This window comes from Schistocerca gregaria, chromosome X (assembly GCF_023897955.1).
Source record: "Schistocerca gregaria isolate iqSchGreg1 chromosome X, iqSchGreg1.2, whole genome shotgun sequence".
Classification (NCBI taxonomy): Eukaryota; Metazoa; Arthropoda; class Insecta; order Orthoptera; family Acrididae; genus Schistocerca; species Schistocerca gregaria.
In genome coordinates, this window is record NC_064931.1 from 68,350,706 (window position 1) to 68,422,794 (window position 72,089).

A 72,089-nucleotide genomic window follows, 5' to 3' on the forward strand; every position below is an offset into this window, starting at 1 on the left:
AAGGAACAACAACTGGTGAATGTGAACTGGGGAAAAGAATGAAAGAGGAAGCTGCCTGCACAATTTTGCACAGAGCGTAATCCAGTCATCGCCAACACTTGATTTAAGAATAGTGAAAGAAGGTTGTACACGTTGAAGAGCCGTGAAGATACTGGAAGATTTCAGATTGATTATATAATGGTAAGACAGAGATTTCGAAACCAAATTTTAAATCTTTAGCTATTTCCAGGAGCAGATGTGGACTCTGAACTCAATTTATTGGTTATGAACTGTAGATGAAAATTTGAAGGAACTTCAAAAAGCTACAGAATTAAGGAGATGAGACCTGAATAAGTAAAAAGAACCAGAGGTTGTTTACTGTTTCAGAGAGAACATTAGGCAACGATTCACAAGAAAAGAGAAAGAAATACAGTAGAAGATAAATGGGTATCTTTGAGAGATGAAATAGTGAAGAAAGCAGAGGATCAAATAGGTAAGAAGACAAGCCCTAGTAGAAATCCTTTAATAACGCAGGAAATACTGAATTTAACTGATGAAAGGAGAAAATATAAAAATGAGATGGACAGGAAGTGCAAAATGGCAAAGCAGGAATAGCAAGAGAGCAAATTTGAGGATTTCAAAGCACATACTAATCAGCCAGAAAATTATGACCACCGATCTACTTTCGACATCGACCCATCCAGGCGATAGCAGCAACACCAGAAGAAGAATGACTGCTAGTCAGACACACGAATGTTGCATGCTGTATGTGTCTAGAAGTAGTAGTATAGTCAGCACACTTTTGATATCAAATTGGTATGCAAATTAATTAAATTGATCAATTAATCACCCCCCCCCCGAAAATTGAGGCCCTCTACCCTCATTCCCTCCATCCACCTACAGCGTAGATGGACGGAGGGAGAGATCTACTCCGCCAGCAGCCTCACGGCACGTGCTGGCCGCTGTCCACCTTGAGTCGATGGCCCTTCACTGACACAAAAGCAGGTATATTTAGCTTAACAGTAGGAGATAGAAGAACGGCTGTCCCAAATGCATCTTGTTCGTCTAAAATATAGTGAAACAGCCACCCCCAATGGTTAGGTGGCGCACCTGCAGCGATGACCTGACACAGACTAGGCAGGTCCCCAAACATCCAATAGGCCTCTCGTTCTGCGATTGAAAACAGTTTTGTTTAACATCAACAACTCGTTCTTGCAATCTGTTAAAAGTATTTCTCGGAATGACCGGAACCCTTGGGACCAACAACGAAATTCCGGAGAGCGGTCCAGCTGGGACCGAGGGAGAGCAGCGGTCTCGTAGGGAAGTCACCCACCGTTCTGCGCTGGACTATTTAACATCAACTAGACTAATGTAATAAAGAAAAAACATTTGTGACGATAATAAATGTCCTCTTTCCATGAAAACAGACAAAGTTTTATGAGCAAAATCGGTAGAGTTTTTACACATTCGACCGTACTCGCATATGATTATTTTGTGACGTCCATCGAAATGTACCGCCACCGATCACAATGATCAACAGAGACATACCCACCCTGCGTAAAATCAGGAAAAAAAATTTCGACTATTTTGATGCCAAATCTACCGATCACCGCAGAATGTCCTCGGTATTTCGAAATTAAATTGATCATGAGAGTCACTTTGCATGGCGAGTCATTTTTCTTTTTTTTCTGTAGTCGGATTAGTCACCAGGTAGGTCAAATTGGAATCCGTGCAGGGAACACAATGTTCTTTTCGATGATGATGATGATTAGTGTTGTAGGGCGCACAACAACGAGGTTATCAGCGCCCTTTCTTTTCGAGGAACACTACTGAGAAATGACATCTGAATTTGACCACAGAAGAACTCTACAGCCCACAACAAACATTTGGTGTAAGGACCGTGCTATTGAAAACACGATCGTCGCGACTCGTCACCGTCACCTTGCGTAAAAGGGGGTCTTGAGTCTACAGGTATACACACAAGCAGCTGACAGTGTAACGCTTTCTGGTAGAACTGCTGTCCGCGATTTGGAAACAACTCTATCCATTCAACCACTTACTTGCGTTGGGTCCTATAAAGACATCTTTTAATAATTACAGCCACTGGTGAATCATATTCGTGGCACTCTCATATATCGAAATGAGTCACCATTTTCGAACCTATCTGCTAAAGATCCCATATGACAGAAAATCCAGCGCTGCTTTTTTAGACAGTTCCTCTGCATCTTCTAACTGTACCTAAGTCTATGCCTCCGATATCCACGGAGCTTAGTCTATGTGATCGTCCCAATTTAAGTCAGACCTGTGCGGAAGTCGGAGAGCGCTATATCTAAGACCTTCTGCATCCTGTAGGGAAACGGGACGAGCAGAGCTAATGCGACAGTAGCGCGTGTTGACCACTCAGTAGAAATGGGACCATGATGTCATACCTCTGCCAACCGTGTACAGTATGTAGGAGCAGTGCCAAACGAAGCTTTCCCCTGCAACACTAAGTAGCAGGAGAGATAGTATGAGCAGTTATGGTGATGTTTCCTGTTGGGAAAATTAGGAAGCTTACACATCATACATGGCAGGGAGGAAGGACGAAGATTTTGTGACACATCTCCAAACTACATACAGGGAGTCCGAAGGAGATCTGTGTCTCTCAGGGTGCATTCATTTCTATCACCCAAACATATGTGGCGCTCCTATTAAATATACAGGTATTGGCTCATTGCAGCAGTTGGTTCATAATCGAAGTCGCTTACACATACCGGTGTGTAGTTTCATCACCTGTACAGTAGGATGACCATATCCGACAGACTATCAATCACACAAGAGGGTTCCTGTATTGCTCCTTCATAAGCAGTTTAATTCATTGTTTTTCTTTCGGTTGTAACACATCCAATCAGTGTACACCGCCGTACCCTTTGTTTTTTCTACCATGACTTAGAGACCCGTGTCAGATGCAGCTAAACCGACATTAACACGCTTCGATGCTCTGGCTCTCACAGAAAACTGAACATTGCATAGCGTAAACTGTACAGCTACCACACCACAGCCTAGTGGAAATAAAACACAGACGCGATGTTTCTCATTGACAAAAATGTGGAAGACATCGCAACATACGAAACTGGAAGAGTCTGCGGTTTTGTAGATCGCTTCCAACAACTATTCGAAGGTGATTACCTGTACAGTAAATCTCATCTTCCCAACGAAAGGCTAGCAGATGTCTTTGCGCTCCGTTTCAAAAAGCATTGTTCCTTCATTTTGCAGTCATGTACATGATAATTGCTCCAGTGTTGACCATCGCCAGAAGGTGCTATTCACAACACGCGCGACAGCACAAATAAAAAGACGTACTGTTATCTTACTGGTGAAAAAAAAATCATGTGCAGGGTATCGCAGCATATGTAAATAGGACGAGTCTGTAGCAATGAGGAACACTTCCAAACAACTGTATGAACTGCATTTAACTATATTAACTACATTTAATCCCATGTTCCACAGCTACAAGTAGTAGATATCCAGTGTTCCGTCAAGGTTCCATCCTCTCAATGGAGCGATGTCAGTCAATCATTATGCGGTAATCAACAGCATTCCCAGTGGACGGTCGGGATTGGAAAGATACCATTGATATGGAGTGATGTACTGCAATACACATCACAGTTGATAGCTAGATCAATTTTAGCAAATTTACGCAGAAGTCGGAGAGAGCACTATCCACCACATTCTGCAACCTGTTTAGAAACAGAGTGATCTGAGTTAATGCTACAGGAGCATGTTTTGACCACTCGGTGGAATTGGGAACATGTTGTCGTTGCTCCACCACCCGTGTACAGTGTGTTAGGTCAGCATCAAATGAAGCCTGCACCTGTAACACGACGACAGTACAAACAGTTACGGTGGTGTTTCTTTCTCGTAAAATTAGGAAGGCTCAACATCGATGCACATAGGCCTCCCTCAGGGTCCACTCACGTCTATCATCCAAACATTCTATCATCGTTATTCTGTACCATCCAGCAGAGAAAAATTACGAACTATCTGCATACAAGCATCGAGCACATGTAACGATCCTATAAAATATACGGGTACTGATCCATTGCACAGACCAGTGTAAAATTGCATATCTCACAAACTATACAATAAGTCGCAAGAGACGCTCCCTGTGACCCTGTGTCGTTGTTTGAATCATTGCTTTTTCTGCTGTAACACACTTTGTACTCATGCATTTCTACCAGAAATCATTACACTATCAGCGGCTTGTGTGTGTACCTGTAGGCTCAACACTGCTTTTTATGCTGGGTGACAGTAATGTAGTCACGATGATCATGTTTTTTAATAGCACGGTCCTTGTGCGTAATGTACACTCCTGGAAATGGAAAAAAGAACACATTGACACCGGTGTGTCAGACCCACCATACTGAATAGTGCTCGGTACATCCAAACCGTCATCGAACCCATCGTTCTACCATTCCTAGACCGGCAAGGGAACTTGCTGTTCCAACAGGACAATGCACGTCCGCATGTATTCCGTGCCACCTAACGTGCTCTAGAAGGTGTAAGTCAACTACCTTGGCCAGCAAGATCTCCGGATCTGTCCCCCATTGAGCATGTTTGGGACTGGATGAAGCGTCGTCTCACGCGGTCTGCACGTCGAGCACGAATGCTGGTCCAACTGAGGCGCCAGGTGGAAATGGCATGGCAAGCCATTCCACAGTACTACATCCAGCATCTCTACGATCGTCTCCATGGGAGAATAGCAGCCTGCATTGCTGCGAAAGGTGGATATACACTGTACTAGTGCCGACATTGTGCATGCTCTGTTGCCTGTGTATATGTGCCTGTGGTTCTGTCAGTTTGATCATGTGATGTAGCTGACCCCAGGAATGTGTCAATAAAGTTTCCCCTTCCTGGGACAATGAAATCACGGTGTTCTTATTTCAATTTCCAGGAGTGTATTTTGTGGGCTGTAGAATCCCTCTGTGGTCAACTTCAGATGTCATTTCTCAGTAGTGGTCCTCGTAAAGAGCATCGTGTTCCCTCCAAGGATTCCCATTTGCTTACCTGGTGAGTGTAATCCGACTACAGCAAAAAAATTTAGTCACCATGCAATGTGACTCTCATGATCAATTTTATTTCGAAATACCGAGGAAATTCTGTTGTGATCAGTAGTTTTGGCATCAAAATAGTCGAAATTTTTTTTCCTGATTTTACGCAGGGTGGGTATGTCTCTGTTGATCATTGTGATCGGTGGCGGTACATTTCGATGGACGTCACAAAATAATCATATGCGAGTGCGGTCGAATGTATAAAAACTCTACCGATTTTGCTCATAAAACTTTGTCTGTTTTCATGGAAAGAGGACATTTATTATCGTCACAAATGTTTTTTCTTATGTTAATAGTTGCTTTATTACATTAGTCTAGTTGATGTTAAATAGTCCAGCGCAGAACGGTGGGTGACTTCCCTACGAGACCGCTGCTCTCCCTCGGTCCCAGCTGGACCGCTCTCCGGAATTTCGTTGTTGGTCCCAAGGGTTCCGGTCATTCCGAGAAATACTATTAACAGATTGCAAGAACGAGTTGTTGACGTTAAACAAAACTGTTTTCCATCGCAGAACGAGACGCCTATTGGATGTTTGGGGACCTGCCTAGTCTGTGTCAGGTCATCGCTGTAGGTGCACCCCATAACCATTATGAGCAGCTGTGGTCCTATACTTTAGACAAACAAGATGTGTTTGGGACAGCCGTTCTTCTTCATGTAGTGAAACCATGTCCAGACGTCATGGGGTTATGCAGCCATCCCTCATTACAGACGTCGAACATTGTAGGCTGGGCGGACTGCTGAAACAGGACAGGCGTTCAACTGTGGTGTAACTAACATCAGACTTTAATGCTGGGCTCAGCACTAGTGTGTCAGAACACACAGAACACCAGACACTCCTAACGAAGTGCCTCCGCAACTGATGATCCACGTAAGTGTCAATGTTAACGCCACAATGTCGGCAGCTACGACTGAAATGGGCTACGTGACCATCGGCACAGGACGTTGGCGCAGTGGCAGAGCATTGCATGGTATGATGAATCCCGATACCTTCTCCATCATACCAATGGAAGGGCGCGAATACGTCATCTCCTAGGGGAACAGTTCCTTGATACTTGTACTGCAGCTCGATTATGCTCTGGGGAACATTAATGTGGGCGTATATGGGTCCAGTGGAACTCGTGCAAGGCACCATGACGGCCAGGGAGTGTGGTACACTGGTTGCAGATCACATACGCTCCTTCATGACGACCATGTTTCCCAATGAAAGTGGCGTTTTTCAACAAGATAATGCGCCATGTCACAAGGCCAGAAGTGTGATGCAGTGACAAGTTCATATTGATTTGCTGCCCCATACCTCCATTTCACCAGATCTGAAGCCGGCCGCGGTGGTCTAGTGGTTCTAGGCGCGCAGTCCGGAACCGCGGGACTGCTACGGTCGCAGGTTCGAATCCTGCCTCGGGCATGGCTGTGTGTGATGTCCTTAGGTTAGTTAGGTTTAAGTAGTTCTAAGTTCTAGGGGACTGATGACCACAGCAGTTGAGTCCCATAGTGCTCAGAGCCATTTGAACCATTTGAACCAGATCTGAACGCGATTAAACACATCTGAGATGTGATTGAACCCTGTTGACTGGAATACTATCTATGAAATTCTGATGGTATCATGGGTAAAATATAGGTAACGAAAGGCTATTGACAACTTGTACAGAAACCGTACAGCAGCTATAAGAATCGAGGGGCAGGCAAGGGAAGCAGTGGTTGAGAAGGTCTGTGACCTATCCCTTATGTTATTCAATCTGTACATTGAGCAAGCAGTAAAAGAAACCAAAGAAAGATCAGCAGTAGGAATTAAAGGTTAGGTAGAAGTAATAAAAACTTTGAGCAAAGGACTTGGAAGAGCAGTTGAATGGAATGGACAGTGTCCTGAAAGGAGGATATAAGAAGAAACATCAGCAAAAGCAAAACAAGGATAATGGAATGTAGCAGAATTAAATCAGTTGATGCTGAGGGAATCAGATTAGGAAAAGAGATGCTAAAAGTAGTATATGACATTTGTTACTTGGGCAGCAAAATAAGTGATGATGGCCAAAGTAGAGAGGATATAAAATGTAAACAGGTAATGTCAAGAAAACTGTTTCCGAAAACAGAAATTTGTTTACATCGAATATAGATTTAAGTGTCAAAATGGTTCAAATGGCTCTGAGCACTATGGGACTTGTCTTCTGTGGTCATCAGTCCCCTAGAACTTAGACCTACTTAAACCTAACTAACCTAAGGACATCACACACATCCATGCTCGAGGCAGGATTCGAACCTGCGACCGTAGCAGTCACACGGTTCCTGACTGAGCGCCTAGAACCGCTAGACCACCGCGGCCGTCATTTAAGTGTCAGGAAGTCTTTTCTGGACGTTTTTGTACGGAGTGCAGACACATATGGGAGTGAAAAACAGGCGATAAACAGCTTAGAAAAGAAGAGAACGGTGGCTTTTGAAATGTGGTGCTACAGAAGAATGCTGAAGATTAAATCGGTAGATCCCATAACTAATGAGGAGGTACTGATCAGAACTGGGGAGAAAATAAATTTGTACCACATCCTGACAAGAAGAAGGGTGGAGTCCCTACACCACACTTCACACATAGAATGTGGCTAGCGCTATCTGCGTATAATTTGCTGGACTGACAGAGATTGTGAACGGCAACACTAATACGCCATGCATATGCTGAGCCGAGATTTCTGCTGTTTGAAGAGGCGAATGTCATACGCGATAAGAAATTCATCTCCAGTCTTCCTATGAAGCTGGAGAAGCGCAATGCTTACCACGCACCATCGGGAGTCTTCATTGCGGTGAACTCAGTGCCACTACAGTGACTCACCTTGAAGTACCACAGCCTCTGCTGCTCTATAGGGGATCGTCGACTGTGTCTCCAAACCAGCCAAGAAATTGCGATGTCACGTGAACCAACGCTCTCATTCAGAGAATTTGCCCAGATTTGGCTCGCAGCAAGAAACCGAAAATCGACCTGAGTAACCTCAAACTAAGTGTATGATGGGCCTTGCGACTACCACCTCCATCTGATAACATCTCTCACTCCGGCATTCTGATCACGACTACCCTCTATGTCAGTCCTCCCTTGATTAATTGCCCATTCTCCTTATTACTACTTTCAGAGCACAAGCACTCCATGTGAAATTCCGTCAAAATGTGCTATCCGCCAATGGCAGAGCGTGAGCGGTGCTTCTCGCCAATTAGGTATTTTTTAATGCTCGGTACTGCTCCCTCCAGCAGATGGGCAAATCCATTTCCACCTGTCCTCTATCTATTGCGGCACTGAACAAGCGCTCTCTGGTACGCACCTCGAAATCCCAGTAAACTTCCAGGATGAGATTTTCACTCTGCAGCGGAGTGTGCGCTGATATGAAACTTCCTGGCAGATTAAAACTGTGTGCCCGACCGAGACTCGAACTCGGGACCTTTGCCTTTCGCGGGCAAGTGCTCTACCAACTGAGCTACCGAAGCACGACTCACGTCCGGTACTCACAGCTTTACTTCTGCCAGTATCCGTCTCCTACCTTCCAAACTTTACAGAAGCTCTTCTGCGAACCTTGCAGAACTAGCACTCCTGAAAGAAAGGATATTGCGGAGACATGGCTTAGCCACAGCCTGGGGGATGTTTCCAGAATGAGATTTTCACTCTGCAGCGGAGTGTGCGCTGATATGAAACTTCCTGGCAGATTAAAACTGTGTGCCCGACCGAGACTCGAACTAACGGACCTTTGCCTTTCGCGGGCAGGTGCTCTACCAACTGAGCTACGGAAGCACGACTCACGTCCGGTACTCACAGTTTTACTTCTGCCAGTATCCGTCTCCTACCTTCCAAACTTTACAGAAGCTCTTCTGCGAACTTTGCAGAACTAGCACTCCTGAAAGAAAGGATATTGCGGAGACATGGCTTAGCCACAGCCTGGGGGATGTTTCCAGAATGAGATTTTCACTCTGCAGCGGAGTGTGCGCTGATATGAAACTTCCTGGCAGATTAAAACTGTGTGTCCGACCGAGACTCGAACTCAGGACCTTTGCCTTTCGCAGGCAGGTGCTCTACCAACTGAGCTACCGAAGCACGACTCACGTCCGGTACTCACAGTTTTACTTCTGCCAGTATCCGTCTCCTACCTTCCAAACTTTACAGAAGCTCTTCTGCGAACCTTGCAGAACTAGCATTCCTGAAAGAAAGGATATTGCGGAGACATGGCTTAGCCACAGCCTGGGGGATGTTTCCAGAATGAGATTTTCACTCTGCAGCGGAGTGTGCGCTGATATGAAACTTCCTGGCAGATTAAAACTGTGTGCCCGACCGAGACTCGAACTCGGGACCTTTGCCTTTCGCGTGAGTCGTGCTTCGCTAGCTCAGTTGGTAGAGCACTTGCCCGCGAAAGGCAAAGGTCCCGAGTTCGAGTCTCGGTCGGGCACACAGTTTTAATCTGCCAGGAAGTTTCACAGTAAACTTGCCAATCGAGACATAGATTGGCCATTCGCACAGGAACACTGGCGCAAGGGCCAATGTGACCCTCGAAGAGTGCCGTGGCTCTCATGATGCCTATGCGGTGGACATAAAGCCGCGCTGACCCGCTACAGCGACCTAAGCGAAATATTTTTTTCATAGGCCGATGGGACGTTCTTAGGAAGGCACAGGGAGAATTAATGTCAGGGCTACCAATGAAAGCCTAAACATGCTCTTTCCTCAGTAGGGATCAAATTACTCGTGCTCCGTTCCGTCGCGACACGGCAAAGAAGTAATAAAAGCTCAGCTGCCGGCCTCAGCATGGCGATGCCCCGTATCTCGCTAAACGTGCGCCCCCGTCTGCCACCATTTCTCGCCCTCTGAGGAAGCAGTGACCGAGACTCATAAGGTCAGTCCTTCGCAGTCTCTGAATTGGCGACAATATCGTGCCCGTTCTGCTACCTACGCCAGCTACCAATAGCTCACCCAACTGCAGCCTTAGCTGTCCACGAGGAAAGCATGCTTCCATCATGAACACAATTCCTTCACCTCAATGTACTGCATGCAGAGTTACATTACAATCAACAATACGCCTAATCACTGTCAACCCTGTATGCTATTCCTGGAATTGGTCACTGTGCCTCCTTAATGCAACACAAGAATACTAGTCTGTATACGGCCCATAATTGTGATCAGTCAGGTCAACGAAGGGCCAGCCCAAAGGACTTGCCACCTTTAAATCTCTTAACCCAAACTTTGAAAAAAAAAAAAAAAAAAATCCCAATGGGAAGCTGTGATAATTCCCTTAATCACCACTTTTGCTTTAAACTTGAAAGCAGATATTTCGTTTTACTATCTCCGCTATATCAATATCCCTGCTATATTTGCCACCAAAATCAGCTGCACACTTTCCAGAATAAGATACAGACCTCTCATATATGGCATTTCCTGACAAGAAACTAAAGTCAGACGAAATGGTGTAATATGTGTAATCTGTTTTCCATATCTCTTATTATTCTATCAAATACTTTGTAGTGCTCTAGTTCAAAGAGTTTCTCAGCACAGATCAGGGGTACCTCTCATTCGGCCATCCCTCCATTCATCCTCTTCATCTTTCCCAAATTTTGAACAGCAAAACAGCTTTGCGTGCACATAGAATTACAAACAACTTTGCTTTGGTTGTGTATTTTTGCTCATACATGTTCTTTCAGTAGGTGATTTAATATGCTACATCAATGGTAGCACTCTTTCCATGCAGCGATTTGTTAGGAGAGTCCAGTTTTATTAATACATCAGACCACACCTCTAAAACGCACACAAATTCATAATAAATTTCTCTAAGAAGAATCACAGCTCTTGCTGCTGTTTCAGTGGTCCATTTGTCTTTGTTGATCATATCCTGTGACATCTTGTGTACAGATGTGAAGTACTTCTGAAGAGGAAAAGGAAGAATGAAAGATCAGTGTTCAACGTCCCATCAACATCGAGGTTATTAGAGACGGAGCACCAGTTGGGATTAGAGAAGGACAGGGAACGTAATCGCCCATGCTCTTTCAAAGAAACCATCCTATCACTTGTCTTGAGCGATTTAGGGAAATCACTGAGACCCTAAATCTAAATGGTAGGACGGGCATTTGAACTGCCTCCCTCCCAAATGCAAGTACATTGTGCTAACCATTACACTGCTCGGTTTCTGAAGAGCTGTCATAGTTTGACGCCGAGAAAACCATCTTGAATCCCAGTATATCTTAAAATTATTTTAAAACAAGTAAGTGAGGTCTCCCACGTTAAAGTAGAGCTGCTGAAACAGTTGAAAAACTGCAACTCTTTTCCCAAAACAGTGATGATTAAAACTGACACTTCCACGACAAGCACGCCAGCAAAACGTAGCCTGTGTGCTGCACAAGGTGCAAATTTAACGAATTAGGTTTTCTTGGCATATACGAGTATGTGCTTGAACGCCTTCATGTTTTCCTGTCATGTTAGAACCATTGTCGAAACCTTTGTCTTTACAGTTTTCAACGCCCGAGCAATCACTGCTCAGCGTGTGTAATATTTCTTCCGATAACCCCTCTCCAATTTTCTGATGGCTTATGACTGATCATGAAAAATTATTCGAGAGAGGAAACAAAGTTAAGCTGTTTCAAGTGTTAGTGGAAAAGGGCCTCCTACAACATCCAGTAAGAATAACAGAAAGTCTATACGAGGAAACCAATATCAAAATTTTAGATGATACCACACAAGCTGAGATAACTCACAGCCTTAGAAAAGGTTATCCACTGTCATCCATACGATTTCATTTTTATATTGATGTCATTAGTGAATTCCAGAAGAAAATGACAAAGCATTTATAATGAACATCACTCTTAACACAATGTTCTTTGCGGTTACGCGAGTGATTTTAGCAGACTCAGAAGATCGATTCCAGCGAACTCTGCACATGCTTACGAGAGTAGCACAGGTATATAATTTGAACATACCTACAACAAAGACCAGAGTAGTGGTATTCAGAATAAGTGAGCCAATCTGTAACAACATAGTTATTAAAAAAAAAAGAGAGAGAAGGCCAACAAGTTCTTATATCTGAGTTGCGATATTACCTATACATCACATGGCATTACTTCAAAACTACAAAAGTTTCAAAGTTTGTATGGAGCAATAAAGTGGAACTTTCGGTAAAGTAGACAGGAGATATTTCTAAAATTTCACAAAGTGATGGCACTGTCTGTTTTGGAAATGCACACTAACGCCACAAGAGACCAGAATAATAGAAAGTGCAGAGATGAGAGACCTTAGTGTGGTGGGCTGCAACTTACTGGAAAGGAAGAAAAGTGAAGACATTTAAACTCCACGAAGATACAATAAAATACAGAAGGAAATGCAACATATGTCAAGAATGGATGGGGCATATTACCAAAGATGTTTCTCAACTACAATACATTTTCATTTCATTTTATTATCTTCCTGTAAATCGTTTAAATGATGTAGGAATTGTCACAATTGTAATTAATATGCAAAGTACATGTAATACGAACATAATAACAAAATATCACTTATATAGCTATTTTCAATGCATTTTTGAGAGTACAGCATTTGTCATGAACATGTACATAAATGTTAAGACAATAATTTTACATACATTCAAAGTACTTATCTATGTCAGAAACTTTTGCTTAAAAGGTAATTTCTAAGCTCACTCTTAAATTTTGAACACAATACAGAACACATACGAAGCAATGCTGAACAAATGAAGAGGAGATGGCTAGGCTAAGACTTTCGAAGGCAGAACAAATAACGAATGGTTTAGTTCTTGAACATGATTACGCTCTGTGGCTGTTCTGTTGCGTGCACAGATTTAGTTTGTTACATGTTCCATCGATCATTGGAATACAGGATATATACAGGGTGTTACAAAAAGGTAGGGCCATACTTTCAGGAAACATTCCTCACACACAAATAAAGAAAAGATGTTATGTGGACATGTGTCCGGAAACGCTTAATTTCCATGTTAGAGCTCATTTTAGTTTCCTCCACCTACGCTCAATGGAGCACGTTATCATGATATCATACAGGATACTCTACCTGTGATGCTAGAACATGTGCCTTTACAAGTACGACACAACATGTGGTTCATGCGCGATGGAGCTCCTGCACATTTCAGTCGAAGTGTTCGTACGCTTCTCAACAACAGATTCGGTGACCGATGGATTGGTAGAGGCGGATCAATTCCATGGCCTCCACGCTCTCCTGACCTCAACCCTCTTGACTTTCATCTATGGGCGCATTTGAAAGCTCTTGTCTACGCAACCCCGGTACCAAATGTAGAGACTCTTCGTGCTCGTATTGTGGACGACTGTGATACAATACGCCATTCTCCAGGGGTGCATCAACGCATCAGGGATTCCATGCGATGGAGGGTGGATGCATGTATCCTCGCTAACGTAGGACATTTTGAACATTTGCTGTAACAAAGAGTTTGAAGTCACGCTGGTACGTTCTGTTGCTGTGTGTTTCCATTCCATGATTAATGTGATTTGAAGAGAAGTAATAAAATGAGCTCTAACATGGAAAGTAAGCGTTTCTGGACACAGGTCCACGTAAGATATTTTCTTTCTTTGTGTGTAAGGAATGTTGCCTGAAAGTTTGGCCGTACCTTTTTGTAACACCCTGTATACACGATTGGTTTTAACATTACTGAACATAGTGCTTTTATTTTAAATAAAAATTCACCTATGAAATAGAAGGAGTTTTCCAAGCTAAATGATTTTAGGTTAGCTTTAAACATGCTTCGCTACCTGTCAGGCATTTTATGTTATTGGGCAAAAGATCAGAACTCGTTTCGTAACCACTGACAGCTTCAATAACGGGTAATAAAGATAATTTTTCCCCCTGTGTTATGGGTATCGACATAACTATTTAGCTCAAGTTGTGGTGAATTGTTTATGACGAATTTCATTAGTGAATATATGTATTGTGACGATGTAATTAAAATACAAACTCCCTGGAGATGAAGCTACAATAGGACTGTGGGTAAGCACCTCATATTTCTTACTGCTCGCTTTTGTGCAATCAATACTCTCTTTCTATGTGGTGAGTTACTTCATTAAATTATTCCATAAGACATCAGTAATGTTTTTCCAGTTCAAGTTTTCATCAAGATATGTAGGCCCTACTCAATAATTTGGAGCATTCTATCATGTTAACTGACTACTTTTCATGTACTATATCAGTTGTTGGTATGATTCAGTTCATTGTACAGAACTGCAAACAATGTGTTTCTCAAAATTTGGTGAGAGACCATTCACAGAGAAGCGCACAAAAATTCTTTGACTAACATTAACAATTTCTTGTGTTGTTTTCTCTCTGACGGGATTTATTATAACTCTAGTCTCCAAAAAGTGTCAGAATGTCAAGAATTCGTAACTGTCAAGCACGACACATTCCTACTGGCCGTGCCGTTCACGCTCCAGACACATCCTTCGCTTCGTCGAACTATACGTCATTTAAATCTTTTGCAAAATGTACCAATCATTAATTTGCTTTTTACAAAACGTGGTTTCATGTGCTATAGTTCAGAGATAGTGATGATAGCACTGCGTCAGTTATGTTTTGACTACAATACCTGAAAACGGAGGCGATTACTCCATTATTTGTAATTGGAAATATCTGTGTTGAATTAAAAATAAAAGCAGCGATAACTTGATGACTTCCGTTCATTTCAGAATTAAAAATTTTATCAAAACTATAAACAATTGAAAGACGATATCTCATCAGAAGAGAGAGGGTGAAACTTCCGTACCAGCTATTATCTGACTTCTGACAAACAAAACGGACGAATGACGTTAATGGAGGAAAGGGAATCGAGTGGAGGCGACAGCGTCACGTGCGACGACAACAAAGCCTCAGCACCCGATTCTGTCAGCGCCTATTGGCTTCTGTCGAGAATACATGCGCGCTTCATGCTTCTTGTTACAGCAAAACGAAAGAAACCTGGCACTGCTCCGGTAGTATTGGTAGGGAACGATATTTGCCAAACTATGGCTACTGAAATGAAAACATTTTAGTCACATGACGTAATTGAGAGAAATGAATAGTGAGAAGTTTCGCAGTTATCTGATACTGGACTACAACAGTTTCATTACAGTGAAAGGGACTGTGCAGTTCTTAAATACAGTACTGCAGTCTCTCAACAGTTACGTTCAGAAATAATCCCTGAAACTCACTTATCATTATGCAAAGTTCTAAGAAACCAATACATGCAACAACAACAAAAACCACTAATCAGCCGTGCATTTAATCTACAAAAAATGTTCCACCTCGCTGCGGTTTCGTCAGATACGCGCATTCGAATGACACATTCGTATGGGCACTACTGCAAGCTCAGCGAAGCCGACTGTCCAGTACCTCTCCATCTTTCTTTCACGTTTTTTTCGATCAGTTTTTGCGCCCTCTCTGTGCCAGTGCCCGTGGTGGGGATCTATCTCGTCATGCCCTCGGTACGGCCTTGCGGTTGTCCAGAAGTGGGGACGATGCGAACTTCCCTTGATGGTTCGCAAAATAAAAGACCGACAGTCAGCGGAACACAAGTGAACACCAGCGCATGCAGAGCGAAAACCTGAGAATGTCGTTCGCTCACGTTCACGAACCGTTTACACCAGGGAGAATTCTCTTTCGCTGATGTTCGTTCGCTTGTGTTCACTGTCTTGTAAACCAGGATTAATAACAGCTGATCACATACCCCAATTATTTTCACAGTGTAGCAAAAAAAATTATGCACAAATGGTGACATATTTAACCAGCCGACCTCATTAGCATACCATTCAATATTTTGTGCGTTATATTCCAGGAAACACAATGTAGGTCCACATGTTTATATTAGGTAACACATTCTCGTAAATACTGCAGCTTAACTTTTGATAAATACATGAAATAAAAAACGCTGACCGTAATCAACGTCGATCAATATTTGAAATTATTCGCCAAAGGTGCTGTTGTGCTGCCCCCTGCAGTAGTAGGAACTAGAAACTGCGATCGTAGCTTCGACAAGCGGTTCGGTCAATTTTGTGTGGTGTTAATTGAGCACATCCCTTAAGTATTTCTTTCTGCGTGAAAAATATTTTGTGTGTGCACTGGTAAATATATAATGTTATAATGAACATGTTTTAATTTTGAAATTCAACTGTTTTGAGCTAAAATGCAGACGCAACCGAACGTTTGACAGTTTACTGAGAGTTTGTTAGTGGGAAAAAAGCAGGCCGTTACCAAGAATGAGATGTAAATAGAAGCAGTACAAAAAAATTAATCGTGAAATGACGCTGGAAGATAATATTTTGCAATATTAGAATCCGGATTTCTTAACTAGAATGTTTTTTTTATTATCATGATTTCTGTGTTTGTGCGCGAATCCGTGCAGATAATGAAATATTCATATGGAATAAACAGTGTTAATAGATTGCAAGCGATAAGTCGGTGGGGTTGTCTTGTTTTCGGGCAGTAATTTTCGGACACAAACAGTGAATAACGCATTCACTGTTTGTAAACATTGTGAACAACTGTGAATTTTTGGATGAATGCCAAGCTGCTATTTATATAATTTTCTCAAAAAATTCATGACCGACAAATTCCTTGACGTTTCTATTATCAGAAGAAGCAACCAATTCATTGGAAGTTTTGGAATCTCTGTCAGTGTCTAGCAGCAGCAGCATTGTAAGACCATTGCACGAGATTTCATGGTTCTTGTGATAAACGTAATACGAGGATGGTAATTATTCCTCATTATACCTGTGCACAAGCAATATTGTGCAAGGGGGGGAGGGGAGACATTTTTATCATGTCAGACAAATTTTATGTACAAAATTGGTCACATGTTGAATATGATTTGTAGACAGTTTGTGCGTTCGGTATTTAATTCTGTTTACACTGAAGTCACCTCAGTACTTCTTTTATTGTCAAGGTTGATATAACAAGCTAACTGGCAAGTTGCACTTCTGCACTATCAAGTGTGGATAGTGTGCTGCCGGTTATTGGCACTGGAAGTGACTGTTCTTGAGCAGCCTCCACCAGTAATACAACCAGGACAACAGTGCCACCTTCACAGCATACTGTAATTATGCCTCAGTTGGGTACACAAACAAAGAATACGACGCCTGCACCAGAAGAATCGGGCCAGGTATTGAAGTGACATTGATTACACTCACTATGATAGTGCCTTTTAATATTCATTGAAAAAAATAAACAAACACTGTGGATGCCATGTTATTAGTTCAAATAACATTTAATCTAAGTTATTTGGGAATAACTGTTTTTGCTGGTGCCTGAAGCATCGTAATGCAATGCTTAAGGTGTGCAGTGACATGAGGATTGAAGTGAGATATTTTCACTTGACCTATAGACCATCTTGCTGTAAATCTACTGTTGCTTTACTTAGAAAATTCACTCAGTACAAAACAGGATTTAAATTGGCCAGTAACATGGAGTGCAAGGGAAAGACAATAAAGAAAACAAAAAGTGGGTACTTTTAATAAAGATATTTCAAACTACTTAAGTTCTTCATAGGCCTATAAGTTACCATTTTGGTGATGGAAATGTTAAAGTATGTTGCTGTTCCCCACCATTGCCATGTGGAATAAAATTGTGTGGCTATATTATGTGCATCTGCATAATCTCTGTAGATAACAATGAACAACTAAGGATACTGACTACAGTCCCACAGTACATTTACCTGCTAATGAAGTTGACCATTAATAGTGATTTCCAATTTTAAAACAGCATCACCATTTCACTATAAATAAGTCGTATAAATGAGAAACACGTAACAATATATGTACATTGAAGAAAAATGTGTTTTGTGAATATGTTTACAGATTGCTCTTAATTAAAAGATGATCCATGGAATATCTAAATAGGTAGTTTAAATGACCAGTAGTGTAAGAAATACATTTTCTCCAAATTGTAACTGATAACCAGTCACCAAGCCCCAGTCTTTGGTTAGGGTTTGGTTAGCTTCCTTATAAATATAGCCATCACAGCCAATGTTCATTATAGTGAAATTAGAGGACATATTCAAAGTCTTGAAAATAAAATAAAAAACAACTGAAACAACATGTGTGCTATGAACAGACTAGCAAAGTCACTGGCAGAGTAAACGCTGTTATTATTTGCTGAAGACTGGACAAGTGTGTGTTCATGCAAAACATGGATGTACATATGTATTTATGAGCAAGTATTATGTTAACTAAAAAAATACGTATTCACTGTCCAAAACGTATACAGGGATAGTGTAGTTAATTATGATCCTGGTATGTGTACGATGTTATACTTGACAGTAAATTAATGGACAAGATTGCACATTTTCAAAAACATGTTAAAGAGAACTTTAAGCAAGGCGTTTGCAATGAAACATTTTCTCCTTTAACTAGAAACACAAGTAGATGGTAAAGAGATTATTATAATCAAGTCTTTTTGCATTGGAAATATTATAAAAATGGATTGAAATTAACTTCAAATGTTTCTAGAATAGGCTGTATTTTTCCTTGTATTATCAGAAATGTAGGCATGTAAGTAATACAATTAGAGAACTATTAATGGAGGAAATTACATTGAGGCAGATTAGAGAACAATCAGCTTGAAACGTACAAGAGTCATAGCTGATATATTTTCTCAAACTTAGTAGTGGCTTCTAAATAATTGACATCATAATAGATTTCCATATTTAAAATATTAGTATTGTGTGTGAAAAGTGCTTTTACAAATATCAAAAGCTACTTCTGTACTGTGTCAAAAAAAGACTGAGAATGTTGCACTGCACATGGAAGATTACTTCTGTACTGGACCAGTTGCAGTCACATAATGAGTTTCAGAATGGTTTGAAATATTTTAGCTTACAAAGTAAAACAACATTTTAGGGCAATGTTTTCAGAAATTTTGATTCTGGCAGACCGCTTTTTGGTCATGTCATTTTAGTGTTGCCCTAAAACTGTACTGACATTTGACAAGCTTCTATGTAACTACACTTTGATTTGCGACGAGAGAAAGGATGTTGGATGTACATAATGGATAATAATAAAAAAAAATTATAGCATCCTTTGTATATCTTCCTGGTAACTTGTTTCTATCAAATAGTGCTTACAGTACAAAATTCACTTTCAGTTAGACGGAGTAGATAACCACCTGGTCTGTAACATTGTATGACCACCTACTCATGACAGTATGTTCATTGTGCTGGGAATTATTATTAAAATTAACAGAAATGTTGTGATATATTGTCCCAGCCTTTTTGTAACACTGTCAAGAACTAAGAGTTTGTTTAAACGGACTATTAAAAATAAATTTTTCTAGAATGCCAACTTGGTGCAGTTTCTCAGGATTGATTGTGTGATGTGCTAACTTTAAAAGCTACTGCTACGTCAGTAAAAAGTTAATAGTGTAAATTACATTTCAGTAGTGTTATGATATGGTATTTAATAACTTATTATCTCATTAGTGAATGTCACTTTGCAATTCTTTCATGTAGTTACAAGCAAGAAAAGTCAGTCATGGGTTATTCAAAATAACTTTGTTAAATGAAATAATTGGATAAAGTTGTAAAATTGGAAAGTTTACTGCATATAGTGATTTTTTTTCGTACAGAGGTGAGATGTGTCATCATCTCTACAGTCATTGTCACCTTGAAATTGTACACTTGCTGTTAAAGTATCACCTGTATTCTCACTTTCATTTCTGTGTTTTGGCCATTGGATCTGACAAAGGAAGCTCCTGAAGAACATATCTATTCAGTCTCATGAATACCTAAACTAGCCCGAGCTGGTGTTTTGGTCAACACATTATTGCTCCCTCCGTTACAATTTGCCTCAGTCATGAAAAACAGCAACATTACATTTTATATGAGAAGTATATCAGGTTGTTCTGACTACCTTAGGGAAACAATGCTGTGTAGCCTAATGGGGCAGTAAACCAAAATAGTTTGTTTGGAAATTGCCATGGCTATTGAGAAATATTTTTTATGTCAGTTTGTAAACACAGATCGACATGAAGTTGATTGTAATCAATTGAAATGAATGATCCAATAAAACAAAAACAAATTATAGTGCCCAAAGGCCGATATATAAAGTCTACTATTTTTAAACACTGAATCACTGTACCCTTCATAGTGACAATGACACGCTTCATCGAAATAAAGATTTTCATTATAGAATAAGCAAAAAAAGTGACAGAAAAACACATAAAATAAAATAGTTACATGTTGATGTTTCACAGTTAATTAAATCTCTGTGTTGCTGGAGTTAGGTAAGGAGAGAAGTGTGCTAACTGCCCCTCAGAATGACTACATATGACAGAGGATGACTTGGTGACTGTCTAGCTTTGTGTGGTCCTCAGGGCATGATCACTGAGTTTAGTTTTAGTTGTTTAGAGTTTCAAATGTTGACTTCGCATTTGCTGAATTTGCCGTGATAAATTTATGGATTAGATGAAATGAAGGTTACTTCTAAGACAGACTACACTGGTCTCCAATCAGTAATATGTTTGTAGTATGCTAGAGTTATTGCTCTTTGCCAAAGGTGTGTGTGTGTGTGTGTGTGTGTGTGTGTGTGTGTGTGTGTGTGTGTGTGTGTGTGAGAGAGAGAGAGAGAGAGAGAGAGAGAGAGAGAGAGAGAGAGAGACTAAACATAGTTGCGTTTGTCATACTAAGTGTTATTTTCCACATTTTACATTGATATTTTGATGATTTGCTGAGGCATAAAATTACCTAACAAATTCTGTTCATAAAATTCTTTGTATAAATTGATATGTGATGCATGTTTCCTCTTGTTTCATAAAATAATCTTTTCTTTGATAATAGAGGACAATCAACATAAGTAATTGGAAAAAAATTATGAACAAGAGCCTTCTTATAAACTCCTTTAATTTAGTAACCACACGCTTTACAGATATAAAGGAAGCAATTTATTGATAACATGCTTCATGTATTTAGAATAAGGATTCATTTTGCTATCTGCGTTATAATTTTCTGTTGTGGCCTAGGGAATGAAAACTTGCCACCTTTCAAGAAACATATAATTCTAGTAATTATAGAACAGCAATCACTTTAAAAATGGTGTCATAGCCAATGAATAGGTAAATAGAGAAGTCCAAATAGCAAAACTCGTGTACTAATTTTACTGTCTCCTTTCCTTAGTTTCCTTTACTGTTGGCTCAATGTACTGATTAAATAGCTTAAGTTACACCCCTGCCTCTGTCCTATTCAACTATTGCTTCCCCTCCATGCCCTTAAACTCTTAAATATGTACTCTGGTTTCTCCACAAGTCGCAGATAAGCTTTCCCTCAGTTTATTTTCTCCCTGCTTCCTTTAGCATTCATGTCTCTCAGCACTTGCCTCCTTTCAAATTGAAATTATTTCTTTATTCAGTCTAAGGGTATTTTGTTTATCTCATATATCTTGCTCACTAGGTGGAATAGTTTTGTGATGGTGGGTTCCCCAAGATCTCAATAGCTGAGAGACATTGTAGTTTACTCCTAGGGCCTTGTTTTGCCTGTGTCAGATTCTTCCCACATTATCATATCTTCCATCTCATCTTCTTTCACTTCTTCAGCTCTCTTTGCTTAGAACTGACTCGCCATCTGAGCTCTTGATACACTGACAGAAAAAAATCACATCATCCAAAAATAATTAGAATAATGAAACTTTGGGAAAATATTTGTCAGGATAACATATTTAAATGACCAACATTGCAGGATCACAGGTTAAAGTAAGTCTGAGATAAGCCATTGGAAATGTTAAATGCTGTTACATTAGTAACCGGTGTAACTGCCAGAAAGTTGAATGCAACCATGCAAATGGACTAGCATTGGTTGTACAGGTGTTGAATGACAGTTTGTGGGATGGACTTCTGTGCCTGTTGGACTTGGTAGGTCAATACAGAGTTGGTTAATTCTGTTTGTAGATGACCCTGGAGTGGTTTAAAGATGAGATCATGTTGGATTACATCATCAGTATGTGGACAAACATTATCCTATTGAGAAACAACCCCAGTAATGCTCTTCTTGAATGGCAGCACTGCTGGTCAAATCACTAAGGTGATGTACAGTTTTCCAGTCAGAGTGCATGGGATATCTAAGAGAGTGCTTCTGCTGTTGTAGAAAATTGCACCTCAGACAAAAACTCCAGGTGTAGGTCCAGTGTGCCTAGCACACAGACAGATTGGCTGCAGGCCCTCAGCTGGTCTCCTCGGAACCAACACACAGCCATCACTGGCACCAAGGCAAAACCAACTTTCATCAGAAAACACAATATACCTCCACCTTGCCCTCCTATGAGCTCTTGCTTAACACCACTGACTTCGCGAATGTGGCGGTGGTTTGGGGTCAGTGGAACGCACACTACAGGGCATGTGGCTTGGAGCTATTCTTAAAGTAAGTGATTTTTAACAGTTTGTTTTGTCACTGTGGTATCAACTGCTGCTCAGATTGCTGGTGCAGATGCAGTATAACTCACTAGAGCCATTTGCTGAACATGACAGTCTTCCCTCTCGGTAGTGCTACAAGGCCATCCAGAGCCCAATCATCTTGCGAACATACGTAGTCATGACCATTGCGGCCAGTAATTGTGTACAGTGGCTACATTTCTGCCAAGTCTTTCTGCAGCATCGTAGAAGGAACATCCAGCTTCTTGTTGCCCTATTATTAGACATCATTCGAACTCGGTGAGGGATTGATAATGGTGTCTGTTGCCTTAAAGGAATTCTTTTATAGCATCAACTCACCATGTCCAATCTCAAAAGTAACTAACACTCACAATTGTTACAGCTTGTATTTAAAACAAGCCTGATTTTCATCCTCATAGTGGCGCTACTAGTGCCACTCTTATGCGACTGGTGTGAAATTTGAATAGACATCACAATTCAAGTGCAGAAACACACTATAAACTTTCATTTATGTCACACAACTCCTTCTTGGTGTTGTGATATTTTTCTGTCAGTGTATTTCTGTAGCTGCTTCTCTTTTCTCCAAAGGTATCTGTAATTTTGCTATAAATAGCATCTATCTTTGCCATAGTCACTCATGCTTGTACAGCCTTGTATTTCTTTTCTAGCCATTCCAACTTTGCCATTTTTCCTCTTCTGTCTATCTTATTTTTTAGATCTATCTAAAAACAAAGATGATGTGACTTTCCAAACGAAAGTGCTGGCAGGTCGATAGACACACAAACATCACACAAAATTCAAGCTTCCGCAACCAACGGTTGCTTCATCAGGAAAGAGGGAAGGAGGGGGAAAGACGAAAGGATGTGGGTTTTAAGGGAGAGGGTAAGGAGTCATTCCAATCCCGGGAGCGGAAAGACTTATCCCTTTTGCCAACATCATTTGCTGCATTTTTAAATTTTCCCCTTTCATAAGTTACTTCAGAATATCATGTATTATCCAAGGATTTGTTTCAGTCAATCATTGTGTAATGATCTCTTCGAAACTCTCGACCATCTCTAATTCTTTCAGTTTATCCACATCCCATCTACATATATTTCCTATCTGACTGCACTTTCTCCAGTTTCAATCAGCATTTCATAAACAATAAATTATGGCCAGACCCCACATCTGTCTCTGGGAATGTTAATTTAAAATGTAGTTTTCTCTGTCCTACCATAATATAAATCAGTCTAAAAACTTCTGGTGTTTCCAGGTCTCTTCCATGTGTACAACCTGCTTTCCAGATTCTTAAACTAAGTATTTGCAGTGATTAAGTTAAGCACAGTGCAAAATTCCACCATATGGCTTCCCCTTTTGTTCCTTTCTCCCAGTCCAATATATCTTGTGTGTTTTTTCCTTCCCTTCCTTTTCCTACTCCATCCAGTCCTTCTATTGCCCTATATCCAGATAATGATGGGTTAGGACTGGTGTGGGTTTTGCAGAGAACCATATCTGTTGATAGGGTATTATTACAATGGGGTTGCCACTCGCAAAGTTGTTTTAAAGCCATTGCTCTCCTCCCCCCTTTTGGGGAGGAATCACAGTCAAATGTGACATCTTTTTTAAGATGTTCTCCCATCACATAACTGAGGTGGAACTAGCATGGTATTTACATAAATGGACATGAAACACTGCCCAAAATAACATCTTGACTGGCAGGTACATCAGCCCCCATCATTAATTCATGAGGTGGATTCAGTTTGGGGCCAGTGTGTCCCCATCCCCCCTCCCCCTGTCCTGGAAGTGGGCACTACAATGCTCTCATCTATCTGGGTGGATTCCTATTCCTATGATAGATTTTAAGCCCACATCACAATTAAATTCTTGTCCCTCTTAACAATCTGAGATAATTTATTTTATCTCATTGTACATATTTTCAATATCTTCATCTGCAGAGCTGTAGTAGTTGGCATATAACTTACACCTCTGTGATGGATGTTGGCTTTGTATCTATCTTGGCTGTAATAATTTATTCGCTATGCTGTTCATGGTAGTTTATAAGCATTCCTATTTTCTTTTCTGTTATTAAACTTACTCCTGTATTTCTCCTCTTTGATTTTGTATTTATAACCATGTACTCCCCTGAGCAGAAATGCTGTTCTTCATGCCACCACATTTCACTAATTCCCACTGTATATAACTTCAACTTGTCCATTTCCTTTTCCTACCTTCTTGATTAAGGGATCTAACATTTCATGCTCAAATCCATAGAATATCAGTTTTGTTTTTAGTGCTGATATCATCCTCTTGATCAGTCCTCATCTGTAGATACAAATGGGTAAATATTTCACCTCTGAAATATTTTACACAAGAGGATGCTATCATTATTAAACCATACAGTAAAGCTGCAAGCCCTTGGGCAAAATAACTACCATAGTTTCCCTTCGCTTCCAGCCATTCACAATATCACCACAGCGAGGCTATATTGGATGGCATTGCAAGGCTGGATAAATTATTCATCCACACTGTTGCCCCTGCAACTACTGAAAAGATGGTTACCCCTCTTCATAAAACACAGTTAGTCTGACTTCTCCACAGATAGCCTTCCATTTTTGATGCGCCTATTGTTTGGCTATCAGTATCACTGAGGCATGCTAGCCCAACCCCCTCCCCCCCCCCCCCTTTTCCCCTTTTGCAGTGCCCATGGCTCTCAGTTTCATCAGATCTAAGAAACTTATTTGCTGTCTTGATTTTTTTCATGACGCATAATTGGGACATTAAATAGTATATAGCAGTTTGTAGAAGTTTTGCTGTGTATTGAGATTACATGGGCTACCAGGGAAGATATGTGACTGAAAAGAAACTAATTCTACAACAGCCCACCCTGCTTTCATGAGTAGGAAATAAATATTTTTTAAAAAAAGCAGTGGGCTTAATGCAGTAGCCGGAGAGTGAATTTATATTGTAAATATTCTCCACAGTCACTCTTAATTTTTATTTTTCATTTATGGAACTTATTAGGTACAGGGGTTGTGAAGAATGTTTTCAGTCAGGAGTAAGTTATAAAAGAAGTCTTTGATATCATCTAAGCTGCTGTAATTGTAACAGTAATTTTACAAGATTTCACAGTTCTGTTTGGTTAAGTGTACATGTATTCTGAAGATTGGTAACACATTAACTGTATCAGAGTTCATCAGTCACTACTAATTTATACCCTGGTAAACCATTATAACATCTCAGTTTATGTTTCTTTCTTCTGTAGGTGCTCACAAAGGCACGTTTGCAAGACCTTGTAAAAGAATTTGATCCCAATGAACAACTAGATGAAGAAGTGGAAGATGTCTTGCTTGAAATTGCAGATGATTTTGTGGAATCGGCTGTAACAGCTGCATGTCTGTTAGCTAAACATAGGAAAGCTAATACAATTGAAGTTAAGGATGTTCAACTCTATTTAGGTAATTTTTTTAGACTTTTTCACAGTTACTTTTTTAATACTTTTATATTCTTCTACCATACAGATATTGTTTCATTTTAGTCATTCTTATCTTTTTATTAAAAATCCTTTGACAATTGTAGTTCTATATCATTCCACAGATTCTTTATTTTGTGGGTGTGATTTAAGCTTACTGGACTTTGCTGCTTTGTCACTCTCACAAATTCTGTCACATATGAGTAATTAACTTCAAAAGATAACCTTGCATTCAGATAATTCGTATAGTACAGGCCTATTTGAATTATCATTCATCAAGAGGATCACTTTCATAAAATTTGTTTGATACATGGCATGGTCGTTAACTTTCACCCCAAGGAGACTACTGAGAAGCAATGGTGGCTGAAAGGTTATTGTGAAATTAAGACGACTTTCTTAGTTGACTTGTCCTAATTGAGAAAAGCTTTTTGTATTTTGATTGTAGGGGGGAAAAACTGAATTAAAGTAATAGACAAGGAAAACATACTGCCTCCTGTCTCATAAATGAAACGGTCATTGACAGTTGATGGGTGTAAGAGAGTTATGATAAACTTTTTACCATTGCTCAAAGACTAATCGGTTGCATGAGGAACTGAAAATGGAAATGTTTAAGAATCCTCACAAAAGAAGTTCTGTGGGTGGTGGACAATGGGCTACTCTATTTTGACAGTGTGTCCGTTTTGAAAGCTGTACAAAATTGACAATCATTTTCCATTTACCGTATTTTTTTCTCAGTAAGGAGTGCCTTTTCTACTACCACTACACAAAAACTTCACATGCACTCATTATGGTTACCTAAACACAACATGTACATCTATTCAACATGCATGAAGAACGAAAACATTGTCAGGCAGCTGAGCAAACCACCTTAGAAACCCCTAACCTACAATGCTATACTACTTTATTTTTATTTATGGTGGGAATTATTCATAATATGTTCTTCTGGGAGCCATGTAATATTTATTTGTAATGGAATACTGAACAAAAAGCAATGGGAACCTAATGTTTTCAGACATATGTAGTCTATTTATGCAATCTAAAACTTTTGCAACCATGTTACACAATGTGTTTCTTTTTCACATTTCTTTTTGTTATAAGGACACCTTTATTTGCAAATAACCATATTATCCCATGGCGGAATAAATTATTGTTTAGAAGTCACCAGATTGGAGAGGAAATTTGTTGGACTCATAACTATGTGTGATGACAGTCAAGGCTGTTTCACAAAATATACACTTAATGTTCATTACATTGAAATTTTCAGAATTTTATTGGTGCGTTTTTCATTATGTTTTCCAGAGAGAGACTGGAACATGTGGCAGCCAGGTTTCGGTATGGAAGAGCTTCGTCCGTACAAGCGGACGGCTGTGACAGAGGCACACAAACAGAGACTGGCACTAATACGTAAAGCTGTAAAAAAATATTAAATTTATGTGTAGTGCACTGCTAATTATTTTATTCATAAATGAATGTCATTAATGCTGAAACTTGTATCCTTTAAATTTCCTCTTGTGCTGCCTGTAACTTCATTTATTTTTATCATAGACGTAGCAGAATATTGAAATGGTAATGTTCTCCTTGCAGTATTTTTCATCTTATTCTAAGCATCCTAGCTTCTAAATTACAGGTACAAATGATGTACCCACTACGTTTTCTTATGTTCATTCTCAGTTAGATCATAGGTATGAAGATTTCGTACTGATATACTGTTTTCATATGTGCCATTCTGTTTCTACCAGTGGTTGTTAGTGATTTCAGTATTTACTTGTTTACTGTCACTTACAGCAGATCGTAAGTTTTTCAATGTGTTGCACATACTTTTCACACTCCAACCAAATAATGTCATGAGAAAAGAACTGGATTATTCTTCTGCATGGTGTTCATTTATCAGTTTGGAAATGCCATTGCCCTGACTTTGGATTTCCTCTGGTAACACCTGCTGTCTATGTTTCAGCTTTCATTTGTTTCAGGTCTGTTCCCATGTGTTGCCCTTCTATAAAAAGAAATAGTTTCAGTTAGTTAAATTGAAGCCCTGCTGCGCAGAGTTTCCGCAGTTACTTTCACTTCCATTTAATAAGTACCTCCATGCTAGAACACCGCATCCACATGTCAAAGTGAAGTGAGTGGCAGTCATTACCCATTTCTCACTAACAAAGCTGCATGGTCTCCTTTACCCTCACTTGGGCGAACACTTGTCAACTGTGACTTGGCTGGTATGTGGCCCCTTCCATGTGGCTAAGAAAATATGACAGTTAACTTTCTCAACACAGTGTGGGGCATAGAGGAAGAGAATTTCCTGTTGTTCATAATGTTTGGTTTTTGTAGCATATTCAAATGTAATCGTCAATACTGTTTTGAAGACGGCATTTTCCCACGTGCTTGTATTTTGTCTTTAATTTCTTACTGGTCATCGTAATATCACTATCCCCTCCCTCCCCCCAAACCCACGCAGGCACATAACGCGCACGCTTATTTACACACACACACACACACACACACACACACACACACACAGAGAGAGAGAGAGAGAGAGAGAGAGAGAGAGAGAGAGAGAGCTACTGTGGTGATTAAAAGAAGAAGATAAAGAAAAGAAGTTGGGGGGAGCAGGCAAGCAGAACAAGGAATCTGCTTTCTCTTTAGCTGTTTTGATCGGTTTCAGTGCATCAATTCCTCTTTGTTTTCCTGATTTTCTGTACTCCAGGCAGATTTCAGCTTATTTCCTGTTGCTCCTACACCCACTTGTTTGCCCAGCATCGAGCTTGATATCTGTTATCCCATTTTATAATCCCTTCAGTGTGTACAAAACTTCATTCTTCAGTGAATTCTTGTATTGAGAGACTTTTTATCCATGGTTAGAGTATCACTCTTAGATTTGATACTGCTGAATATAGTTGCTACATATATGCATCTTACTGTTCCCTTTGCATAAGTCATGTGCCAGTTTAGTGATATCTGCGTGTAAATTTATATACTGGAAAAAGTGAATGTGAAATGTCTCCTAGTTATGTAATATAATGATACACCCACATATTGTAATATAATGTAAGTTGATGAGCTTAATGTTGATAAAAATTAAATATATATGAAATAGCATGAAACGTGAACTCATTCCTTTTGTTACTACTTGTTATGTTTTTAATAATGCAGCTCCTATTACCTTTTAAGTTACTGAGAGTCTACGCAGAAAATATCTGGTGCTATCAGGATACACAATTACGTGAAAAGTAAATACTTACACAGCTGTAGCAACGCTTATCAAAAATTATTTCTTGTACTGCCTTTTGTGTGGTGAGTATCTTTTTATGATTAAATCCCTTTGTTCATTAAAGTGAAATCCATTCTGTATTTTTTAGCACAAAATAATATTAATTAATTGTAAGAGAAGAGTTATGAAACATAAGTGCTTAATTTGTTATCAATAAATGTGAAATTAGTTCAAGTTACAGAAAATGGAATTACAGTAAACATGGACTTGCTTTGGTGATGCAATGCATTTATTTTTACAAAAAAGCTCAAACCCCAGTTGTGAGCCTGAATACTTCTAAAAACATATCTTCTTTCCTGAAACTGTGCACAGAATTGCATGTCTGCAACTTTGTTGTGTTGTATGGTAATTTCATCACAGCAGTATTGGTAACACAGCTTATTAATCTTGTATAGGACTCGTATCCTCCTCATTTGGTGAAGCACAGAAATTCTATTTAACACAGATAAAGTACTTGAGAGAAATACTAAGTTGTACTATTTCTAATGGTTAACTTGTGCAATTCATTTGTAGGTAGTCTGGATTCCAAAAAAATCTCTCCACAGCATTTGAAAATTGCTCACACATTTTGATTCATATAAGTTGAATGTGGTGGAAAGACCAGCATTTGGAATTTGAACTCTTTAAGTGTTTGTATTTACTTTACATGGCATTGTGGTTACATGAATAGCACAAAGTGACACAAATGATTTTCAAACAGCCCTTAGTTGTAGCAACAGTGGACTGACCTGAGTAGGACTTCAGAAAACTTAATTAAAAGTTGGAAGGCATGTTGTATGTGTGGTGCTATTCTGACCATCAGTTCAAAATTACTGGTGCTGCAACTTATCTGATGAAAACCAGATGTTCAATACAGTCATCCGTGGTTCAAATGTGACATTCAGGGCCTGATGAGGTTACTCAGTTCATGTTTTTGTTGAACCAGAGGTATTCTCATGGGTCTTCTGTTCCAGTACTCCTTGGAACCTAATGACTAACGAGCTGTGTGAATGTATGGTCATGAAAAATATGACTTTCTAGGACTTTGATGTGATAAGTTTTTAAGATTCACATTTCACTCACTCTCACGTATGAATGTAGCTGTAGCACTTCACTGTTACCCTTATGAGTTAGAGCAGTGATTGCATTTCCTTTAAATGGTGTGGAAATACTAGCATGTTAATTAGATGTTGTAATTTTTGAGATTCTAATTCATATTTTGAAATCAGTTTTGTTCATTGTAGTTGCTTTAGGAAATGGGTAACTTTGTCTCGATATGAAAAAGAAATTTTCATTCATCATTGGAACACCAAGAGAATATTGCATCTAGAGGGAATACATTTTCTTCTTTGATTATGGATGCAGTCTGTGCATAAATTGTTTGAAGATCTAGGTATCTTGTATCATTTGTTTGTTCTTAGTGAAATATTCACCCCTCAATTTATAGCTGAAAGCTATAATTATTGCTGTATAAAGTGTTTAGTGAATCATAAATCATTGTAAGAGGTATGCTAGGTGTGAAAATCTGATAACTGTTTTGTGTACATTACACCTGGCATAATGTCCATTGGGAAAAAAGTTATATAACTGTCATGCTTTCATCAGTGCACATCCACACCACAAAGTTGTATTGTCATGGTAATCTGGGACTACCAAAATGTATTTCTGAATATGACCAAGGACTATCCAGGGCTACCCATTATTCAAAGGAACCACATGACTTTCCTGACTTGTGACTGTTGTTCCAATCTTTGGAACATAGGACTTCTACAAAGCATCAGCTGTGGACTCGGTTGTGAGCCACTGTCTTTGTGTCTCCCTGCATTCTCCGTACTTTTGTTGCTTCTCTCTCCACTAACTTCCCCCATGTTTCCTTCAGTCTCCCCCTTTTCCTATGACTGTGAGGATTTCAATTTAGAGCTTCTCTGTCTATTGCCAGCTGAGTTTTGGCAAGCATTTATCTGTATATCCACAGACTTCATGCTCATACAGTTCCACAGCTCTTTGTTGGCTATTATATTTGGCCAAAATACTGTGAAGATTTTTCGTAAGTACTAGTTTTTAAAAGTCTATATTTTTGTAGTGACTGATTTTGTCACCTTCCAGGTTTCACACCTAACAGCACCATTGATTTAATGTTGCTGTTGACTATTCAAAATTTTGTTTGTAGAGAAATCTAATTTGCTTTCCTGATGGGATGCAGTTCGATAGAGGCTGCATTTGCTTTCTTGATCCTGTTACGGACATCCTCCTGAGTTCCAACATTTTTAGTCTTAATGCTTTCAAGATATGTGAAGTCTTCAACATCCTCTGTATTCCTTCCATTTATTTGGAACTTTCTATTGATAGTTGCATTTAGCCATAGAGGTCTGGTCTTTCATAAATTTACAATTAGCCCAACCCTCCCCACCTTTTCCTGTAGATCTCTGTTTGTCATTCATATGCCTGAAGTTTTGAGAGAGTAAACATACATAACTGTCAGACTCAATGATCTTTATTTGGTGTGTGATGCTTCAGCTTATTTCCCTTTTTCTTCATTTGTCTTTCTCATCTCTTCGTCCATCACAATTGAGAAGACAGATGGAGAGAGAATACATCCCTGTTTTATCCATCATCAAGCTAATAGGTGATGTCAGTTTAAATGAGCCAAATGCCAATTGCATTTTACAGCAGTTTTAGGTTGCACTGGTGCTACACAAAAGGAATTGTGGTCTTGGCTGTGTTATTAGAAAAAATGTACTAAGTAATACTTACTGGCATCTGGTATTATCACGTATATAAGTGGAAAACATATTGCCTTCTGAATTTATTAATACTTTATACAGTAAATCAATTTCTCTATCAGTTAATCTCATGCATGATGCAAATGACAAAATATAATAAACAAACAATGCAGTGTGTATTAATTCTCATGGGAACACCGTGCAAAATGTGGCATGTTGCCAGTACACTGTGTACAATATGTATTTGCAGTTTACAAATGAGTTCAGGTGTAATCTACATCTACATCCATACTCCGCAAGCCACCTGATGGTGTGTGATGGAGGATACCCTGAGTACCTCTATCAGTTCTCCCTTCTATTCCTGTCTCGTACTGTTCGTGGAAAGGAGGATTGTCGGTATGCTTCTGTGTGGGCTCTAATCTCTCTGATTTTATCCTCATGGTCACTTCGCGAGATATACATAGGAGGGAGCAATGTACTGCTTGACTCTTCGGTGAAGGTATGTTCTTGAAACTTTAACATAAGCCCGTACCGAGCTACTGAGCATCTCTTCTGCAGAGTCTTCCACTGGAGTTTATCTATCATCTCCGTAACGCTTTCGCGATTACTAAATGATCCTGTATCGAAGCGCGCTGCTCTCCGTTCGATCTTCTTCTCTCTCTTCTATCAACCCTATTTGGTATGGATCACTGATGAACAGTATTCAAGCAGTTTGGGAACAAGCGTACTGTAACCTACTTCCTTTGTTATCGGATTGCATTTCCTTAGGATTCTTCCAATGAATCTCAGTCTGGCATCTGCTTTACCGACGATCAACTTTACATGATCATTCCATTTTAAATCACTCCTAATGCGTACTCCCAGATAATTTATGGAATTAACTGCTTCCAGTTGCTGTCCTGCTATTTTGTAGCTAAATGATAAGGGACCTATCTTTCTATGTATTCACAGCACATTACACTTGTCTACATTGAGATTGAATTGCCATTCCCTGCACCATGCATCAATTCGTTGCAGATCCTCCTGCATTTCAGTACAATTTTCCATTGTTACAACCTCTAGATACACCACAGCATCATCTGCAAAAAGCCTCAGTGAACTTCCAATGTTATCCGCAAGGTCATTTATGTATACAGTGAATAGCAACGGTCCCATGACACTCCCCTGTGGCACACCTGAAATCATTCTTAATTCAGATCACTCCTCTCCATTGAGAATGACATGCTGCGTTCTGTTATCTAGGAACTTTTCAATCCAATCACACAATTGGTCTGATAGTCCATATGCTCTTACTTTGTTCATTAAACGACTGTGGGGAACTGTATCGAACGTCTTGCGGAAGTCAAGAAACACGGCATCTACCTGTGAACCCGTGTCTATGGCCCTCTGAGTCTCATTTACGAATAGTGTGAGCTGGGTTTCACATGACCATCTTTTTCGAAACCCATGCTGATTCCTACAGAGTAGATTTCTAGTCTCCAGAAAAGTCATTATTCTCGAACATAATGCGTGTTCCAAAATTCTACATTCAACTAATGCCTGTTTTTGCTGCTGTTAATGCCACAACACATTTGTCTCATTGAAATTTGTTACACAGTGAAATGAGTTTTCATGATAGTGTGCACAAGTGGTGACCAGTTTCTTTGTTTCATTGCATCACGTGCTCTGAGAGCCATTTAGTGTGGAGTAGTAGCTGTGTTATGTACATCACTTGGGGAGGAGAGGGGTGGGGGTGAAATTCTGCATGTGCAATTGTGCTCTGCGCCATAGATTTTTAATGATATGTCAGGATAAGGTCACAAGTGTTTCGGATTAATAGGTAATTTAATTGTCAATCATTTTAAAACAATGAGTACACAAAGCATTGTAATGGTTACAGAGTAGATAAATAACAACTTTGGACTGTCGCTCTCTGCTGTATGCCCAATGGGCTAGCTATGTAATCACTTCATGCCATATTCTCATTTAATTTTTGATGCTGCTGTGGCCCTGGCATCCTCTCGGCAGTGGCCTTTTAGGATTTTTGGATTGCTCTTGATAGGATCTTTTTTCTTACTTGTATTTTCTACGATTCCCAGCATATTTACAAGTGATATGAGATGACATCTTTCATTAATTTGTAATTTTCAAATTAATATTTATTTTTCACGTATATTCCAGCAAATATTTCTATTGACTCACTTTGGGCATAGTACTGCTTTGCAAGCTCTTCACTGTGACATCCTACTAAATGCCCTAGCTACACTACACAAATTTATAACTTTATGCAAAGCTAATTTGTTACAATCATGCACATGTGCCTACACTGGTATGTTTACATCACAGGCAAAATGCCGGCCAGTGTGGGCGTGCGGTTCTAGGCGCTTCAGTCTGGAACTGCATGACCACTACGGTCGCAGTTTAGAATCCTGCCTCGTCATGGATGTGTGTCATGTCTTTAGGTCAGTTAGGTTTAAGCAGTTCTAAGTTCTAGGGGAATGATGATCTCGGGTATTAAATCCCATAGTACTCAGAGCCATTTGAACCATTTTCAAATCTCGTGGTGTTTTGTCACATGTGAAAGTTTGACCTATGAGTGAATATGCATTTTCACATCAAAAAAGAACAAGAACTTAAGATGACTGGTAAAATGGTTCCATCTGGTTTCCTATGATCAAGAGCTGCATATGGGCATCTGTCGTACTTCTAGGGGTATGTTACAGCTGTACAGGATAAGGCAGGGTGCAGATTTCTTTCATCTCAGCTGTTGGATAACCTTTTCACAAGGCTTATACACTCGAATTTGACAGTTTTCACTTCAAGTGCATTCAGTGGAGTTGAATGATGTGCAGTATTATTGGTGAAATGCGAATAATAATAATAATTCATTTTTACAATAAGTGCACAAAGATCTTCTAAAGTAATTGAAAAGGGCATTTTTTTCTAGACTTGAATGGAACCTCGTGTTTCTGTAACTGTAAAGTGTAGTTTCATGGTTCTCTGTAGCAGTGACACGTCAGGAGGGTTGCACATTGCATATTTAAGTTTCTCTGTGAGCTTTTACAGTTTACTTGTTAAGTTAGCTATGCCTGGATGGATAGGTTGTGTGCAATGTTGTATGTGGATGGAAGATGGCCTGGCCATAGTTTGTGAACAGCTGAAGGCACTTTTGGCTATGGTAAACCATCTTCAGGCTACTGCTTCGGGATGTAATGGTGGCGGAGAATCTGGTGCTTTGCATGGAACACCTCTGGTGTCACTTGTTTTGCCCAAAGGATCCACTACCGAGGCACCTTCCAGTGTATCTCATGTGGTGGGGGGTGGTCATGCATTTGCATCAGTTGAGAGGTGAAGGGTCAATGTGGAGGCTGGCAATCATCTGGCCTCACACATTCACTCTGTCTGTGGCAGATGGCCACTCCTTCAATAATGTTTGTTAAAGTGCACGGGGGGGGGGGGGGGGGGGGTGTTGTTGGGAGCTCCAGTGTTATGAACGTTATAGAGGTCATTTGGGATAGCATTCAGGGTGCAGTCATTGGCAAGTTGGGGCTCAATTATGCCTGTCACTTAGGTTCTGAGGTCATCCTCAGTTCATACGAGTGGCTGCGGCAAGTAGTGAAGACTGCTGGACTCGCACACGGTGTACAACAGAGTTCTCAAATTTACAGTATTGTTCTCAGAGCTGATCGGATTCCTTTTGATTTGCAGCCGAGTGGAGGATCTTAACCGAAGGCTTTGTTGAACTCTGTGATGGTGTTGGCTGCAGATTCTGTACCTGTGTCATTGGGTGGAGAATTGTAGGACTCCAATTGATATGTCAGCAAAATTTTATCAGTAAATTGTCGAAATATTCATGATAAAGTTCCAGAATTTACTGACCTCCAGGAATTTTGTAACACTAAAATTATTCTCATGACCAAGAGCTGGCTGAAATCTGAAATATTTTAATGTGTCATGGAATGTATATTGGTACGACAGAGTGGACACCATAGACGGAGAAGAGTTCATTGCAGGTGACAAAAATCATATGATGTCGAGTTTGAATGTAATTGTGAAGTAATTTGGACACACATAACTGTTGTAAGTGAAATCGAGCTAATTGTTGGATACTTTTTTTTCTGGCCACCTTATTCCATCATGATACTTTTAGAGACATTAAAGAAAGTCTACACTCAGCAGCGCGTAAGTACTCTGGTAACACAGTATTAGTGAGAGGCAACTTCAAACTACTCATTGTAGACTGTGACACCTATGGATTCATTGCAGGGGGTATGGACAGGCAGTCTGGTGAAGTACTTTCGAACACACTTTTCCAAAAACTGTGTTGAGCAGCTACTTAAAGAGCTCAAATGCGATGGAAATATTTTAGAGTTTGTAGTTACATACATGCCAGACCGTATCGACGGTGTAAGTATAGAGCCAGGGATTAGTAATCATAGGTACAATGACTACTAAAGTTAATAAATCAATGAAGAAGGTTGGGTGAGTATTTTGCTAGAAAGAACAGATAAGTAGTTGTTAGCATCCCACTTAGACAATGAATGGACATGGTTTAGTTCCAGTATGATGGACATAGAGGAATTATGGGCAAAGTTTAAACAGACTGTTAACAGCACTCTTGAGAAGTATGTGCTGAGTAAGTGGATTAAGGGTGGAAAGATCTATTCTAGTTTAATAATAAAATTTGTAAAATGCTGAGGAAGCAAAGGCAGTTGCACACACTGTTCAAAAGACAATGCACAAATGATGACAGGCAAAAGTTTGTAGAAATCCATGCGTCTGTAAAAAAAAAAAATTGATTCCTAAAGCATAAAACTACCACCATCATAAAGCAGCAAAAGATTTTGCTGAGGGGACAAGAAAATTGTAGTACTACATACAGTCGCTAAGCTGGTTGAAGACTTCTATCCAGTCACTTGTTGACTGACCGGTGTGCTGTGGCAATAGAGGATAGGAAAAGGAAAGCTGAAGTTTTCAATTTCTCAATTAATAAATTCTTTACACAAGATAATCGTACAGTCATACCACTGTTTGATCGTCACGCAGACTTCCATATGTAGGACTTCATAGGAGGTACCTCTGTCGCAGAAAAGCAACTGGAATAGTTGAAAATAAACATGTCTCCAGGTCTGGATGGAATTCTAATTTAATTTTACAAAGAATACTGTATGACATTGTTCCCTTTTTATCATGCATTTCTTGCCCAGCGCAAAGTCACAAGTGACAGGAAAAAAGTGCAGGTAACTCTTCTGTAAAAAAAAGAAAGGAAAAAAAACCACACTCGTCAAATTAGTGGCCAGTAGCCTTAACTTCTTTTTGCTGCAGAATTCTCAAACATTTTCTCAGTTTGAATATAATAAATTTCCTGCAGGTCGAAAAGCTTTTGTTGATAAATCAACACAGATGTAGAAAGCATTGGTAGTGTTTAAGTCAGATTGCCCTTTTCTTGCAAATCATGGATGAAAGGCAACAAGCAGATTCCATATTCCTAGATTTCCAGAAAGCATTTGACACGGTGCCCCACTGCAGGCTGTTAATGAAGGTATGAGCAAGCAGAATATGTCCCCAGATATATGTGACTCGAAGACTTCTTAAATGAGGTTTGATGATAGTACCGCCCTTAATCTCTGTATACATAAACGATATTACAGGCAGGGTGAATAGCAATTCATATCTGTCTGATGATGACACTGTGGTGTATAGGAAAGTGTCATCCTTGAGTGACTAAGGGATACAAGATGAATTAGGAAGAATTTCTATTTGGTGTGATGAATGCCATCTAGCTCTAAATGTAGAAAAATGTAAGTTCATGCAGATTAGTAGGAAAAGCAATCCCGTATTATTCAAATACAGCATTAGTGGTGTGCTGCTTGAAACAATCTAGTCAGTTAAATGTCTAGGCATAACATTGCAAAGTGTTATGAAATGGAAAGAGCATGTAAGATTGTTGTAGAGACTGTGAACTTCACTTTATTGGGAAAATTTTAGTAAAATGTGGTTCACCTGTAAAGGAGACAGCTTACAGAACACTCGTGCAACCCATTCCTGTGCACCACTCAAGTCTTGCGATCCACATCGTATTGGCTTAAAGAAGGACATCGAAGCATTTCAGAAGCGGGCTGCTAAATTTGTGACGGTAGATTTGATCAACATGGGGGGTATTATGGAGATGCTTCGTGAACTCAAATGGGAATCCCTGCTGGGAATATGATGATCTTTTCACAAAACACTATGGAGAAGATTTAGAGAACCGGCATTTGAATATTGAAGTTGACTGTAGAATGATTCTCCTGCTGCCAATGTACATTTCTTGTAAGGACTGTGCATTTGAGAGAAATTATGGCTCTTACAGAGGCATATAAACAGCTGTTTTTCGCTCACTCTATTTGTGACCAGAACAAGAAAGGAAACAACTATAGTTATACAGGGTATTCTCGACCACACTCCATATGGTGGCTTGCAGAGTATGTATGTTGATGTAAATGTGAAATTTAAGCACTGGCGTGCCTAATTTACTGAAGATGAACTGTAAATATCCCACATTTTGTTGAAAAATTGAAACTTTTATAAATTGTATTTTAATCCTGCCGTGCACAAAATAATGAATAACTGTTCATTTACCAAATGCTCTTGGGTATTACAATCCATTTGTGGCTGCCCACACACTGCTATTATGACCACAACATTCGTATTTGGTGCCACTGGTGAGAAGACGAAACAAAGGCGCCTGTTCCTGAAGGCATGCTGCCAGCACAGCCTTGCTCTTCTGTGCTTCAACTGTGCTTGGTGAAGGTTCTGGTCATCCACATTAAACTGTCAACCCCCTGTCTTGTCATACAATATTACCCCAGGTATCACTGTAAGTGCAAGATGTCACCTCCAAGCGAACAATACACTCCACCTAGGGAACTTCACAGAACTGCGGAAGCAGGCTGGCAGTCGGTAGTTTTCTCGATGAGTATGGATATGGGGGTGCTTTGACACCTGTATATCTGTGATGTATGGCTGCTCTCTGTGTTGTGTGTGTTGAGATTCCAGTTCGTGACTGTTGCAGAACAAGGGATGATAGTTCTCGCTCACATCAGGATTGACCATAACCCCAGAAATACAAGTGTCAGTATGTGTTCTGTAGAAAAAAAGTAATAATATTCCTTCCAACAATCTCAGCGAAGTTCCCCACACATGTTCTATAAATAGTAGGGCATTTGACAGTGTGATTATTGTACAAGTGTATAGCCACAGGAGCATGGCAACATGAATCTCTTGGTTGTGGAGCTGGCTTTTTGAAATCCCTTCGAAGCATGCGACATTATGAGTAGATGTGTGGCTCCCTATTATAAAGGTGAGAAAGGTTATTATGCCTTAGGAGGAGGCTGTTATTGTTGAGCTGTTAGACAAAAAACAGTTTTCCACCCCACAAGCAGCCCTGCATGGAAATTTAAAGCCTACAACCGAAGATGCTTATCATCTGTTATCAATAATGGTCAATTAACCATCTTGGGTGTACAAGGTGTTAATTTAACCAGTGATATCACACTCGACCCCCATCCTACCCTGTGCGTGGGTGGCAGGGGGCAACTTTGAAATCTTCAATGGGAAACCTCATGTTTTATTGCAGATTATCATTCCATGACAAAATCTACATAGGTTTTGTTTGAAGCATTTTCTTCGTATCACCACAGGTGCCACTGTAATCGGAGGAATAGAAATGATTGCACAATCACAATTTACGACACACTACTCAGCGGCGTTTGAATATCCAACAGCACATGGGACCCTCACCTCCATGAGGCAAGGGTAGGACAGGCCAGTATTTCATAACTTCTAATTGGAAATCCCATTCGCAACATTGTATTCCTCCAGCATATCGAACAGGGAACTACTCAATGCATCACTGTGGCCATGGCTCTAGGTAAAGACTATTGTACAAGCTGGTCATAGGTTGTGTTTGAAAAATGAACAACACAGAGACAGAAGTGATGACACTTTCTACTGGACCTGACCATCATTTTGCAGGACAATGCTCAAGCACATACAGTGCAAGCTGTTACTGATTTGTTTGACTGATGGAGCTGCTAAGTGCTATACCACCTACTGCACTCCCCTGACTTAAGCCCTCGTAAGTTCAACTCGATTTCTAAACTGAAGGAAACACTTCACGGCATTTGCTTCAGAACTGCTACAAATTCGTCGGGCTGTAGACCTCTCTGCTCAAACTGTCAACACAACTGGCACTGCTAAGAGTATCCTACAACTTCGATATCACTGGCAACAGGTTATACACAATGCTGGTGACTACTTTGAAGGTTAGTAAAACTTGGAAACACGTATCTATTTTGTACAAACAGTAAATAAATAGATGCCACTATTAAATTTCCGACCCTTGTATGCACACAGTGACTTCTATCTTTCTTTTAAACTACTTTGTTACGGAATATAAGTACATTACTACAACAATTATTGGTAATTCCTCACCGCTACTGCTTCCATAATCACATTATTTCATCTCTGTTTTCTGTGTATTATGATGTCAGTACCATAGTCTACGCAAACCAGCAATGCCACGCTGTTGTACTGCAGTGTTGCAGTGTGATACCTCTTAATTTTTACAGTCATTTTGTTTAAGCTAAACTGGCGCTTGGTAACGATTTAAATGTAGAAATATTTACTTTGACCATGTATTGGGACTTTCATCAAGAGTAGGCCTAATTTACATTCAGGGTGTCAACTTGCTTGTGTAATTCTCTGCTTAGTGTAGTATTTTATCTAAAATGGCATTTTTGCAGTTATAACCCTGGTCAGGTTAATATTTTGACATCCATTCCTTCTAAAATGTCAACTGTTGTTAGGTGTCGAACCCCAACAGTAGAGTACTTACTGTAACCCTTTCAGACCTTCTGGCTACAATTGGGTACATTAACATTTCATGTGTGTTAGTTGCAACAGAAGTATTTTTTCCCAATGGAAACCTGAGGTACATATTTGTGAATGGTCAACCTTTCCATCACGCGCCAAGTCCTGTCAACTGTTGGGCATCTGTATGAAAATATCAGCAAGTCAGTGTTGCAGTGTGCAGCAGCTTGTGACAATGTGCAGCAGCTTGTAACCTCCAGAATACATGAATGTTGTTGGTTCGCTATATTACACTGTATAATTGAATATTGTTATTTTGCATGGTAATTACTGAATGTTAATTTTACTATTTATTATAACAGATAATATTTTTGATTAGTTACTTTAGTCTATAAAATGAAGCCAAGTGTACAAAGTATGTTTTGGAAACAAGTACATATTTTTGTATAAATCTTGCATCCGAAATCATTAAAAAATCACCTAAGAGCATTACCACATAAATAAAAATTTTTCATCCTCTAGAAAAAATTCAGTTGTGAAAGGGTTAAAATTTTGGGCATTAATTTGGTATACATTTGTATTTGTGGAAATTAACTAGCACTTTCTTTTGCGTTGCAGACTTAAGTGACATCACATTAATTTATTGCAGCCTTACAGTTTTTTTTTCCATGTAGTTAACCTCAACTAGCAATGTAATCATCACACATTTTGTGCTGCTGACGTATTTTGCAGACACCTTAGATGTGGAAAGTAATTAATTTATGGGTCTGTTGCATTTTTTAGCTGTGGGTCTGTTGCATTTTTTAACTGTGCAGCAATCTCGTGGAGGCAGTAAGAAACTGAGGTACAAAGATTGAACATTGCTTGTTTACAGTGCAGCGTCTGCTGGTGGCAATAAGCATTCATTTTCTACAGTGCAGCCATCTGCTGGTGATTAGAGAAACTGGGATTTGAAACAAAGCTTGATTTATTTTACTTTTTCAGGATTTGTGGGATAGTTTTTAGGTTAGACATTTTCAATAAATACAAATTCCTAAGTCGTTATTTATATTTCATAGAATTTTTGGAAGTCAATAATGCAAAAGTGTTGATAAGATTTTTGGTAGTTCAGATGCTGTATCGTATTTGGCTGCTGAACAGGGGCATGAGCACAGGGGGCATGGGTGCACAGTATGCAGGTTATACTTACATGCAATCGGCTGGTGAGTGGGGTCACTTGGGGTGAGGGTTGCTTCATGCAAATTTCAGGAATGCAGGGGTAGGCCATCCCTTCCCTCTCACCTCCTTGGCCTTGGCATGTGATTCCTAGTATGGCCTTGTAAATAAGGAAATGCTGATGGGATACCAGTTCGATTTTACACAGAGTACGCGAAGGAACTTGCCCCCTTCTTGCAGCGGTGTACCGTAGGTCTCTAGAAGAGCGTAGTGTACCAAAGGATTGGAAAAGGGCACAGGTCATCACTGTTTTCAAGAAGGGACGTCGAACAGATGAGCAGAACTATAGACCTATATCTCTAACGTCGATCAGTTGTAGAATTTTGGAACACTTATTATGTTTGAGTATAATGACTTTTCTGGAGACTAGAAATCTACTCTGTAGGAATCAGCATGGGTTTTGAAAAAGACTATCTTGTGAAACCTAGCTCACACTATTTGTTCACGAGACTCAGAGGGCCATACACAGGTTCCCAGGTAGATGCCGTGTTTCTTGACTTCCGCAAGGCGGCGTTCGATATAGTTCCCCACAGTTGTTTAATGAACGAAGTAAGAGTATATGGACTATCAGACCAATTGTGTGATTGGATTGAAGAGTTCCTAGATAACAGAACACAGCATGTCATTCTCAATGGAGAGAAGTCTTCCGAAGTAAGAGTGATTACGTGTGTGCCGCAGGGGAGTGTCGTAGGACTGTTGGTATTTACAATATACATAAATGACCTTGTGGATAACATTGGAAGTTCACTGAGGCTTTTTGCGGATGATGCTGTAGTACATCGAGAGGTTGTAACAATGGAAAATTGTACTGAAATGCAGGAGGATCTGCAACAAATTGATGCATGGTGCAGGGAATGGCAATTGAATCTCAATGCAGACAAGTGTGATGTGCTGCGAATACATAGAAAGAAAGATCCTTTATCATTTAGTTACAATATAGCATGTCAGCAACTGGGAGCAGTTAATTCCATAAATTATCTGGGATTGGGTGTTAGGAGTGATTTAAAATGGAATGATCATGTAAAGTTGATCGTCGGTAAAGCAGATGCCAGACAGATTCATTGGAAGAATCCTAAGGAAATGCAATCTGAAAACAAAGGCATTAGGTTACAGTACACTTGTTCGCCCACTGCTTGAATACTGCTCACCAGTGTGGGATCCGTACCAGATAGGGTTGATAGAAGAGATAGAGAAGATCCAACATAGAGCAGCGTGCTTTGTTACAGGATCATTTAGAAATCGCGAAAGCATTACAGAGATGATAGATAAACTCCAGTGGAAGACTCTGCAGGAGAGATGCTCAGTAGCTTGGTATGGGCTTTTGTTGAAGTTTCGAGAACATACCTTCACCGAGGAGTCATACAGACAGTCTTTCTTTCCACGAACAATACGAGACTGGAATACTAGAGAGAATCGATAGAGGTACTCAAAGTACCCTCTGCCACACACCGTCAGGTGGCTTGTGGAGTATGGATGTAGATGTATATATAGGTGCTGCTGTCAGCAAAATACAAAATGCGCTGCTGTCTCAACTTTAATATGACAGTGTGGATAAGAAAGTGCTGATGCTGATGTTAGCACTTTACTACCCAGAATTGGCATTGTCCTTCTACTGTTGAGGAACCATCATGGGTGCAGAAGCAGCTAGCACGGGCATCCTGAAGTTCAGTGCTTACTCTGCAGAAGTTGCTGTCCTTCCTTCAACCTCAAATGAGCATTTGCCGTTACAAAAGGATCATTGCATTTCCATATAATACATGACTCACCACACTGGTACGCTGCTATGAACATCCCCACTCTGTCTTGGGAGTAATTCTTTGGCTTTAAATCAGACAATTAATCATTACTCCTGTTGATTTTCTACAAAATTATGGTGTGGGCTTTGAAATGTTCCAGTTTAGTTCGTGACAACTGATTAATTTGTTTTGGCATCACTTTACCACCGAGACAAGCCTATGGTGGCAGGTTAGAGGCAGGTATTGTTCAGATTTTGTATTGTTAAACAAAGAATTCCTCGTGCAGTATGGGAACTCAAAACATCAACAGAAGCTGAGGTGCAACTTTATCACCAGTCAGATGTACAACAGTGGTGGAATTTATAGGGGGGGGGGGGGGGTTACTGTGTGAAATGTTTTTAATACACAATCTAGATCAGCCCATTGACAGAGAGGAAATTATCCCATTCATTTGCCAGCGAATGCCTGAGTGTGCTTGATGATGGTTACTAACAGTACCAGTAGTCAGCACTGAATGGTCTGTAGAGATACTTTAAACTTTAGATGAGCTTCAGGAGGTCAGAGAGTGACGGATTCCTGCCCATAAGAGACACCACCACACTAATAACTGACCTTAAGCATCCCACAGACAGTCCTACACAAGATCTGGTAATTCAGACAACCGATCAGAAGGGAATGTAGGGGGCATTTACCACCAACAGAACTCTGCTGAGCAGAGCTTGTTGTGTGTGCAGTTCAGGAACATGCATCAAAATTCAGGTGACCATGTGCAGCTAGTTGTTATTGTACTTGTTGCCAGCACCAGTCAGGGACACACAGTCAGGTTATTCCTGGTGTCTGAGTCCAACAATCCACGAAGGGAGGGCAACACTCCTCAGTACCCGCTAGCAGTCCTCTTTACTGAGGAAAGACAGCTGAAAAGAAGGTGTATCAGGGTCCCCTGACAGTGATAAGCTGTTTCAGAACTATGACACAATGATCTTCCTAGACACAGGCAGTTATTTCCATGATTGCGGAATCTTATTTTGGTACCTTGAAAGAGAGAGCACTGGTTGTTTTACCTGTAAATGTGGCTCGTTGATTGCTTTGTTAGTTTATGCCACCTTACTGTTAACTTGTTCAGTCTTGTTGTTAGTTTGTTCAGTTGTCCTGTCCAACTCCTCATTAGTTTGTTTACTATTTTGTCCAATTTTCGTATGGAATTCTTTTGACACCTGTGCCGGCCGCGGTGGTGTCGCGGTTCTAGGCGCACAGTCCGGAACCGTGCGACTGCTACGGTCGCAGGTTCGAATCCTGCCTCGGGCATGGATGTGTGTGATGTCCTTAGGTTGGTTAGGTTTAAGTAGTTCTATGTTCTAGGGGACTAATGACCACAGCAGTTGAGTCCCATAGTGCTCAGAGCCATTTGAACCATTTTTTTTTTACACCTGTCTTATTGCATGTAATAAATCCCTATTATCAACTTCTTTGGGAGTCCCAATAATACTAATCTCATCATCACAACTTTACTGTTCTAAAAGACTTACTGGCATTAACATATTTTCCCCATTTGGCTCAAGAGTGTCGCCATACTATACATTATGAGATTCACTCAATGGGGTAATGTGTGTTAATTAAATCTTTGATATTGCACTCATTATCGACAATATTTCCTTGAGTAGTAATCTCATCAGCAATATTTTCATTGACAGAACTCATTCTACCTTCATTACTGTAGCAACAATTGACAAAATACATAAATCACAAGTCCTAAAATGGCAATGTTAATTAGCTCAGAATTGTATCAAAAGTCCTTTCCGTGAACAAATTGTATCACTGTGAAGTTTTATGCTGCTCCCATGCTACCATGAGGTTAAAGCCACCCGTGCTGAGTTACTCAATGTGCTGGACTCTGCTAATTCCCGGTGTCATACCTCTGCGAACAACCCCACTCAGAGCCACTCACATCATGCACAGTGTGTGCCACTGCTGCTGTCGCTGCTGCTGTCGCCGAGTTGAAACTGCGCACACCAAGTTGATTTGCCAGCCAGAACCCTGCTGACTGATGGTGCAGCACCACCTCTAATTGCCATGCTCAGTTCCATTTGTGCTGTGTCCAGACTATGCACTGCCTGCCCTGATCCAGTTCCTCTTGGTATACCATCAAGATATCAACAGTGTGCTAACTGATATGTACTCACTGTTTGCTATATGTCTTAATGTTTGACAAATACTGCCAATCAGGTATTTTACCACATGCGATATTTACTATGGTGCAGGAATTTTCATAGTTATTGTTATAAATAGTGCAATCCATGACAGCAATTCAGAATCATTGTTTATTTCTAATGTTCACTGTTCAGTGTTATCTTTGCCACATGTAAGACTGATCATTCAAAATGATTTCAACCATATCAATTAATCACTGTCTAATGGTGGTATCCATGCAAGGGATGCCAAGTCGAGTAGGTCCTACCCCTACTAAGAATTCCTAGAAAAGATGAGTTTTCCTGCTGTTACGCGTTACTGTGTCAGACATGCTAACCACAAAGTTTTAGTTTGCGAATTGTTGCATGTGGAATGCTATGTTGTTCAGTCAGTGTTGTTCAGTTCATGAGGGAGAGATCCAGCAGTTTTCATGTGCTTCTTTCCTAGCTCATCAGGTGGAGGTTTGCTTGCCTTGTCCCTCCTGAACTCGTGCCCCCATTGGATTTCTTCTCGGAGTGACTTCCTGGAATATCATGACAATGACACAGTAAAGTTTCAAAAATGTATATGAGTGAAGCATGCCAAATGAATGTTCTGTCAGGTTCAGTCTATCTATGTTTTTCACCATGTCAACGTCAAATGCTAGGTTTTTTGTAATGTGCTGTCATGAATCTATCTGATGTTTTCTGATGTGCAGTCACACTATGTAGCAATATAAAAACTGTTTGGATGTAAATAAATGTCAACAAAGTTAAAGATGTTCCAATCACTGCAAAACAAACCCAACTGCTAGAATGTGAGGCCCTCTCAGAAGAGGCTATTTTCCTGTGTTAAAAATATGGTTTGGAATGGTGGTGTTCTGAATGATTGTAACATTCAAATAGCATTTTTGGTCAATATTCTCAAAAATATCTGTTATTTTTTTGTAATTAAACCTTAAAAATGATTAAATTTCAAGATTTGGTCACATTATCAAAAACGTTTCCTTATTGGCAGAAGCTCTAGTGATATTCCAGGCTAGGAGTAAGATGAAGCTACATGTGTGTTAGCTGAAGCTATTAGTGTTTTTTCATACTTTTCTATGAACAGTTTAGCTATGCAATGATGGAAAATGCATTAACAATTTTTAAGTAACAATGGAAAGGAATTTTGTGAAGGCTGATAGTGGAAACCTTCTGAAAGTTTATGCGTTTATGGTATCTTCATTCTTCAGAAACAGCCAAGGTTTTCATGTTCCAGAAATAAGAAACATGGAAACTGAATTGCATGGTGACTGGGACAGAAGTACTGTGACATGGCAATAAGTCACGGAATTGTCTTAAAACTGAGGGAATCTGGAAGTGGATTATTTGCTTGGACCATTCTGAAAAAGTTTTCCAGGGCAACTTGTGAAAGCCTGCACAATAAAACACATTGAAAACTTTTTCATTCAGAAGATAATTCTGATTGTTAATTGCTGTGGTTATTGCCAGTACTACTACTGTTTTACAGGTACCTCTTTTATCAATTTTCAGATTTTAAGGCAGTGTAATGACACTTGTGGGGAACTGCAGAACATCACTGTGTTTGCCTTCAGCAGCTTTCATTCATTCATTCATCCATCTGTAGACAAATTTCTTTGTGTGGATGTCATCATTATATAATTGAATTGTAAGATCCCTCTGATATGCTCTTGGTTTTGGATTAAATGGAGTCAATCTCAAACTACAGTGTTATTGTGTCTACTTTGTAATTGGTCAACCTGATTATTTATTTCTAATAATTTTATGTTACATGAACTCTTTAATGAAATAAAAACTATTTCTTAGTAAATATTCTCTAAGATATGTTTTAAATTTATAGACTTCCCATATGTTTTTGATTTCTTTTTGAGAGTTTTTTTATATATCTTGACTAGTTGGTAAACCATAATGGCCTTGACACAGTGGTAACACTGGTTCCCTTCAGATCACTGAAGTTAAGTGCTATCAGTCTGGGCTAGCACTTGGATGGGTGACCATCTGGTCTGCTGAGCGCTATTGGCAAGTGGGGTGCACGCGGCCCTTGTGAGGCAAACTGAGGAGCTACGTGATTGAGAAGTAGCGGCTCCACTCTCATAAACTGACATATGGCCAAGAGAATGGTGTGCTGACCACATGCCCCTCCAAATTCACATCGAATGATGTCTGTGGGCTGAAGATGACAAGGTGGCCGGTTGGTACCATTGGGCCTTCATGGCCTGTTTGAGCGGAGTTTAGCTTAGTTTGGATGGTAAAACAAAGTGGTTTGGGTTCAAATGGCTCTGAGCACTATGGGACTTAACATCTGAGGTCATCAGTCCCCTAGATTTTAGAACTACTTAAACCTAACTAACCTAAGAACATCACACACATCCATGCCCGAGGCAGGATTCGAACCTGTGACCGTAGTGGTTGCGTGGTTCCAGACTGAAGCACCTAAAACCACTCGGTCACACTGGCCGGCGTGGTTTAGGTCTTTGCTTTATTGATTCTATCTAGGTACAAGCAATCACTATATCTGGTTTAAACTTTTTTTTCCATAAGAACTGCAGTTTGGGATGTATATTCACGTGGAACTGTTGGAATAGCTCAATGCAGTGGGCTCATTTGTGATTCTTGGTCATTATTCTGATGGCTTGTTTTTGCAGTTTTAACATGTTTTCCACGTTCTGAGGTTTTGTACCTCATAGCATTATGCCATAACTGACAATAGAATGTCAGTGTGCATAGTGTTTTGCTTTTAGGCATGACTTTTGCACGCTGCGCTCAATATTTGTAAGGCATAGCATGTTGTGCTAATTCATTTTCCAAGTACCCTGATATGTTCATCCCATTTTAATTTTTGATCAGCATACACACCTAAAAATGTTGTGCCAGGTACACAGTCTGTGGTTTCATAATGTACTTTAAGTTTTGTTACATTAGGTTCTTCATTTGCGTAGAAGTTCATGTTTTTAGTCTTTTTTACTTTAAGAGTTACTTTATTGTTATTTGACCAGATGCAGACAAAGATAAGATAAGATAAGATACTTTATTGTCACATAACATGTTTTTATACAATCATTCGATTGAGAACATTGGTGACTCGTCAGTCTTTAACCTAAGTTTTTACATTGTTTTATATACTACAGAAAATACGTGATACATACATTGCTTATTATAATAAAAATACAACATTATATTTTAAATCTTTTCCTAACTCATCAAATCATTACTATAGCCTTCACACAAATATATGAAGTATGGATGTACTGAATGGAATACAAACTGCCATATAATTCGATACATAACCATGAATATAAAGTGAACGTGTATACTTTGTATCTATATGGCTTCGAAAGTATACCATTTGTACTTGCATCTTTACTCCCTATTCCTATTTATAAATTTTTCTAAACTATAATATTGCTTTTTATTCATTTAGAAATTCTTGTACACTATAATAACAGTTGCTTTTTAGGTATGTGCCAATGGTCCCCAATGTGGATTTACCAGATATTGACCTTATCTTATTTCTGATCTTCAGAGCCATGTAATATGGAGTATTTTCATATACTGTGAGTCGGTGACAAGGTAGCATGTATTTCAATTTATGTCTAGTTTCATAGGCATGTGTGAATGTATTTCCTTCAAACATATGTGAGTTTTTCTGTTCAAAGAGAAGTATTTCATATATGAAGATGGAAGGGATTGTCATGAAGTCCAGGCTTTTGAATAGTGGTTTGGATGAATGTCTACTATTGGTTCCTGCCATTGCTCTGTTTTTTTTGTTTTTGTGTGTGTGTGTGTGTGTGTGTGTGTGTGTGTGTGTGTGTGTGTGTGTGTGTGTAGTTTGAAGATTCAAAGGAGGTTTGTCTTTTCAGCACCCCAAAATATTATTCCATATCTTATAAGTGTTATGAAATAAGTGTGGTATACAGTTTTCTTCACTGTTAAATCCGTTACTTTGTGTAGTACCCTCATTGCATAAACTAAACTATTTAATCTCTTCAGTAAACTGTCCACATGGTTGGTCCGTTGCAAGTTTTTATTTAAAGTTATCCCAAGAAATTTTACAGAATCAACTGCGGTCAGTTCTTTACCGGAATATTCTATTTGTGACATACATTCAGTAGTTTGTTTGGTCCTGAAGTGTATGATTTGGGTTTTTTCAAGATTTAATTTCATAGCATTATCTTTTATCCATTGTTCAAGTCCTTGTAGAGTTTGTTTCGTGGTCCTTACTAATTCGTCAGTGTTTTTGCAGCAGACTACAGCAGTTGAGTCATCTGCGTAAAGTATTGTATCTGTATTTACTCTGTTAGGCGTGTCATTTATGTAATATAAGAACAGAAGTGGTCCTAATATTGAGCTCTGAGGCACACCTGCTTGAATTTCTTTGCAGCTAGAGCAAGTTTTCTCTCCCTTTTGATGTATCACCACCCTTTGGTATCTGTTTTTGAGATAAGATGAAAACCATCTTATAGATTTTCCATGGAAGCCATAGGTACCCAATTTTTGGAGCAGTAGCTTATGGTTTACTGCGTCAAACGCCTTTGATAGGTCACATAAAATACCAGATACACGTTGTTTGTTGTCAAGGCATTTACTTACTTTGGAGATTAGTTCATTTACAGCTTGTAAAGTGTTTCGTCCCTTCTGAAACCCATATTGGTTATTGAGAATAATATTACCTTCCTTATTGTACTTTTCTAATTGATTACATACTATTCGTTCAACTATTTGAGAGAAAACTGGGAGTGTAGACACTGGGCGGAAATTTACAAAATCTTCTTGTTTTCCCTTTTTGTAGACTGGACAGACTTCGGCATATTTCAGTCTGTCTGGAAAGCAGCCCTCATCAAACGATTGGTTTATTATTTTACAGAGTTGAGGTGCAATGCTGTCACTTCCTGCCTTTATGATATTTGATGGAATTTCATCCCAGCCCACGGATTTAAGATTTTTTTAGAGATTGTATGATGATAGCTACTTCATGACATGATACTGCAGTAAATTTAAACTCTCTTGATGCCTGCAGTACTGCATCAGGTCTTATTTGTGGAAGTATAAAGTTATGAATTTTGTTTGTGGTTATGAAGTACTTATTAAATTCTTCACAGATGTGCCGAGTGTTAGAAACAGTATTCCCACCAATTTCTAGTTTGTAATTAAAATGTTTTGTTTCTTCAGTACCTGTTTCTTTCTTGACAACCTGCCATACTGCCTTTGATTTTTTTGGGGCATTAGCTATATATTTACTGTTTGCCAATCGTTTTGCTTGTTTAACTACCCGATCAAATATTTTTTTGTATTTGATTTTGTACCTAATAAATTCAGCATCACGGTTGGTTTTCGCTTCTTTATGCATTTCCCTCTTTCTAATGCTAGAGATCCTGATACCTTCTGTAATCCATGTCTTACTTTTATTGTATTTATCATTTGTTGATATGAGGGGAAAGCATTCATTGAAAATGTTCTTGAATTCAGATATGAAAGTGTTGTAATTATTGTTTACTGAACAATGGTTGCTGAAGGTCCAATGGGTTTCCTTTAATTTCAAGATAAATCTGTTTATATTTGGCCGGCTGAAATTTCTGACCATTTTCACTGTTGGCCTATATGTTTTGTCTATGTATGGCAATGACATAAAAAGTGCCGAGTGATCAGATATTCCTAAGTCTAATACACGTTTTTGTGTATTCCCATAATTTTTGCTGCTCACTATATTATCAATGCTTGTGGCAGAAGTGGCTGTTACCCTGGTGTACTCAGTAAAAATTAGTGTTAAGCCGTTTGTAGCCAACAAATCCTTCAGGGTAGTAACAAATCTGTTTTCGTCTCTTATATCTATATTAAAATCAGAACAAATTACAATCTTTTTATATGGTTTCCTTACCGGCAACCTACTTAGCAGAGTTTCAAATTTCTCTAGAAATGCCCTAGTAGCCCAATATTCCGGGACATGATATATGTTTATGATTAGTAAACCGTATTCAGACAGCTCAATGCAACAGTTTTCGAATAACTGTTCCTCATTTAAACAATCGAATGTCGTTTTGGCTTCGAAGTTGTGTGTCTGTTCAATTAATATACATGATCCCCCATACCCCTTTTTTCTGCAAAAACTCAATGCTAACTTGTATCCTGAGAGTGAATTTAGTAGCTTGACATTGTCCCATTTAAGCCAATGTTCATTCAAACATATGACTTTTACAGAGTTAATTTGCCCTAAGAGTATTTCTAAGTCATATAGTTTGTTCCTCATTTCTCTCGACACACCACCTATGTTTAAGTGCATTATGAAGCTATTTTTACTGACTAAAGAATTTACAGTATCTATTAAACTGTCGGCAAAGTTTACACCGATGTGAGATTTTACTGCAAATTTACGGTCCCTTGCTTTGTCAGTTCTTTCGGACCTAATTCCATAGGAATTGGTCCGCCCTATTAGTTTCCCTGTGAAGGAGCTTCCATTGAAATAACAGGTCTGTTTTCGTTATCATGAGATATCAGTTCAAGTACATCATTAATATTCGCAGCTACTCTTTCCCTACCATGTTTGTTGTGATGCATTCCATGGCGTGTGAAACAGTTTCTTTCGTAAGTATCAATATCTATGAGCTTTACATTTACAAATTTGGCACAAAAGCTTTTTAACTTATAATTTGTTTGTCGAATTTCTTTGTTAACACAAGACCAGTCCAGAAGATCATACCTTTGTGGGAGTGTTGTTACAATTACGTTTGTAAAATGCAGGAACTGCAGCACTGTGATCAGCTTCTTAACAAAAGCCGTGGCTTCATTTCTGTAAACGTTGTTTGCACCTCCTATTATCACCACACTGTCTTTTTTTGTGAGTTTTGAGCAATCTTCGTTTTAACCACATTTTTTTTCAAAACTGGCACCAGGCTTTATAATGCCTGAGATTTGAACATCGTTATTTACACTGTCAAGAGTTCCCGAATGTTGCGGCCGTGACTGTCACCGAATATTTTCACCATCTTCTTCTGTTGTGTCGTCTTCATAGAATCGTTTTTACACGACGCTGAGAAGACTTCTTTCGATGTTTCTTTGTGTCCATAATCTTCCTTAGACGAGAAATCGTCTTCTCTTACTGAGGAGGAGTCTGGTTTGTTTACACTTGTTTCCTTGTATTGAAGATGTACCTTTGTACAACATGTACACTTATTCTTCAGAGTAGTGTATTTGTTGTTTAGAGGAAGTAAATCACTTTGAAGTACTCTGATTTTTTCGTCTTTTTCCATGATGGTGTTTCTAAATTTGTTTTCCACAGCATCACTGACACACGTGGAACAAGTCCATATGTAGTCCTCATTTACAAATTTTATGCTTAATTTAGCGCACTTCTCGTGGAACCAGCGGTGGCAGCCTTTACACCAAATACCTTTAATCACTTTTTTGTCGCATATCTTACAATTGTTAACACTTTTATAGTCATATTTATCGGAGCCGTCCTCATTTACTGTTTTACTGTGCAGCGCCATCTTGTAGACAAAACACCGGAAAAAAATGTGCTTTTTCAAATTGTACTTCTAAAGCTTATGGTGTCCTATTTGTAATTATTATATTGATGTCATCTACAAGTAACATAGTTTCTCCTTGTGTGACCAACAGTGGGAAGTCGTTAATGTAAATGAGGAACAGTATAGGGCCTAGCACGCTCCCTTGATGTACTCCGTTGTCCAAATATTCTTGATCTGAAAGATGTTGGACCATGTAATTAGAGCTACTTGAAAGTTTGGATATCTGTACCCTCTGCACTCTGTCTCCTAGGTAAGATCTAAACCATTTATTTACCAGTCCCCTTATTCTTAGTTTACCTTGAAGTATTTCATGACCAACTCTGTCAAATGCTTTACTGAGGTGTAGGAAAATGCCTCTTACTTGTTCTCCCTTATCTAGGGCTTCTAAAACTGCTTTTGTAAATTATGCTATAGCTGCATCTGTTTCCTATCTAATCATGAAACCAAACTGTTGTTTGCCTAGAAGTTAGTATTTATTTAAGTAACCCATAAATCTGTTCTTCATAATAGTTTCTATTATTTTGGAAAAGGAGGACATTACAGAAACTGGTCTGTAATTCTCTATATTTTCTGTATCACTTTTTTTATGTATGAGAAGAACATTTGCTTGCTTTGGTAATCAGTGAAGCAACCTGGTGAGAGTGACTCATTTATAATGTCTGTTAGGGTTGCTTTTGTGCTGCTAGTGTAGTCTTTTAGTAGACAAATTGGACTTCATCTAGACCTGTGGACATCGTACTCTTAAATGTATGTACAATCCTACTGATTTCCTGCTCAGTGGTGGGTAGCAACAGCATTGTTAACTGTAGCTGTATGGTGTATTTTAGGGAGTTTTTCTTGCTTTATTACTAAAGTAGTTGCTTACAGTATTGGCCACATCCTTAGGGTTATGTATTAAACTATCTTTACTTCTAATTTTTATGTTCATCTGCTTTGGCTTTGTGTTATCAGTTTCTTGCTTTACTATGTTCCAAATGTCTTAGCTTTTATTGTTTGAGTTATGTATGGTCTTATCATTTTGAATTCTTTTTGCCCCCTGCGGCAGTTGTCTATAATTTCTTTTTATCCGAGAAAGAACTGTAAGAAGGCTGGGTCACTCCCATTTTCTTTAATAGAACTGAGATATCTTGAGAGTTTCAGAGGATTTTCTGATACCTATTGTTGCCCAGTTCTTTCTACTCGAGTCCCCAACTATCGTAGGAAATGCCTCCTCAAATTTAAATTTGAATAGGTTCATGACTTTTCTGAATTTTTTATTTACGCATGTCCCTGAATATACTTGTGACTGTGTGTGGTTGGTTATGTGCTTTGCAAATTCACATCTTTTTCATTTAGAAAACCGTGTTCTGTAGCTAAGCACTATTGTTAGTTTCTTTGTAGTTTTTCTGTTCCTTGAGGTCATTAATTTAAACCACCAGAAAATTATGTCTATAAAATATGCAGATGATGCAACAGAACCTTAAAATATCTGTTCTTCTCCTGCATGCTTACCTGCTGCTGAAACATTATGATTTAAAAGTGTGTATACAGAGCCAACTTTCATTTTGTCATAATGCCCCAGTATTATTACATTTCCTTGTGTGCTTAAACAGGACCAACTTTCATTCTATCATAATGCCCTGGCCTTATTGCATTTCCTCATAGGTTCCAAGCAATGTCCAATTTTTCTCGTTATCAAAATCGCACAGCTTTAAAACAGGCTCAGTGGGAAGTGGCAAATTATTGTCTTTAGTGAATTGCTTGGAAAGAATAATGTTGTAGGAAATTGTTAAATGGTTTCTCAAATTCTTCAGAATAAGAGCTACATCAGGCAAAAATTACAGGTTCTTAACACCATCCTTGTGAGTCATCTCATATTGATCAGGTGTAAAATGAAGCTACTAAATGAAAATAGATACTAAAATGTAATATGATATAGAATTTAAAGCTCTTACATAACTATATCACAAGTAAAGTAAATTTAAGTACGGCAGTGTATTATGCTTCAACCAACAAGGCATTTGTATGGAGTGTTTCCTTGCATCAAAATGATCCTCACAGAAATATGCACACATGGTGACCACTACCTCATTTGAGTTTCTACAACAGAGAGGCAACCACATTTTACGCGTCATCTCATTCTTAGGAACACTCAAAACCAATTTTTCAGGAGTTGTTATAGACATATTTCTACAATGAAGTACTACACAACATTTGTAACCCATTTTCCAAAATGTAAATTCCAAAACGAAATATCACTGTGAATGAGCTTTACAACAACAGGAGTGGTGTGCTACCCAGTGATGTCACAGGGATCATGACTCAAATTTAGCATGTAAGTCGGCTTTCAAATTATTTGAATTTTGTTTCTATTTTTTAATACCAAAATTCACAAGGAAAAACAACATGTTATGAATGTAAAATGAGATAATAATCATTTAAGACAATTTCCAGAAAAAATCAAATGCCCTGTTAATACGAAGCTACCAGTAGACACAGATGCCTTGTGCTTTGCCTTGTCGCCTTTAGCAGCCATGATTTCTATTCTGTTTAGGACAATATGTCTTTAGACAGTGTGTTTGTAATACAATTACAGGTACTTGCAACTGATTGATGAAACATATTGTGGATTAATGTGGCCTGTAGAAGCCAGCTTTGGTTAATAAGGTGTTAATGTTTAGCCTTGGCCATAGCTGTGACTTCTTAAGTTCTACTTCCTATAGGTTTCTTCCTGTACTTTTCATTAATTTGCGTGTTTTGATTGAGCCAACAAGGGTGTACAGGAAATCAGGTGCAACATCTTGTTCAACACTTTCAGAATTGTTTTTTTATCTTTATTCCAACTGAATTTTTATTATTAATTATTACAAAATTTCAACATGACGCTACACCCACTCTGATGTTTTGTTATAATCAGTGAGATTTGCTTTATCATTTAATATGAGTATAGGGGAACCTGTTTCAGAACAGGGTACTTATTGTTCAGCAGTCATTTTGAGGTACAAGAAAATTATACTAAGGTCTTAAATTGGTTCAGGCCTCATTACTACAATATTTACTTTCAAAACATTACACCATATCAGTATTTAATGATGTAATTTCACATTTTTACTGAAGAATTTGAGAAATGTTAATTTTCTCCGTTTTCCCCTATTGGTGTGGCAAAGTGGAGAATAATATTTCACGTACAAAAGTTAGTCATAAATGAAATCTTAACAGTTTATATGTATTTCACATACAAAAATTTGTTATAAATTGCATATAAATTACAAATGTGTAAGTTTCACATAATGTGCATACATGGATGCGTGTAGCACGGTGGAGTGACACGCCCCGCCGTCCAGGAGGGCTGCCACACTTGAATCAATCTCGTTAGAAAACAACATCTATTTATACTCAGCTGCGCACCTCTGTTTCGCTAACACATCAGTCCGAGCCACGTACGCCCCACACCCCGGTTGTGCCTGTGGGCCCCTTCTGTCTATAGCTTGCGCCATGCGAACCGCTGCATTTACTCTTTTCAACCGTTTGATGGCCCTGTGGCCTCCATTCCACTTCGCAACCACTGGTCACCATAACTTACTGCAATCTGGCCTGCACCTGGCTGTAACTTGTGATAGGAATGTCGCACAAAACTAACTTTCCCTATCCTGAACAGTGGTGCCGCTATGTTATTCCCCTCTTCGGAAAGACCCGGTACCCAGGTCTTCCTTTAACCAAATCTTAAACTTGTTTGGATTGGCACTTATGATGTACTTACTTACTACTAGAAAACTTAAATGTGGTCTGGTGCCCCCTTAAAACCATGACATAAAACAAAACGTAAAAATTCCATACTGGATGACCACTGCTTGATCAACCCCTTACCTACTCGTCTCATGCCCTTGGTATCCAATCCACTGGGACTTGTACTACTCTCGTATCCCTCTGGGAATTGGCTTTCCGCCTGATCAGAAAGAAAACAACACATAACAAAGTTAAGGCTGCGATGACACTTGGCACAGATGTGTTCAAAATTATCGTTGTTTGCCGTTGCCTTTCCCTATACTGAGTGACATGTTGAACAAGCTTTTCGGCTGATATGCGCCCCTCTTGCTCTATAACGAACTGGCTTATGGATCGGGCTCCAGAGTTTGATTTAACAAGGTCAGATTCTGCCTTGGCAAAAACTCTAAAGTGGTGTCTGGCCAGTACAGCTGTGGCTGCATAACATTCAATTGTGTGACTCCTGAAATTGATGCTGGCAGATGGAAGGGTGCTTCTATTATGTTATACTTAGTTCCATTGATTAAAATTCCACTTCCTTCAAGCTCTACACGTTTCGCTTCTGTAAACACTCCTTGCTCAAAACAACTTGCTACTACTATGAAATTCTCGTAGGTGGAGAAGATCCAATGCATCCCGACTCATTTCAAGTTCAGTTTTGGTTCCACGATGTCCCTTGGATAGTCTATTCATTTCTCCCTGTCTAAAAATGACTGCACAGTGCACATGTTCCATATTTACAGCGTCGCAGATTTAAATTTACATTATATAAACACGACTTTTCTGATCCAGCACTGTTGATAACTAAAAGTTTAAACAGGAAATCGTATGACTCTTACATCGTCCAACACATATTTATTACGGGTTTGCTGCAAAATTTACTCTGACGCATTTATCTCTCCAGAACTGTGTTTGATTTCTCCTCCAACAACACTCCACATACATCAGATGCTACACTTCCCTTTTCAGTGACCTGAGGACAGGGATCACCATCGCTCTTCCTCCCTCTTCAAAAAAACTGCTGCCCCTAGATGGCTCACAATACTGGAAAATACATATAAAATACAATGCCGAATTAATGTACACAAACCCAACGATACATGACACGAAAATAAGAAAAGAAAAACTACAAATACTCTACTACTTTCTAGACCGCGAAGCATACGGTACTTCATGCCGTACTCTATCTTCCTTGTTTTCTCTGTGTTTAGCATCTCTCTTCACTCTCTCTTTCTTCCTCTTTCCTTCCTGTGACACCCCTGGAATCAAGTCTGGGCAACCCTTAAATGGCCGTAATCACCCAACGTGTGCTATCGTCGTTATAGTTGGCAGCTGAAGCTTAATATTAACGGGAGATGTGGTTTCAACAACTTGGTATGGCCCATGGTACCGCGTGAGGAACTTCTTCGTTTTCCCTTTTTGCGTACAGGGGCTGTACAGCATTACCCATTGCTCCACCCTATACTGTAGTAAACTTACTTTCTGCTTTACTGCGGTGTCCTGCCTTTCCAAAGCCTTTGTATTCGCTTTCTGTACTCGTTTCCAAGCATCCCGAATTGTTCTCACGAATTGATGTACAGATTCACCAGTCCTTCTTTTCTGTAGTTTCACGAAATCAAATGGTGACGTCTGCACTGTATGTGCATACAATATGTTTCAAATACTCATCCCACTGATGGTGATGGGAATCCACATAAAAACTCAGCATCTTCCTGATTGTTCTGTGTACCTGTTCTGTCCTTTAATTGGCCTGTGGATGCAATGCACTCGTCCTCAACCCCTTTAGTTCCTTTTAAATCTGACATGAAGTTGGTCCCTTGGTCAGTAATTATTGTCTCTGGTACACCAAACTTCAAAATCCAGTTATTTACTAACACTTGTGTGACCATTGCTGCCTGTTGTTTTGGCATAGCCACCATCTCCACATACCTTGAAAAATGGTCTATTATTGTCAGAATGAGTCTGTTCTCAGATGGTGTTCACCTAAAACGTCCTAAGACGTCACTCCCCAGCAAAGAGAATGGACATGTTGCTTCCAGTAATTGTTGTAGCTGTATCTGTTTCCGACTCAGATCTGCTCTCTGCGCATATGGTATACAATTCTTGACATACTGATCCACATCTCCTTTCCTACCTCTCCATCAATACCTCTCTGCCACTCTCCTATTCGTCGCTCTACACCCTCCATGACCAGATAACATGTGATCATGTGCTTCCTTTAAAACCTCGTCCCTCAACTTTGCTGGCACTACTACCCTTGGCCCTAACTTTGTTTTCCTGCACAGAACACAGTCGTACATATTAAATTGTGGCATAGTCCAATACAGTTTACAATCGTGTCCGCGTCCTGTAATTTTTGCCATACTGCTAGGTCATAACCTATGACTTCTACTTTTGCAACCTTCCTACTTAGTGCATCTGCATTACTGTGCTTCCCAGGCTTGTGCACCACCTCGTAGTTGAATTCACTAAGCCTCACAGCCCATCGAGCAAGTCTAGTAGACAGATCCGCCAACCCCAACAACCACTTCAATGCAGCATGATCTGCCACTACCCGAATTTTTCTCCCATATAAATAACATTTAAAACACGTAATTCCATAGATTACACTAAGCATTTCCCTCTCTGTTGTTGAGTAATTCCTCTCTGCTGCATTCAACTGCCTAGACGCATAGGCTACAGGATGTTCTTTCCCATCAATTTTCCTGACTAAGAACACACCTTAATGCTTGATTTGATGCATCACATGCTAGTATAATCTCCTTTTCAAAATCTGGAAACACAAGAACCGGACTTGATGTTAACACTTCTTTCAGTTTGTCAAACAATTTCTGACACTCTTCTGTCCACTCAAATTTCACACCCTTCCATAACAATCACATCAACGGCTGTACCAAATCTGCAAAACCCACGAAGTTTCGATAGAAATTGCAAACTCCGATGAATGACTGCACTTCCTTAACTGTTTTCACTTCCTGAAAATCCCTTAAAGCCTGTATCAACTTCGGATCTGTTTGCAATCTGATATTCTGACCCAAATATTTTACTTCTTCTAATGCGAAATGACAATTTTCCAAGGTCATCGTGAAATGAACTGCTCTTAACCTCATAAAGATTTCCCTTAACCACTGTCTATGTTGCTCCATACTACTTGAAAACACTATAATGTCATCCAAATAGACAAGACACTGCCGCAGTTTCAAACCACTCAAGACACTGTCTAACAGTCTTTGAAACATTGCTGGACCGTTTCTCAAACCGAATGGCATTCTAATGTACTGGTAATGGCCTCCAGGTGTAGAGAGAGCAGTTTTTGGACGATCCTCTGCAGCCCCCTCTAACTGATGATAACCATTTGTCAAATCCATCGTAGACAAGTACTGGCACTGTGCTAAGTGATCCAAAGTCTCCGATATGTTTGGAATTGGGTATGCGTCCATTATTGTCTTATTATTGAGGTATCGGTACTCACAACAGAACCTGTATTTCTTAGTTCCATCTGCAGATTTTTTAGGCACAACAATAATGCCCGCTCCCCAGTAACTATTACTATGCTCTATAATACCATTCGCAAGCTGCTGATCAATGAAACCCTCCACAATTGGCTGCAAATACCTTAGTATTCTGTACGATTTATGGTAAACAGGTGCCTCATTCCCTGTTGGTATCCTATCCTGAACTAATGGAGTTGCTGGTAATGGCCCTTGTGGAAAAAACAAATCCTTAATTCTTCCATATGCTCTTTTTCTCCTCCTTTTAAATGCTTAATTTTGTCACACAATGCAGTTTTATTGGCAGTTAATAGTTGAACACTTCGCCTACCTCTCGAACACCAGTCTTCATCATCTGGCACATCCAAATTTGCTACTAAAACTCCTTTCTTCAAATTCGCGTCTACAGCACTAAAATTATCTACGTTCACGGGAACTACTCACCCCTTGTTCCCTCCTGTACGCATACAACACTACAGTTCACAAAAGAACCCAATGAACCCAAATCTTCATTATCCTCCAATGGTTCAATAAAACTGTACCCACAGGTAGATTCGACTCCACACTTACCCAAAGCGACTTCCCTGTGCCACTAGACACACACTCATGAAAATTAAGCCTTAATGCTAATGTATGCAGTTCAGTTGGTTTGTTCATTACATTGAACACCCCTTGCAATAGTTCTGCATTGACAACAGTTTTCCCTAGCGGAAATAACATTCCACCAAGTTCCACAGTTTGTTGCCAAGGTCATGATGTTGATGAAAGAGATCTACTCCTAGGATCATGTCATAGCCCTCACATACCCATGGTACCACCTCCATGCAAGCATTAAATCAGTCTTTGCCTATGTGAAAGTCAACTGTCACTGACCCCAAAGACGAGAGATTCTTATCCTCCACTCCATGCAACCTATAATGTGGTGGGTCTAACTTCCTTCGTCTCATTATATTCTTAGTAGCCACTGACACTTGCTCCCCTGTGTCCAACAAAACCTTAAACTTTTTAGTTCCTACAGACCCTACCACGGAACATTCCACCTCTGTATATGTATTCGTATCATTGAAATTAAACGGGGGCTCCTTTATGTGGGTCTTGGGCCCCCACTGTCGTTTAACGCTCGTCCACCTCTCCTGTCTCCATTTCTCCATCCTACATGCTGCTGATTTCCACCTCTTCCTCTATTGCATGGTGACTGGGTACATTGCCTCTGCACATGTCCCATACGACCACACTTATAACAGTTTATACCTGCTGCAAATACTGTTTGCCTCTCACGTACTCCTGTTGCCACATCTATTTCCTCACACTGAATTGCCAGCTGAATGGCCAAATACAAATCTTTCGGAGTCCCTTCATGCGCTTTCCATGACATATGCGCCAGTAACCCTCTCAAAGTGCCCCTTGCTCGGCCTCCTGCAACAGAACACTATTCGCTTCATCGCTCTGACCCAACTCGTAAGTGTACTCATTAATTTCCTTTATCCTGTCCGCAAATTTCTCCACTGTCTCCCCCCTGTCTTTTTGTCATTGTACTTACCCTCTCTCTAAAGTACCGAGCACTATCCCATTTCTTGTACCTTTGTAAGAGCCCTCCTTTTAATTGCTTAAATTGTCTGCTTCCTTCCTTAAGGCCTCAGAACACCTTACGTATGTTTTTGCTTCACTCGTTAATCTAATCTTGGCTGTATGTGACAACTGTTTATCAGACCAACCATTCATCACTACTGACATCTCCAAGCCCTCCACAAATGAACGCTCATCCTCAGATGTCTTGCCAGAAAACGGAATAATCAAACTTGCGGCGGCTCGATCAATCTCCTGCACCCTAGGCAACAACGACTGATCAGATACAATTTCCCACTCACTTCTAGATGTTAATTCATTTCTTAACTGAGTATTGTCCACTATCAATTGTGCAACGTTTTGCATCAAAATCTGCGCCACTTCTGGGTCTGACACATCTTGCGTCCTTGACTCTGCCATCGTGTTGCTTCCGTTCTCAGTTAGTCGTTTCGTTTCGGGACTAAGTACAAGAATAATCCAACTTTCTACAACTCCGTATCATACTCAATAACATCATAAACCATTACAAAGTAATCAAATGCCACGTAAAACATCATCTTATTGTCCCAAATACACTAACACTTATTCTGACAAAATAAATAATATGCATACACAAAACATCTCAAATGTGGCTTCTGGCAAGCCATACTCAAAACACCAACAAGAAAGAAAACGCCCAACACTCAAAAGAACAATTTTGACAGCACTCACCACATCTTGTGACTGCACTGTAGGTGGTGGGCTCGAACGTCGTACTGGACAGACGACGTCTGCTATTCTGACACCAAATGTAGTGGATGGGTGCCAGGCAGTGCCATATTAAAACTCGTCCGAACTTTTCAAATGATTTATTCATTTCCACTACAGTGCTTCATTGACCTCGGTCTGCGTCACAGGCCCTGCAATGCTGAGGCCACTGCCCCAGCGACCTGTGCAACACAACACTGTGTTGTGCCGGCCTTGTTCGCCAGCTGTAGAGTTCCGATTACATCAGGATGGCTGCGCCAGCAGCCAACTCAGCGGCCACCGTCTCCGTTGACTCCACGATCCTCCGCTGGGAGCCGTAGCCCGGCCCCGCTGCTGCTTCTTCCTCGGCTGGTGTTGTTGGGAACGCGGTGGCAATGACCACCCGCAATCCGGTGTCGGAATCTGCGGCCCCTCACCACGAAAGCCTACGGCATGTGTCGGGAGCTGAGACGACTATCCATGGTAGCGAGCCGAAGAGTGGCCAACTCTGGCTGGCTGTAGACCCTGCATCAGCCTCAGAGGGTCAAACCAACAACCCGCTGTGGACTGACATGCTGTCGCCCCATCTGTTGCTGCATGTAGCCCGGCGGAACGACATGCTCCGCCGTCCAAGAGAGCTGCCACATTTGAATCAATCTCGTTAGAAAACAACAGCTATTTATACTTGCCTGCGCACCTCTGTTTCGGTAACGCATCACTCCAAGTCACGTACGCCCCACACCCTGGTTGTGCCAGTGGGGCCGTTTCTGCCTATAGCTTGCGCCATGCGAACCGCTGCGTTTACTCTTTTCAACGGTTTGACGGCCCTGTGGCCTCCATTCCACTTTGCAACCACTCATCAGCGTAACTTACTGCAATCCGGCATGCACCTGGCTGTAACTTGTGCTCAGAATATCACACAAAACTAACTTTCCCTATCCTAAGCGGTGGTGCCACTACACTTGTATTACTTGCTAATGGATTTCATGTAGGCTACATCTATTTGTTGCACACTGTGAGAGGTGTGTGATGGCAAACATTAAAATATAACATTGTTATCCTTTGCTAGATCAATTAGTTCCAAACTTTATGTATGAGTTGAATGTCTGTCTAGAATGAGAAGAATTGGACTTTGTTTATTTGAAGTGTTTTAACCATTCCACAAAGAGTTCTTTAGTTATCCAGCCTTTTTCATGAACCTCTGATATTGCACTGGCTTGGAGATCAGTCTGAGGCTCCTGCCTCATTTCTTTCCTGGAAAAATTAAAATTGGAGTGATGGATTCAACAAATGGGGAAAAGCAGATCCCCATTGTCATAGTCTCACCTTTCTCAGCAAAGGTGAGAATCCAGACTTGCCTATATCCTTTCAGAGCAATTATTCTTGAGTGGTCTTTAGGATTTACTGATACTCCCTTCTCAACACAGTTAAATACTCTATCCCTAATAAGCTTGTATTAATTGACAATACTACCGAGTAAGTCAAAGAATTTGTCATCTGCTGATTTATTAAAGCCCATAGCTCGAGCCGCTGAAGTAGTATCTGGCATCCGTAAACTCTGTTTGATGCGACCTCAAAAATCTCTTCTCTACACTGTTCTTGATTTTCTGTCGTTGCCAAATGGATTCGGCAAGCTGTTAAGATTAGGCAATACATAGGCTAATTCCTGGAGTTCATTAGTTATTAACCCAAATAGTTGAGCTTCGGTTTTAGTCAGATATTTAACTACTGGGTTGGTGCATAAGTTCATAGTATTTTTCCATAAATTTAATATACACTCCTGGAAATTGAAATAAGAACACCGTGAATTCATTGTCCCAGGAAGGGGTAACTTTACTGACACATTCCTGGGGTCAGATACATCACATGATCACACTGACAGAACCACAGGCACATACACACAGGCAACAGAGCATGCACAATGTCGGCACTAGTACAGTGTATATCCACCTTTCGCAGCAATGCAGGCTGCTATTCTCCCATGGAGACGATCGTAGGGATGCTGGATGTAGTCCTGTGGAATGGCTTGCCATGCCATTTCCACCTGGCGCCTCAGTTGGACCAGCGTTCGTGCTGGACGTGCAGACCGCGTGAGACGACGCTTCATCCAGTCCCAAACAAACATGCTCAATGGGGGACAGATCCGGAGATCTTGCTATCCAGGGTAGTTGACTTACACCTTCTAGAGCACGTTGGGTGGCACGGGATACATGCGGACGTGCATTGTCCTGTTGGAACAGCAAGTTCCCTTGCCGGTCTAGGAATGGTAGAACGATGGGTTCGATGACGGTTTGGATGTACCGTGCACTATTCAGTGTCCCCTCGACGATCACCAGAGGTGTACGGCCAGTGTAGGAGATCACTCCCCACACCATGATGCCGGGTGTTGGCCCTGTGTGCCTCGGTCGTATGCAGTCCTGATTGTGGCGCTCACCTGCACGGCGCCAAACATGCATACGACCATCATTGGCACCAAGGCAGAAGCGACTCTCATCGCTGAAGACGACACGTCTCCATTCGTCCCTCCATTCACGCCTGTCGCGACACCACTGGAGGCGGGCTGCACGATGTTGGGGCGTGAGCGGAAGAAGGCCTAACGGTGTGCGGGACCGTAGCCCAGCTTCATGGAGACGGTTGCGAATAGTTGTCACCGATACCCCAGGAGCAACAGTGTCCCTAATTTGCTGGGAAGTGGCTGTGCGGTCCCCTACGGCACTGCGTAGGATCCTACGGTCTTGGCGTGCACCCGTGCGTCGCTGCGGTCCGGTCCCAGGTCGACAGGCACGTGCACCTTCCGCCGACCACTGGCGACAACATCGATGTACTGTGGAGACCTCACACCCCACGTGTTGAGCACTTCGGCGGTACGTCCACCCGGCCTCCCGCATGCCCAATATACACCCTCGCTCAAAGTCCGTCAACTGCACATACGGTTCACGTCCACACTGTCGCGGCATGCTACCAGTGTTAAAGACTGCGATGGAGCTCCGTATGCCACGGAAAACTGGCTGACACTGACGGCGGCGGTGCACAAATGCTGCGCAGCTAGCGCCATTCGACGGCCAACACTGCGGTTCCTGGTGTGTCCGCTGTGCCGTGCGTGTGATCATTGCTTGTACAGCCCACTCGCAGTGTCCGGAGTAAGTATGGTGGGTCTGACACACCGGTGTCAATGTGTTCTTTTTTCCATTTCCAGGAGTGTACATAACAGATACACACAACAAAGACTTTAGTTATCAATGATATCAAGAGTCTGCCAAAGTTGGGGCAACTTTTTGATTCCATGACCATAGAAATCATGTGGTTTTGAGATGAAAAGTTTATAGAGTCATGTTCTGAGTGCATTTTTATCTGGAAAGGAAGTTCTTTGAAGGTTGTTGGATTGAGTGTGGAAAAGGTGTAAATCTGAATGTGGAGGATCAGGTGAATAGTGTGAGTGTGGAAAAACTTCCCAACCCAACTACTGTACTGTGTTTTATGTCAGTGTAGCAGAATGTGGCCGGCCGTTGTTGGCCGGCCGTTGTTGGCCGGCCGTTGTTGGCCGGCCGTTGTTGGCCGAGCAGTTCTGGGTGCTTCAGTCTGCAACCGCTACTGTTACAAGTTCAAATCCTGCCTTGGGATTGATGTGTGTGATGTCCTTAGGTTAGTTAGGTTTAAGTAGTTCTATGTTCTAGGGGACTGATGACCTCAGATGTTAAGTCCCATAGTACTCAGAGCCATTTGAACCATTTGGTCGTTGTTCTTGGGCTGCATCTGCAAGACTTCTCAGTTGTTGACCATAAATGTCAGCAGTGATGGTTACACCATTGGGAAGTAATTCGTAGAACACCATACAGTTGCTGTTCCACCAGATGCGTAACATTCTCTTTTTTTGGATGGACACAGGTCTATGTATGGCAAGTTCTGATTTGTTTGGGCTCAAACATTCCTTTCTTTCCCTTATGTTAGCATAAAGAAATCATTTCTCATCGCCAGTGATGGTACAGGATAGGAATGGTTGTTGGTGTTGGTGTTGTTGTTCACAAGCCAAATGGTGACATGAAGCGGAGATGCACATATGACCACCCACTGATTTTTGTGATTTTGGCTAAGAGCATGCAGTACCCATTTACCTGATAGTTGTACCTTCGCCATTGCTTGCAAATATCACACAATGGTGGAATGGTCACAGTTCATCACTTTTGCCAGTTCTCGAGTACACTGCTGTGGATAATAGTGGATTAATGCGTTCATAAATGATCATCAAACCCCGAAGGTCTTCCTGAATGTGGAGAGTCACTAATGTCGAAATTATCCTTCTTTAAATGAGAAAACCATTTTCTTGCCACTCTCTGTCCAATAGCATTATTCCAATATGCAGTGTAAATGTTCTGGCTGCCACTGCTCGTGTTACCCTTCTAGTGAACTCAAAACAAAAGAATATATGTTGGAAATAAATGACGATACATAAACTCAGATAGCAACAGTGAACCACAAATAAAAAATGACAATTGATAAATAAACCCACAGCAGACAAGATACAATCATGCAAAACAAAAATGCTACAAACTTATGCACCAACCTAATAGTTCGGCCTTCTGTTGTACTGTAAAGACACATTTAAAGTGATCCATTGCTGTTTCAACACAATAGTCATTGTTTTCATGGTTTTTCTTCACATGATGCTCTAATGCAGATTGAGGGATGATGAACTGAGTTGCTGCTTTTTTGTAACCCATTCTTCCAGTTATTACACCGTCTGCAACCTCTTGCAGGTAGGAATACACCAACTTTGCAGAGTTTTTGTTTTGCAGAGTTGTATCACTCTGTACAGAAAATAAAAAATCTTTGTGTTAAAAAAAAGAGCATATCAGGGCAGTATTCCATTCTACCCTACCTCATTCTCCCACAAGACCACACTTTCAGATACTGTAACATTCACATACCACCATGAAACATAATTAATATTTAAAATACGTAAAAATGAAGCAGAGGATACAATCAAGATAATGGTAAGTTTTTAGTTTAACTGTACTTGCGAGATACTGAGACCTGATTATTGCTGAAATGCGTAGGAAAAAGGATCGACACAGAAGAAGACACCATGTACTGAATTTGATACCTTGTTAGATACTTCACTTTGACCTCTTGACATAGTTCTAACAATAACAGATAGTTGACAGCACATACAAGGCAACAAAACACTGTTGATGTTTGTAACCCAAATGGTTCTCATACCATCAACCAATGAAATTATAAACATTGGTACTATTATCCACAGCTGTGTAGAGAAGCCATGGAGATACATAAACTTGGAGATAATTTTAACAGAAAAGAAGAAGCAATGAAACTTAATGGTAATTGGTCAGTGGCTGTACAGATTAAATAGACAAGTTCTATGTTTGACACATAACAGTGGATAGTTATGTTTTATCAGGAAAATGTGGGTGTTGGATGATTTCAAGGAACACACAATCCAGGAAGTTAAGAATCTGATATTGAAGAACAACACAGACATGGTAATAATTCTTAGTAGCATGGCATCCCAACTATAAGTAATAGATGCTGATATGCACAGAAGTTTTAAGGCTTACCTGTGATAGCTTTACAGGAAGTGTCTTTTTCATGGAGACCATGCCGTCATTCCAGGGGAGAAGTTGAAGAAACCCTCAATATCCATACTGGGTCAGTGGATATTATTATTATTATTATTATTATTATTATTATTATTATTATTATTATTACTATTATTATTTTCATTTTATTAAAAATGGTGATAATACAGGCAACTGGGCCAGAAAGTAAGCAAAAAAGTAAGTAAGTTAAAAATTAATGTAAACAATTTCTTTTTACTTATTTTATTTCTCCATTTACTATCAGAATGTACACAGTCAAATGGCATAAGTTTAGAATAAGTCAGAATATGTTAGAAACAAAAATCTTTCAAAGGGCCACTAAAAAAAGGTTGTTTTGTAATTACAGTAGTCTTATATTTGCAGTCATCTTATAGTTGGATAAATGTATATTTCAGGGAACAGACATGAATATGGCAGTATTTCTTTCAAATTATGCAATAGTATTGGATATACACTGTGTGTGATGACTTACACAGGATGAAAGGATGTAAGGATGTTGTGTCTAAAAACTTGACAGAAAGTATTGTGCTGAAGCTCAGGAATAGCTTTTTCTATTTCCCCCCCCCCCCCCTCTCTCTCTCTCTCTCTCTCTCTCTCTCTCTCTCTCTCTGTCTTCTGATCAGTTGGCCTGTCCTGGTGTGGCAGAGAAACATCTGTCACTATGTGTGCAGCTGTCAATGTGTTAATTAGCTCATATTTTTAGTTCATCATGCAGGAAACTTATATGCATGTAATATACAGTGAAGCTTTTTTTTTTTAACATTTTGGCAGTGTTATGGACTTGCGAGTCCATGTAACAGCTGAATCTTCTATGTAAAAGTCTTTATAGTAAATGAGAAGGTAACCTATTTCATTCCTTATAATGCTAACAATGAGATAGGTGATGTTCACCCCAAGGGCTTCACTACTCGAGTTCCTCTTATCGTGCCCGTAGCCCCTCTTGACAGAGGATCTCTCATGGTTTGAGCATAGTACTGCACAGTGCCCTAAATAGCTGTGTAGGCTAGATGTTACAGAAGTGATTTAACTGACACCTTACCTCTGTTAAAAAATGCAGATATTGACAACTTGACTCTACTGGAAACTTTGATGCTTATTGGACTCCATCCACCAGTTTTTTTCCACAGCCGCCTTTCTGTTTTCATATGCACTTTTCTCACTGTATTTTGATTTTGCCAACAAATATGAAGTACTCTAAGTTCTTAGTGAGAACACTAATGTTTTATAGAAGTGATTATAGTACTACTCTGTTTGCAGTAACACATCCACAAGAAGAGACCCGTACATTGAGAATAATTTATCCATTTTTAGCTCATTTTTCAACTTGAAACTACATCTCAGTTTTCCAGGTGATACTTAAGAGATTGGATAAAGAGGCTGCAAAAAGTGATTGTGACACCTCATCATGGGATAGGACTGTTTTGATTTTAAATATTCATTCATTCATTCATTCATTCATTCATCCATAGAGTGATATAAATGGTATGAATTTCAGCAACTGTTAGTACAATGTTTGTCATACAATAAAAATACCTGGAGTCTTCCAAATTTTACAGTCCTTATAATTGGTCTTATAATGTTTACAATTATGCTGCATAGTGTTTCTTAATGTATGGGGTATTTTTGAATATTGAGTGTCTATCTCTAATTATTCTAAATATTCATTTACAGTGTAACATCTTAATAAATATGCTTTTAGCCTTTGTCTATAGCTATGAAGTTCATTTATACCTTCAATTTCCAGTGGCAGACTATTGTACAGTTTTGGGCCATTATATCTTAAAGTTTTACTTTAATTTACAACAGCTGCACCTAGAATCTTCATTCTGGGTTTTATGGGATCACTGGTGTTTGAGGATGAAGTGTCCCATGGTGGGGACACTCAACAAGAACACAAGAATATCCAAAACAAAACACACACTATTCATAAGTTTCAATTCTGAATGTTTCAGGAACAAATCAGTAAGTAAAGGTTTGAACCTGCACCAAAAACAGACAAGTTGAAAATGGAATTCACAAAAGTTCCTCTTCTATAAATCTGTAGTACAACAGTCCCCACCAATGGTGCACCCATGTTTTTGCCACATTGTCTTCATACCAAAGAGGCCATCTGGTGCCAGCTGTTGAACTTTGCTGAGCGCTCACCTGCAGCTACTGGTGTGCTGTAGGGGTCAAGTGGTAGACCACCCACCATGCAGTTTTGGAGGTGCGTTGGCACAGTCACGACACACCATTGCTCTCTGCCCTGAAAATGATGGAGGAGAGGTGAATACAGGCAATGGGGCCAGCGATGGTGATGCTGGAGGCATCATTGACCTACCCGGCTGGGATGGGATCCACCTCCATGGGAATGGCCACCTGTGATGTCTGGCACTGCAGTGTAGGAATGGGTTGGTCCATTCATGTAGGTTAATTCTTACAAAGAAGAAGACAGCAACCAACCACTATTAATACTGCTATTTATTTAGGTAAATAGCGCCGTAACAGGTTTCGAACTGGCAAATTCATCATCATGATTTGCAAGATACACTTTACATTATCGTCAGTTTTCGATTTTTATTCTTCCACATAAATTTGAAAAAGGTGAATTGACCTTTATCAGTAATTAGAGTTTCTGCGAGGCCTTGTAGGGAAAAAAATACAGGTAAGCACTTTCGTGGTGTGCACAGATGATACGGAGTACATACTGGTAACCAAAGGAAAACCTGTACCCACATCGATGACCGAAAGCCATGAGCCACCAAGAAAAGGGTCAGCAAAGTCGAGATGGATGTGGGACCACAGGTTGGAGGTGGTGGGCCATGGAGAATGATGATGAGCCGGGGCAGCCTGTTTGCTTTGGTATCTAGAACAGTCAGACACTATGGAGGTGATGGCAGAGTCCACGCCCCGCCAATAGATGTGGGCAAGTGAGGCATTTGGTGAGCACTATCCCCCAATCCCCACTATCCCCAATATGGGATTGACCCGTGGACTAGGGGTAGCGTCTTTGATTCATAATGAAAAACGTCTTCGGTCCCGGGTTCGATCCCCGCCACTACCTAAATTTTGATAAATAATCAGCCTTGGCTGCCGAAGACTTCCGGCATAAGAAGTCAGCCTCATTCTGCCAACGGCCTTGTCAAAGAGGGTGGAGGAGCGGATAGAGGTTCAGGGCACTCTCTTGGCCTAGGGGTGGGAAATTGCCCCTAAAGGCAGAAGAATCAGCAATGATCAATGACATGAGGATGCAGAAGGCAATGGAAACCACTGCATTAAAGACACGTAACGTGTATCCACAGGACATGTGGCCTGTAGTTGAAGATGTGTCATGATGATCTCTCCATTGGCAAAAGATTCTGGAATAGTCACCCATTCGGATCTCCGGGAGGGGACTGCCAAGGGGGAGGTTACCATGAGAAAAAGATTGAATAATCAACGAAAGGATAATTTTCTACGAGTTGGGGCGTGGAATGTCAGAAGCTTGAACGTGGTAGGGAAACTAGAAAATCTGGAAAGGGAAATGCAAAGGCTCAATCTAGATATAGTAGGGGTCAGTGAAGTGAAGTAGAAGGAAGACAAGGATTTCTGGTCAGATGAGTATCGGGTAATATCAACAGCAGCAGAAAATG

General features: G+C 40.1%; 1 protein-coding gene and 1 non-coding gene across 3 annotated transcripts; one reads left to right on the forward strand and one right to left on the reverse strand.

The window, feature by feature from the left end:
* Nucleotides 1-8,449: 8,449 nt before the first annotated feature.
* On the reverse strand, nucleotides 8,450-8,524 carry Trnas-cga (transfer RNA serine (anticodon CGA)). The gene has a single exon. It is a non-coding gene; the product is annotated as a tRNA-Ser (tRNA).
* Nucleotides 8,525-15,987: 7,463 nt separating this feature from the next.
* Nucleotides 15,988-28,438, forward strand: LOC126298557 (transcription initiation factor TFIID subunit 12). 2 transcript variants are annotated; one of them, XM_049989914.1, is made up of 4 exons: nucleotides 15,988-16,137; nucleotides 16,959-17,174; nucleotides 25,668-25,860; nucleotides 27,174-28,438. In XM_049989914.1, exons 2-4 carry the CDS (start codon nucleotides 17,115-17,117, stop codon nucleotides 27,299-27,301), a joined length of 381 nt encoding a protein of 126 aa, XP_049845871.1. In that variant the 5' UTR covers nucleotides 15,988-16,137; nucleotides 16,959-17,114; the 3' UTR covers nucleotides 27,302-28,438. The 2 variants fall into 2 exon arrangements, with proteins under 2 accessions (XP_049845871.1, XP_049845872.1); XM_049989915.1 differs by lacking the exon at nucleotides 15,988-16,137 and adding an exon at nucleotides 16,165-16,766.
* Nucleotides 28,439-72,089: the final 43,651 nt, after the last annotated feature.

Excerpts from the sequence above, each read along its gene's own strand:
- LOC126298557 (XM_049989914.1), top strand. The coding sequence starts at position 17,115 with ATGCCTCAGTTGGGTACACAAACAAAGAATACGACGCCTGCACCAGAA. Across the intron at positions 17,175-25,667 it reads CACCAGAAGAATCGGGCCAG|GTGCTCACAAAGGCACGTTT; the intron begins GTATTGAAGTGA and ends TTTCTTCTGTAG. Across the intron at positions 25,861-27,173 it reads GGATGTTCAACTCTATTTAG|AGAGAGACTGGAACATGTGG; the intron begins GTAATTTTTTTA and ends TATGTTTTCCAG.